Source organism: Gigantopelta aegis, chromosome 7 (genome assembly GCF_016097555.1).
Source record: "Gigantopelta aegis isolate Gae_Host chromosome 7, Gae_host_genome, whole genome shotgun sequence".
Taxonomy (NCBI): domain Eukaryota; kingdom Metazoa; phylum Mollusca; class Gastropoda; order Neomphalida; family Peltospiridae; genus Gigantopelta; species Gigantopelta aegis.
In genome coordinates this window covers 25,150,600-25,215,372 of record NC_054705.1, presented here as the reverse complement: position 1 = coordinate 25,215,372, position 64,773 = coordinate 25,150,600, and the positions used below count along the sequence as shown (strand labels likewise).

The window sequence follows — 64,773 nt, the reverse complement described above, 5'->3', positions numbered from 1 at the left end:
AGCTCCAGTGGCTGTGAGTAAACACGTTTCCCTGACAACGTAGCTGCAGTGGTTGTGAGTAAACACGTTTCCCTGACAACGTAGCTGTAGTGGCTGTGAGTAAACACGTTTCCCTGACAACGTAGCTTCAGTGGCTGTGAGTAAACACGTTTCCCTGACAACGTAGCTCCAGTGGCTGTGAGTAAACACGTTTCCCTGACAACGTAGCTCCAGTGGCTGTGAGTAAACACGTTTCCCTGACAACGTAGCTGTAGTGGCTGTATGTAAACAACATTCCCTGACAACGTAGCTCCAGTGGCTGTTAGTAAACACGTTTCCCTGACAACGTAGCTCCAGTGGCTGTGAGTAAACACATTTTCCTGACAACGTAGCTGTAGTGGCTGTAAAGCCCCAGTCATAGTGTCACGTTTTGGCCGCCACGTTCAGCTACGTTGCAAAACGTGGCTACAACGCGAGCAAACGTGGAACAACGTGGCTAAAACGTGACCAAACGTGACAAAACGTGAACAGGAAATTTTAATTTTGGTTTTTCCCACAATGTACTACAACGTGGCAAGAACGTGGCGACAGCGAGGCTAGAGCGTGACGGCAGCGAGGCATAACCCGACTTCGATCTTCGGTGTCACCTGTCAACCGTGCCACAGCGGGACTACAACGAGGCGACAGCGTGGCTAGCACGTAGCAACAACGTGACACCCGCACTAAATTTTCTTTCCCCCCCCCCCCCCCCCCAGAACGTGGGGATCAGAACAGGGCACAACGGCGTACCCAAAACGTGACACTATGACTGGGGCTTAAGTAAACACGTTTCCCTGACAACGTAGCTCCAGTGGCTGTGAGTAAACACGTTTCCATGACAACGTAGCTCCAGTGGCTGTGAGTAAACACGTTTTCCTGACAACGTAGCTCCAGTGGCTGTGAGTAAGCACGTTTGCCTGACAACGTAGCTCCAGTGGCTGTGAGTAAACACGTTTCCCTGAGAACGTAGCTCCAGTGGCTGTGAGTAAACACGTTTCCCTGACAACGTAGCTGCAGTGGTTGTGAGTAAACACGTTTCCCTGACAACGTAGCTGTAGTGGCTGTGAGTAAACACGTTTCCCTGACAACGTAGCTTCAGTGGCTGTGAGTAAACACGTTTCCCTGACAACGTAGCTCCAGTGGCTGTGAGTAAACACGTTTCCCTGACAACGTAGCTCCAGTGGCTGTGAGTAAACACGTTTCCCTGACAACGTAGCTGTAGTGGCTGTATGTAAACAACATTCCCTGACAACGTAGCTCCAGTGGCTGTTAGTAAACACGTTTCCCTGACAACGTAGCTCCAGTGGCTGTGAGTAAACACATTTTCCTGACAACGTAGCTGTAGTGGCTGTAAAGCCCCAGTCATAGTGTCACGTTTTGGCCGCCACGTTCAGCTACGTTGCAAAACGTGGCTACAACGCGAGCAAACGTGGAACAACGTGGCTAAAACGTGACCAAACGTGACAAAACGTGAACAGGAAATTTTAATTTTGGTTTTTCCCACAACGTACTACAACGTGGCAAGAACGTGGCGACAGCGAGGCTAGAGCGTGACGGCAGCGAGGCATAACCCGACTTCGATCTTCGGTGTCACCTGTCAACCGTGCCACAGCGGGACTACAACGAGGCGACAGCGTGGCTAGCACGTAGTAACAACGTGACACCCGCACTAAATTTTCTTTCGTGGGGATCAGAACAGGGCACAACGGCGTACCCAAAACGTGACACTATGACTGGGGCTTAAGTAAACACGTTTCCCTGACAACGTAGCTCCAGTGGCTGTGAGTAAACACGTTTCCATGACAACGTAGCTCCAGTGGCTGTGAGTAAACACGTTTTCCTGACAACGTAGCTCCAGTGGCTGTGAGTAAGCACGTTTCCATGACAACGTAGCTCCAGTGGCTGTGAGTAAACACGTTTCCCTGACAACGTAGCTCCAGTGGCTGTGAGTAAACACGTTTCCCTGACAACGTAGCTCCAGTGGCTGTGAGTAAACACGTTTCCATGACAACAGCTCTAGTCTAGCTTCACCGCGGCCTGGCTAACCGGTAGTGTATCTTTAGAATATATAATATTCATATTGTAATGCAGGTGTTATGTTATTGTTAATATAAAACATACACTACAGAATACTTGAAACATCAGTAGATATCTTTACTGCAACAGTTTAATTTTTAAGTGTATGTAATATTTTATAAGTGTGCAAAATGCTTTCTTCAAATAACAGTTTGGTGTAAAGATATATTTAATATTTTAGGGGTGTATGAAATATATTTACATATAACAGTTTTATTTTTAATGCATATATTTAAATATTTCATAGGTGTATGAATTTTTTTATTACATTTTTGTTTTTAATGTATATACATTTAATAGTTCTGCTTCAAATAAGTTTATATTTATTATTTTAGTTTAAGATTTATTTTGTTTTGAATGCATTTAATGTTTCAGTTTTCAACAAGTTTTTTAATTCAAAAGTTTTGCTTTATATATATCTATATTTAATATTTTATAGGTATATAAAATTAATTTTATTCACATTTGCTTTTTAAATTTATGTTTAATATTTTTGCTGTGCATGAACTACAAGCTTGAACTATACATTTACTAGTTTATAGCAGAATGAAATAAATTGTTCAGATAAGAGTTTTCTTTTTAAATGTATACATAATACTTTAAATTCAGATGGAAGTTTTGCATATTTAATGTTTTAGTGATGCATGAAACGCCTTGTTAATTTAACTTTAGGGATATTTAGAATCAGCTATGTCTGTGGGAACGCTGATTGGACCAACTATAGGCGGAATACTCTTCCAGGTCAGTTCCTTAAATGATTATTGTGTGTGGAGGTGGGGGAAGGGGGATGGGGTGTGGTGTGGAGTGAACCGTAATTATTTAGGTCAGTGGGTCAGATGCAGGCGTTTCTACATACATAATACATACATACATACACAGACACACACATACATAACACACACACACACACACACACACACACACACACACAGAGAGAGAGACACACACACAACAGACAGACACACACACACACACACAAACAACACACACAACACACACACACAACACACACAAACAACACACACAACACACACAACCAAACAACACACACAAACAACACACACAAACAACACACACACACAAACAACACACACAAACAACACACACAACACACACAAACAAACAACACACACAAACAACACACACAACACACACAACACACACACACAAACAACACACAAAAACAACACACACAAACAACACACACACAACACACACAACACACAACACACACAAACAACACACACAAACAAACAACACACACAAACAACACACACAAACAACACACACACAACACACACAACACACAAACAACACACACACACAACACACACACTTTGCGGTTATTGGTGGCACCACCCAATCCATCCTATAAAGAATGGGTCTTGGAGAGATGGAGTTTCCCGTTTCCCATTTTTCTAAAAATGTTAAGTGTACAAATTCAAAATGGCTGAATAGATAAGATATGCCATAAGATCCATAATAAATCCATGAATAATTATTCTAAATAGGGTTTTTTATTCAAATAGCTATAAAATGCAAGCTATTTATCAAATATTTGGCCCGAAACTTTGTTTTAATTAATTTATTTATTTATTCGAAATATTGGCCAAAATAACAAACAATGGGCAGAGACATGGTTATCTCTGTCATGCTCAGACACATATAACTGGTAATAATAATACACACACACAGACACATACACACATACAGACATACACAGACACACACACACACACATAGACACACACACATACACACACACATACACACACACACATACAAACACACACACACATACACACACACATACACATACACACATACACACACAGACACACACACACACACATACACATATACACATACACACACACATATACACATACACACACAGACACACACACATACACACACATACATGCACACACACACATACACACACATACACACACACACAGACACACACACATACACACAGACGCACATACATGTTAATTTCATATTGTTATCTTTTTTACAGATAATTTATACAACAAATGCAGGCAAAAAAATTACTTTTGTTTTAAAATGTATTTATTTATGTAAAATGAGAAGCCGTCTGCTATGTCTTTCAGATTGCCGTCTATAATATACTTTATTATTACATAGCAATTTTATTCCTACAAATACAATAAAAATTTTGTTTCTCCGTCTGGCCTATACGTTAATATTGTTATTATTATTAATTGTTGTTGTTGTTAATGATGTTGTATGTATGTGTTGTTTTTGTTTTTTATCTGTTTGCTGACACTAGTTTGTTTAGTAATATGCAATAAATTGAATTGAAATTGAACTGGTCAATAATTGTTTTTCTTTTTCAGGAGGGAGGATACTATTTACCATTTGTGACAGTGGGCGGGGCGATTCTTGTGTGTGGGGTAGTCTCTTGCGCCTTCTTGCCGAAACCAGAAAGTAAGAGTCATTCGGAACATCTCGGTCGATTTCGTTTATTTCCGTTATAATTAAGGTGGGGCGGGATCTAGCTCAATCGGTGGCCCCATTCTCTGACTGACTCAGCGCAACTAGTGCCCCACGACTGGCATATCAAAGGGCATGGCATATGCTGTCCTGTCGGTGGGAAAGTGCTAAAACGATCCCTTGCTGCTAATAGAAAAATATAGTAGGTTTCCTCTGAAGACTAGGCCCTACTTGTTAGAATGATCAAATGTTTGACATCCAGTAGCCGATGAGTAATAATTGAACGTGGTTACGTCAAACAAAAGAAACTATAAGTTTGATATTAATGTTCACCTTACCTAATCCGAGTTGCATGCTCAGGACAAAAAACAAAAAACAACAAATAAAAAAACAACAACAAAAAAAGAAAAAGAAAAAACCCAGGTATGAATTATAGGATATTAAACAGCTTCCATTTCGTATAATTTTTATGTCTTTCGTGAAATAGTTTTCAATTGTCACTCGCTAAAGCTCGTGACAATGAAAATTATTTTGACATCGAGAGAGAGAGAGAGAGAGAGAGAGAGAGAGAGAGAGAGAGAGAGAGAGAGAGAGAGAGAGAGAGAGAGAGAGAGAGAGAGAGAGGAGGAGGAGGAAACATCATAATGCAAATAAAGCAGCAACGGATTTTTCTAGGTACTTTCCTGTAGACAGGTGGTAAATTGATAATGTCATTTCGATGATGTTTCATCATTAGGAAAACTATGAGTGGTCAAAATGTTAACTTTATCAGGCACGGCGGAAGAAAGTAGACATTGTTGGGTGGTGGGGGAGGGGGGGGGGGGGTCTGACTGAGATCGCAAAGCAAAGTGTCTAGGGGGTTCGGGGGTATACTCCCCCGTAAAATTTTGAAAACTAACTGTCCTGAAATACAATTTCCTGCATTCTACAAGTACAATTCATCTCTGACTTAAGATTTACTACCAACAATATTTTTTATTCAGAATTATTGGATGGGGGCTAGCACCGCCCCCCCCCCCCAGCCCCTCCCCCTACTCCGTCGTACCTGCTTATGAGCAGGCGGTCTTTGTGTAACATATACAGATTAAAATGCATGCATTCGTTTATACTATGTGTCGTCTGAAGTGTTGAGTGGTTCAGTTCTATACTCTAAGCTGATTTGAGGTTTTCGACCCGTAATATTACCATGGCGACATCATATTTTCAGAAGACGGGCGGGACGTAGCCCAGTGGTCGGTCTGGGATCGATCCCCGTCGGTGGGCCCTTTGGGCTATTAAAAGATCGGTGGGCCCATTGGTGCATATAAAAGATCTCTTGCTGTTAATCGAAAAGAGTAGCCCATGAAGTGGCGACAGAGTTTCCTCTTTCGATATCTGTGTGGTCCTTAACCATATGTCTGACGCCGTAAATACAATGTGTTGGGTGCGTCGTTAAATAAAACATTTTGTTTCTTTCTTTCTTTCATTTTCAGAAGCGATACCGGGCAAGGCCGGGTCGTACACGGTTCTCTTCAGAAGTAAAGTCGTGTGCCTGTCTACATACGTCATCATATGCATGGGTTTTTCCCTGTCATTCTTCTCCCCGACTCTAGCGCAACATCTGCAACAAGTAGGTGCATTAATATAATATGTTTTTGATTTTAATGTATCTTCTAGTAGTGGTTGGATCCAGTTATATTTCTCGTTCCAGCCAGTGGACCACGACTGGTATATCAAAGACTGTGGTATGTGCTATTCTGTCTGTGGAATGCTGTATGTATGTAAAAGATCACTTGCTACAAATGAACAAAATATAGCGGTTTTCCTCAAACTACAGGAAACAAATGGAGGTCTAAGACTTTCTATTTTAAGTAGCCTAGCGGTAAAACGCTCTTCTGATGCGCGATCGGTCTCGGATCAATCCCCGTCGCTGGGTCCATTAGGCTATTTCTCGCTCTAGCCAGTGCACCACAACTGGTATACCAAAGGCCGTGGTATGTGCTATCCTGTCTTTGGGATGGTGCACATAAACGATCCCTTGCTACTAATGGAAAAATGGAGCGGAGATCCTATATTTCAAAATTACAAATGCTTGGCATCCAGTAGCCGATAATTAATAAATCAATATGCTCTAGTGGTGGCGTTAAACAAAATAAATTAAAAAATTTAACTTTTGTATCTAGTTATTGTCAAACCATGCTGTCCCTGACGCGGAATCAGGGGGTGTTACTGGGGTGCGCACCCCCTTGAATTTCAAAGTGCTGCAAAAAATGTTGTGTGTAGAAAATGAATACAATGGATCTATAATATATATATCGTGGTAGGCTTGGTGTCTTGGGTAAGTATTACCACAATATATAATGTATGCTTATGCACTTTTGAACATTGTAGATGACCCTTTTCACGTGTTACTACTCCCTAAATATTGTACTGCTCCCTAAATACTGTACTGCTCCCTAAATATTGTACTGCTCCCTAAATACTGTAGATGCTAATTCTAACGTAACAGACCCTATGACGTCTTTTTCACTATTACAGCTGTTTTTTGACAATTAAAACCAGGCATTATTTAGATTTTATTGTTGAGATTATTAATTCCCATACATCCATAATGCATCTGGTCATCTTGGTGTTTCCACGACAAGCATTTTTCATATTTTAAAAACGCGCGTTCCTCTCAGAAGTAACGGTTATAGAGATGAGCTATAGTCTATGTTTATGGATATTTCCACTTTTCAACGTCACAGACCATTGTTTCCCTCAATTATAAGTTTATTAAATGTGTTACAGGTTTTTAGGTTAACCAAACTTAGTGTCCGTTTTCACGGGCTGAAACAGTATATTTTGCACCCGACCCTACTATCCGAACACACACTTTATGTGTATGTATGTATTGATGTATGAATATCTATATAGTGTATGTATATCGAGGTTGACTGTTACATACATAGATATCAACGCACTGGGGCAGGGGATAATTAAATCCTTTCTGGCCTCACAAATTGTCTCACGCCTGTGGCACCGAATCGCCCACAACTTGCAGACTTGCCACGAAACTTTGTGGACTATCCAGACATATATGTATGTATGTATGTATGTATGTATGTATGTATGTATGTAATATGCATGTATGTATGTATGTATTTCAAACTAAAAAAATATTATTTTCTAATTTTTCCCCAGGGATTCGAAATTGATTTTAAATTGACCATTGTGACGAATAACCGGACGTGCTGTAACAGGGTTTTTCATAACAGTTTGCAGATTTAAAAATTCCTCCTTCATAAGTTTACCAATATCAACGCTACGTCGACTGTAAATTATTATAAACATTATTTTTTATCTCTTTCTACGGCTTTACCAGATTCAACATTGATTCCAAATGGCTGTTTTGTCTGTAATGTATGAATCCAGAAGGCCTCTCGTTTAAGTCTCAAGAGGTCTGTTTTGTTTTTTGAACCAAGTATCAGGGGTTGTTCAATGTGTGCGTGTGTGTGTGTGTGTGTGTGTGTGTGTGTGTGTGTGTGTGTGTGTGTGTGTGTGTGTGTATGTATGTATTTATGTATGATATATATCTATATATATATATATATATATATATATATATATATATATCGTATGTATGTCGAGGTTGACTGTTATATACATAGATAGTAACGCATTGGCGCAGGCGATAATTAAATCCTTTCTGGCCACACAAACTGTCCCATGCATGCCATTGCTGAGACTCGAACCTGTAGCACTACTAACCACGATGCGTTCTTTGCTATCCAGACATCCATAAAAAGGATGCTGTTTAACTCAACCAAATGCATGAGGCCTACAATCCACGCGGTCGATCCCGCTTACGTGTATGACACAGTGGGAAGACATGTATATATGTATGGATTGATGGTGCAAGGGTGTGTGCGTGCGTGCACGGGCGCGCGCGTGTGTGTGTGTACACAGGATATATAAATATATACTGTATATGTTTTTGTTTTCAGTTCAACTTAAATCCTTTGCTGATTGGACTAGTATTTACTGCCTGTCCTGTAATCTACTTCTTGCTGGGACCTATCACTGGCCGGATGGCGGACAGCGTAAGTAATCAAGAGACTCCTACCTAGTAATCAACAGGCTTGTATCTAGTATTCAATAGGCTCCTACCTAGTAATCTACATGCTCCTACCTAGTAATCTACAGGCGCCTACCTAGTAATATACAGGCTCCTACCTAGTAATCTACATGCTCCTACCTAGTAATCTACAGGCGCCTACCTAGTAATCAACAGTCTCCTACCTAGTAATATACAGGCTCCTACCTAGTAATTAACAGTCTCCTACCTAGTAATATACAGGCTCCTACCTAGTAATTTACAGGCTCCTACCTAGTAATATGCAGGCTCCTACCTAGTAATCTACAGGCGCCTACCTAGTAATCAACAACTTCCTACCTAGTAATCTACAGGAGCCTACCTAGTAATCAACAGTCTCCTACCTAGTAATCTACAGACTCCTACCTTGTAATATACAGGCTCCTATCTAGTAATCAACAGGCTCCTACTTAGTAATCTACAGACTCCTACCTTGTAATATACAGGCTCCTATCTAGTAATCAACAGGCTCCTACTTAGTAATCAACAGTCTCCTACCTAGTAATTTTCAGGCTCTTACCTAGTAATATACAGGCTCCTACCTAGTAATATACAGGCTCCTACCTAGTAAGATACAGGCGCCTACCTAGTAATCAACAGTCTCCTACCTAGTAATCTACAGGCGCCTACCTAGCAATCTACAAGCTCCTACCTAATAATCAACAGTCTCCTACCTCATAATCAACAGACTCCTACCTAATAATCATCAAGCTCCTACCTAGTAATCAACAGACTCCTACCTAATAATCAACAAGCTCCTACCTAGTAATCAACAGACTCCTACCTAATAATCAACATACCCCTACCTAGTAATCAACAGTCTCCTACCTAATAATCAACAGGCTCCTACCTAATAATCAACAGACTCCTACCTAGTAATCTACAGGCTCCTACCTAATATTCAACAGACTCCTACTTAGTAATCAACAGACTCCTACCTAGTAATCAACAGACTCCTACCTAGTAATCTACAGACTCCTACCTAATAATCAACAGACTCCTACCTAGTAATCTACAGGTTCCTACCTAGTAATCTATAGGCTCCTACCTAGGATTTTAAGAAAAGCTTGTGTAGGGACTGTGGGAAGGGCGGTCGCTAAATACCAAAGGTGTTAGATCGTTTAACAACTGAATTTGCTTCTTTTATCTCTCTCTCTCTCTCTCTCTCTCTCTCTCTCTCTCTCTCTCTCTCTCTCTCTCTCTCTCTCTAAAGTTTTAAATGGCTCAGGTATCGTTAAGTCAAATATTATTTTCCTTTCCTTAAAAACTATATATATATATATATATATATATATATATATATATATATATATATATATATATATATATATATATATATATCATTATCATTATTATTATTATTATTATTATTATTATTATTATTTCAGGGATATCACAAACCCATGATGGTCACAGGATGTTTCTTAACTTTTCTTGGTATCCACCTTATAGGTCCTTCTCCATTATTGTCAACAAAACCGTGAGTTGATTTAGAACATTACAACATTGTACTGTGTTTCTGGATGATACCAAAAGTATTTTTTAGTAAAAGCAAAGATGTATGTGATGGTATTTCATTGCGGGAGAGGGGGGGTGCATGTTTCGGCCGTAGGGGGTGTTAGGTTTGTCTGGGGGACTGCCTCCCACCCCCACGGGGCTCTCCCCCGGTTTGCGGCCACACTGAAGTTCCCAATATAATTGGTGCCCCTTATAACAACACTCGACCCCTCTGCTAAACAAACTTCCTGTGGCCTAGGCCCAACCTCCTAGAAACCAACCTACCTTGAGCGATTAGGGTTAATAGAGAGTTCTGTATGATTAATTTAACATTAGAAATACCCGTTCCAAAATTGCGATCACAATTATATAAAATAAAAATATATATAATTATGAATTTTATTACTTTAGAAATGTCGCAAAAAAAAAATTAATATATAAAGTCCCATTCCCTGATTGGTGTAAATTCAAAATTGTCCTAAATAACTCTGCCCCGGGTTGGGTCACTGGCCTCCAGATACCGAGCCCGGGGTGGTCATGCTCGAAACCTTAGTGGTATAGGAGCATGTTAAAAACATTATGTCATGTCTCACTGCATTTTGCCCTGCGTGTGCTGTAACCTCACCGTGGTGCAGGGGTGTAACATTCTCTTTGAGAATGGCCAATACAGCACAAAATTGAAGTTTTGAGTATAATTCAGTATCCGTAAAATTCTGTGATATTTGTGTTTTTGCACAGTTCTTTACACTGTTTTTGTTTAAGTCTTGAATTTTTAAAATGATGTTGATCATCACTTTATTTATTTGCATTACCATAGTTTGACACCCAATAGCCGATGTATTTTTCGTGCTGGGGTGTCGTTAAACATTCATTCATTCATTCATTCACTGCATTTTGCCTCCTCGTTTTCGTGTTATACCGCCCCTTTTGACGTTTGGCAGCCCCATTTGTTGTTTCTGCGCAACTCTTTATTTTTCGGTATCCTGTTATAATTTACAGCACCCAGCTCCGATGCGCCTTTTTTTCACACTGAAAAACATCGATTAGTCTGCACACTGGACATCAAAGGAAACAGGCCGCGTTGTGTACCTAAGCGCAACTGACGAAAAACTTCAGTAGCTTACGGCAGTTACCGTAACGTAATTTAACACTACTTTTTAACAGCCTCTGCTGTGTCCCACACCAGTATCCATTTGTATGTTTGATACGCAAATAAAAGTTTTATTTTATTTTAGCAATGAAAACATTTTATTTTTAGTGTTTCGGCAATTTCCGACTGACCCCCCCCCCCCCCCCCCAACTTATTTGGCGCCAACTTCATCGCCTACCTGTCTCAATGTCCTCCACGGGTGCAGTCTCTGTGTATTTCCCTGCACCCACCTGGCATCCTCGTCCTCTGCCGCTAATAAAGCTGGTCTGACCCACGGCACTAACTAACGAACGCCGGTAGTATGGGTGCATAGTAGGTGGTTACAAGTATCTCTTAACAATGCCAGAAGTAACTACTGAACACTCCCCGTAGTGTTCAGACTAAGCCCACAGCTAAAACCTGATGGGGAATGGCAGGTGTGTGACACAGATAGCCACAAGAGACAAGCACCTGTCGCGGTTGGAGAAACAAGGACTGGGATGTGGAGGTGGACAGTGAAAGAAGTTGAAAGATAGGAGTTGTTGCCAGATCAGGAAGAAATGAGATGGAATTCAAAGGAGAGAAACGAAAGGGGGCAGTGGGGTAAAAATAATAATAATAATAAATAAATAATAAAAAATAGCGCCAACTTTGTCACGTAATCAGAACGGTCATTCTGTATTTTTTTTCCCACTAACTCGTGTCTGATATTTTAACCTCAGCTGCAGATTTAATTGGTCGTAACTGATGATTTTTACTTACTGTCATGTGTTTATTCAGCAATTCCTTATAAAATATTAGAAACGTTTATTATTATTATTTGTATTTTTTTATTTTGTATTTTTTATTTATTTGTTTTGAAAAGGGGATGGGGGTGATATCATCGCTTATAAAAACGGAAGTGGTAGTGTTCATTATTAAAACCATTTATCTTATCTTGGGTGTTAAATAATATATACACTGCCTTTAGAAAAACGAAACTACTTTATATCAGCTAGCAATATCAATGCGATCGATTCACTTGATGAAGATGAAAATAAAAAAACAGGAAAATGTTATCCCGAGGTAGGGGATCGCTTAAAAAAATCTCTTTATTATTGTTCAAATATCTTAAAATCTTTATTAAAATAATATTAAAACTTTGATCGGTTTAGCAAAAGGAATACCCGTGAATGTCAGGCCGACACTCCGTTTTAACTGAACTACGTTTTAACTAACAGTGCACAAAAGATAAGGCAGCTTGTACATCATACCAACTTTTCAGTACCAGATACTAAGGGGCAAAATACGGGATAGGTATTTCCTCAAAATCGACCAACACACAACGATATACGGTAACGAAACGTTCCTTTTTGTCTTTTTGTTTTACTTTTCAGGGGTTTTTTGGTTTTGTTTTGTTTAGTTTTTTTAATTGTGGGGTGGGACCTGCGCGACCATCCTCCTTTAATTTTCACCCAGCAAGAACACTATATACATGTAGGTACAATTTAATGTCATCCATAGAACAATTTTCATGTCATATTCACCGAAAACTTAGACAACTTCATCTCAGAAACACCAGGTTCAGTCAAATGTTAGCTTATACTAGTAGTCCATGGTTCCATTTATAATAAATTCTTGTTTACTGAAGTTTATAGACATACATTGGAGACATTTGACTACATGTACATACAGAAAAATAACCTTTCAGATAAGTTTATTTGCAACAAAAGCCAGTTTAAAAACATTGCCCTCGGCATACTCAAAATTGCCGTCGGTCGGCCCTTTCACCTACGGCAATTTGTTTTCTTAATTGCCGTGGGTGATAAATTCTTATGTTGGAGGGGGTGGGGGACTTCTGGGATACGGATGTAGTTTGAGTATTGGTTTCTGTACATCTATGCTAGTGTGTCCTACACAATATAATGTTATTTGATTCACCAGTACACTAAACAATAATATGTTGTTTGATTCACCAGTACACTAAACAATAATATGTTGTTTGATTCACCAGTACAATACACAATATAATATTATTTGATTCACCAGTACACTAAACAATAATATGTTGTTTGATTCACCATTACCCTATACAATATAATGTTGTTTGATTCACCAGTACCCTAAACAATAATCTGGTATTTTATTCGCCAGTATACTACACAATAATATGTTGTTTGATTCACCAGTACCATATACGATATTGTGTTGTTTTATTCGCCAGTATCCTACACACTATTGTGTTGTTTTATTCGCCAGTAGCCTACACAATAATATGTTTTATTCGCCATTACCCAACACAATAATATGTTTTATTCGCCATTACCCAAAACAATAATATATTTTATTCGTCATTACCCAACACAATAATATGTTTTATTCGCCATTACCCAACACAATAATATGTTTTATTCGCCATTACCCAACACAATAATATGTTTTATTCGCCAGTACCCAACACAATAATATGTTATATTCGCCAGTACCCAACACAATATGCTGTTGTTTTATTATTATGGTTATGCATAAAACCCATGTTTACCCTCGGCATGAGTTGTTTGGTTATAAAGAAATTAATGACTAATGTCCCAGTCACACATAGCTAAAGGCCATTTTACGACCACTTGCGACCAAAAATCCCCACAAATATTTGCAACCTTCTTGCGACCAAAAGTAAAAAAAAACCTCGACTGGTCGCCGATTGGTTGCTGGTGTTTGTCAGTGTGCCTCGGTCGCCGACCAGTAGGCGATCAGTCGGCGATCAGTCTTCCATGGTCCCCAAACTTAAACCCCAGTCACACTAGGCTTGAAATCGCTTACGACCACTTGCGACCACACACAAAAAACATCGGCCGGTCGCAAGTTGGTTGCAGATGGTCGTAAAAAAGTCTTTAGTGGTCTCAAATTGGTATCCACTGATCGCCGATAATTTTTTCGTCATTGTGGTCGCAGGAAGGCTGCAGGTGTTGCACCAAAAACCTTCTAGCGACCAAATTAGTCGCCAAAAGGTCGCAAAGCTTTTTCATAGGTTGGGAATTAGTTGCCAATCAGTAGGCGATCAGTCCCAGACCGGTCCAAGATTAGTCACGAAGTGATTTTCGTGGGTTGGGGGGGGGGGGGGGGGGGGGGGGGGGGGGGGTATTTTGATCGCAGTTGGGGGCCATAGAAAGCTGATCGTCGACTGCTCGCCGACTGATCATTTCAACAATTTCATAATGTATACATAAAGTACAATAAATACTCTCAACAACTTTTTAACACCCCATACTAGTTTAAATACTACAGCACGCGCAGTTCTACCTTTATTCTCGTTATACTGTATTATTTTTTTTACTGCATAGGCAATGCAAGTCGAGCTGTTTTACTTGGCCGTTGTAGCATTTTGTCTTCACCCCTGCATTAAAATGACATTTAATTTGTATAATTTAATGGTAATTTGTAAAGAAACTTTTTTATACCGGATTTCTTTTTTTTTCTCAATTTTTTTTATTTAAGCTGGTATGGGGTTAAAACTTACGAAAAAGGTTTTTTATATCAATTTTAACTTTATTAATTATGAAAATACATGCCAATTCATCGGTTTTCTTTTGAAGCAAACAGACTATATACGGTGAGCACATGCTTAATATTCAACAAAGAACATTCTTATATATATATATAGATAGATAGATAGATAGATAGATAGATAGATAGAAATAAATATATATATATTTGCAAATTATAGGGTACGCATCAGTACTCTAAAAATATTTTAGGGTAGGCATTTTTAGCCATTATACCGTGTGTAAAAATCTACGACTTTCCGTTTCAGTACTCTGTGGATCACCATTGTTGGACTTCTTGTCATTGGATGTGGTTTGGCGTTCTCTCAGTCGTCGTCCTTGAAGAATATCGTGGAAGGAGCAAGGTGAGGACAAAGGACGAGCTCATTATTTTAGAAAGGGTGTTATAATTTTTAAATGGGTTTAAAAATGTTTCAAAATTGTACAAATATGATAAAGAAATTATAAAACATTTTACGGCTAAAATGAAATTTGTGCTATTTAATTGTATATATATATCGGTAGTGTAATTTTATCATAACCGGGCGTACATTGGTATTATAGTCAAGCGATAGAGCGCAAAAAATATTTTACCCCAGTTTCCATAATATGGTTTTGTTGTTGTTGTTGTTGTTGTTGTTGTTGTTGTTGTTGTTGTTGTTGTGTGTTGGTGGTGGTGGTGGTTTGTGGATGTAGTTTTTATTATTTTTAAATTATTTTATTTATTTTTTTATTATAATTTGTTTTTACCTTTTGCATCTTTGAATGGTACTGACTGTGAATCCTGTTTGCAAACATGACACCGTTGAGTATTTTGAAATATTCAAGATGACCTCGAAGATGGCCACCCAAACATAGAACTGGCAATGCCTTGGGTAAAACTCCACCTGGTGTGATACTTATACAACTTTTAGAGTCTAGACTCAAGACTCAAATAGAGCCTGAGACTCTAACTTCATAGCAACGCCATGCAAAATGTATGCGTGTGACGTCATTAAAGGCATACTGTCACGGATTTAAGGACCTTATTTATCTAAAAATGGATAATAAATGAAAATTACATTAATTTTTGAAAAACAAATCTAGCTATCGCATCACTTTAATAAACCATGATGGAGTGAAATCCTTATCAATTCTCTTGGCAATTTTAGTTTTTGAATTATGGACCATTGCCATAATTCAATTATTTTCACAAAATATCATTAATAAGTGAAGTATGGTGGTTACGTAGATGTTTGAGCAAAGTGCATTTAGGGGGAAATCAAATATATTTTTGTTCGTGTAATACTTTGTTAGGCCATTAATAGGTCAGTGATCTGTGACAATATGCCTTTAAAAGATTGCGTTTAGACTACATGTTTTATACGCTTGGGCTTATAGTACACTAGTTTTGAAGTGCATGTCTAATTTGTAGGAAGCAAGGAGTTCATCTTAAACTACCCTTGTTAATAATTATTAATATATTATATTTTTATTTTGTTTTATGTTAAAAATTCATACAAATTCACTTTCAGAAGTATTGGAATAGGGGCTGACTCTAACGTGTATGGACTGATGTCAGGAGTCTATACGTCGGCCTTCGCCGTTGGGTAAGTTAAAGTTTGTTTTATTTAACGACACCACTAGAGCACATTGATTTATTAATCATCAGCTATTGGATGTCAACCATTTTGTAATTTTTGACATATAGTAGTCTTAGAGACGAAACCCGCTATATTTTTCTATTAGTAGCAAGGGATCTTTTATATGCACCATCCCACAGAGAGGATAGCACATACCACGGCCTTTAATATATCCTAGACCGACCGCGCATCAAGCGAATGTGTTACCACTGGGTTACGTCCCGCCCTGTAAGTTAAAGTCGCTGACCCTGGTTTGAGCTAAGTTTGGTTAATCTACAAACCTGCAACACATTCGTAAAAAGTTACAACAGACTGAAACGAGAGTTTGTAAAGTTAAAACGAGGAAATACCGTATTTCGTCTTAGAGTGGGGCGGTAAATCTTCCAGTGCTGCTAGTACAGGCTCGGACATCTAGAGACTAAACACGAACAACCGTGGTTGTTCTGCAGAATTGCCGTCACACGAGTCACGGGAAAACAAGTCGACATAAGTCAGCCGGAAAAATTACGTGGAGGCAAGGAAGCTCGCTAAAAACTAGAAGCGTCCCAGCGTCCAATCAGTTCCAATGGCCGCATACATCCCAGTAAAAACTCCATTTCGCTGATACAAGACATTGATCGTTAGAGACAAAATCATTAATATAAAAACAATGTCTATTTGAAGTGAAATTAATTGAATGGAGATATGGCAGTGGAAAAGCCACCGAGTTAATCTCTAAAAAAACCATGGATCTCAAAAAGCACGGTGTCTTTACATTTATTTATTCCATTTAACAAATTACAATTAAGCTCTCGCTGTTGCTTGTGTGGAATCAGTAGATATAAGAAAAGACTTTAAATAGGTACAGTGCAATAAAAACAATACTGTGGTAATGTCAGTAAGCTGGAAATCCGCTTGAATATTTAATTATAATTCTAATTGTTAAAAGTAGCAAACACATTGCAATTAAGTTAATTTTATTGTATGGATATTTTACTTTTGCGTTGTTAAAATCCTTGACAGGCGGCTCCAGAGACTTCGTCTAAGTTAATGTTTTACTGCTTTTAGTCTTAAATCATTCTGGTGTAAACTTTAGTAGACCGTTTTTTTTCGCAGCCATTTTACCATCTGATACGAAATATGTACGTTAGTAACTAGAGATTCACAGCTCCTACGAAGCTACTCATGACGCTCATGACAAATGTCGATCATGCCCACCAAGTTGTAAATAGCCTGGATACAGTCTAATTCGGTAAGGGACGTTACTCTTGGCGCACATGCGCAATGGGAATGTGAAAAGATGTCTATTAATTAACACTACTGACCCACTACTGGAGGTAGCTTGCTGGACAGACTGAATGAGTACCAGTAATGCAGGCGGGGATATACAGGATACATTACATAACCCAATGAAGAGTTTTGTCTATCAAGTGACATGCCTGTGTTATGGGACGTCTGATTTTTCAGAGGGAACCGGACAGGAGGACCGTTTCGCTGGTCACCTCTCAAAAGGCAGACGCAATAACGCAGACATCCCATTTGGCAGACAAGACACTAATTGGGTTATGTCATGTATCACGTACACCCACTACCAGCGTGAGTTTTTATAGTAATGATGATGATGCGTTTAGCCTAACGGTAATGATGATGATGTTTTTGCAGTAACGGTAATGATGGTATTGTTTTTGCCAAAACGGTAATGATGGTGATGTTTTCGCAGAACGGTAATGATGGTGTTGTTGTTACAGTGACGGTAATGATGGTGATGTTTTTACAGTAACGGTACTGATGGTGTTGTTGTTACAGTGACTGTAATGACGGTGTTGTTTTTGCAGTATGTTCACCGGACCACTGGTTGGAGGGTTTACTGTAGAACATCTCGGCTTTCAGATGAGCTGCCTTGTGCTCTCTATACCGGTCCTTATCTCAGTAAGTAAACCGTATACACGTCAGAACTAGCATGAAAACTAAACTAATTAATTCTAGTAGTAGTAGTAGTAGTAGTAGTAGTAGTAGTAGTAGTAGTAGTAGTAGTAGTAGTAGTAGTAGTAGTAGTAGTAGTAGTAATAGTAATAGTAGTTGTAGTAATAGTAGTGTAGTAGTAACAGTAGTAGTAGCAGTAGTAGTGTAGTAGTAGTAGTAGTAGTGTAGTAGTAACAGTAGTAGTAGTAGTAATAGTAGTTGTAGTAATAGCAGTGTAGTAGTAGCAGTAGTAGTGTAGTAGTAGAGTTCTTGTAGTAGTAGTGCTGTAGTAGTAGTAGTGTAGTAATAGTAATAGTAGTGTAGGAGTAGTAGTAGTAGTAGTAGTAGTAGTGGTGGTAGTAGTAGTAGTGTAGTAGTAACAGTAGTAGTGTTGTAGTAGTAGTAGTAGTAGTAGTAGTAATAGTAGTAGTGTTGTAGTAGTGGTAGTTGTAGTAGTGTTGGTGTAGTAGTAGCCTGGTAGTAATAGTGTAGTAGTAGTAGTAGTAGTGTTGGTGTAGTAGTAGTAGTGTAGTAGTGGTAGTGTTGGTGTAGTAGTAGCCTGGTAGTAATAGTGTAGTAGTAGTAGTAGTAGTGTAGTAGTGGTAGTGTTGGTGTAGTAGTAGTAGTAGTGTAGTAGTGGTAGTGTTGGTGTAGTAGTAGCCTGGTAGTAATAGTGTAGTAGTAGTAGTAGTAGTAGTAGTAATAGTAGTAGTGGTAGTGTTGGTGTAGTAGTGCTAGTAGTAGTGTTGGTGTAGTAGTAATAGTAATAGTAGTAGTAGTAGTAGTAGTGTTGTAGTAGTAGTGCTAGTAGTAGTGTTGGTGTAGTAGTAGTAGTAGTATTAGTAGTAGTAGTAGTAGTAGTAGTGTAGTAGTAGTGTTGGTGTAGTAGTAGTAGTATAGTAGTAGTAGTGTAGTAGTAGTAGTAGTAGTAGTAGTAGTAGTAGTGTAGTAGTAGTAGTAGTAGTAGTAGTAGTAGTAATAGTGTAGGTTTAGTAATAGTAGTAGCAGTACCAGTAGTGGTAGTAGTATTACTAAACTTTTATGTCCTTACCATCACATGATTAAATATCCTTACCATCATTAAAGTAAATCTAATGTCCTTATCAACACATAGTTAATATCACTTTAATATCCTCACCATCACAAAGTTAATACCACTTTAATTTTCTGACCGCCACACCCATATTATAATAGTAACTAATGTTTAAGGACATATTGTTATCCTTTTCTACACTGCCTCTTTTGTTTTGCAGGGAATTTTGGTCACTATATATACAGCGTCAGTGAGTACGTGTATGTGTAAATGTCGTTCAGTTTGCTGCGACCAACATTCCTCGGAAGACCAAGAAATGATAATGCTGCAGGCGAAACCATAGCGACTCTTATACAAGAATAAAACAATATTTAACAAGACCTGTGGTCTCAAGCTAAAATAATGGTTATTTTAGCACTTGGTACAGAGAGAGAGAGAGAGAGAGAGAGAGAGAGAGAGAGAGAGAGAGAGAGAGAGAGAGAGAGAGAGAGAGAGAGAGAGAGAGAGAGAGAGAGAGAGAGAGAGAGACACACACACACACACACACACACACACACACACACACACACACACACACACACACAATCCCCATAGGCTTCTCCTACCAAAACCCGATCAAGAAATTGGCTTTGTACATTCTCATAGCCTTTGAAGGCGCGTGAGTAGGAATTTTAGCAACGGGAGGGAGGAGGGGTGTTGAAGCCCAAGTTGTCCCAACTGCCGGTGCTCAGCCCAAGAGGACATTGTGGCGGCCGAAGTTTATAGTGGGATTGAGCAAAAAGACAATTTGCTTGTGTAAGGAGGGGTCTTGTGTAAGGAGGGGTCTTGTGCTAGGAAACTCTGCACACGCTCTTGCTTTAATGCACGTGTTGTGGAACTCTGGTTGGGACGGTGGTAATTCCATAAGGCAGTTTACTTTTGAAGTGGCATCTTCACACAATTCTATGCTGCAGAACAAGATAAATGAACCATGATGCAAATTTAATAAACGCGTTCCGGGTTGTTATTTTAATAACTTATGTGTAACTCTTAAAAACCTAGGGCCTAAATCACTAAACTCTCGCAACGTTGCGATCTCGCAGTGAATGAATGAATGAATGTTTAACGACACCCCAGCACGAAAAATACATCGGCTATTGGGTGTCTAACTATGGTAAGGTAAGGTAAGGTAAGGTAAGGTGATGATCAACATCAATATAAAAATTCAAGATTTAAAGAAAAACAGTGTAAAGAACCGTGCAAAAATACTTTTACTCAAAATTTCAAGTTGTGCTGTATTGGCCATTCTCAAAGAGAATGTTACACCCCTGCACCACGGTGAGGTTACAGCACGAGCAGGAGATCTTGCAATGAAATACAAAAAGACTTGCAAAGAGAATGTTACACCCCTGCACCACGGTGAGGTTACAGCACGAGCAGGAGATCTCGCAATGAAATACAAAAAGACTTGCAAAGAGGATGTTACACCCCTGCACCACGGTGAGGTTACAGCACGAGCAGGAGATCTCGCAATGAAATACAAAAGACTTGCAAAGAGGATGTTACACCCCTGCACCACGGTGAGGTTACAGCACGAGCAGGAGATCTCGCAATGAAATACAAAAAGACTTGCAAAGAGGATGTTACACCCCTGCACCACGGTGAGGTTACAGCACGAGCAGGAGATCTCGCAATGAAATGCTAAAGACTTGCAAAGAGGATGTTACACCCCTGCACCACGGTGAGGTTACAGCACGAGCAGGAGATCTCGCAATGAAATGCTAAAAGACTTGCAAAGAGGATGTTACACCCCTGCACCACGGTGAGGTTACAGCACGAGCAGGAGATCTCGCAATGAATGCTAAAAGACTTGCAAAGAGGATGTTACACCCCTGCACCACGGTGAGGTTACAGCACGAGCAGGAGATCTCGCAATGAAATGCTAAAAGACTTGCAAAGAGGATGTTACACCCCTGCACCACGGTGAGGTTACAGCACGAGCAGGAGATCTCGCAATGAAATGCTAAAAGACTTGCAAAGAGGATGTTACACCCCTGCACCACGGTGAGGTTACAGCACGAGCAGGAGATCTCGCAATGAAAATGCTAAAAGACTTGCAAAGAGGATGTTACACCCCTGCACCACGGTGAGGTTACAGCACGAGCAGGAGATCTCGCAATGAAATGCTAAAAGACTTGCAAAGAGGATGTTACACCCCCTGCACCACGGTGAGGTTACAGCACGAGCAGGAGATCTCGCAATGAAATGCTAAAAGACTTGCAAAGAGGATGTTACACCCCTGCACCACGGTGAGGTTACAGCACGAGCAGGAGATCTCGCAATGAAATGCTAAAAGACTTGCAAAGAGGATGTTACACCCCTGCACCACGGTGAGGTTACAGCACGAGCAGGAGATCTCGCAATGAAATACAAAAAGACTTGCAAAGAGGATGTTACACCCCTGCACCACGGTGAGGTTACGGCACGAGCAGGAGATCTCGCAATGAAATACAAAAAGACTTGCAAAGAGGATGTTACACCCCTGCACCACGGTGAGGTTACAGCACGAGCAGGAGATCTCGCAATGAAATACAAAAAGACTTGCAAAGAGGATGTTACACCCCTGCACCACGGTGAGGTTACAGCACGAGCAGGAGATCTCGCAATGAAATACAAAAAGACTTGCAAAGAGGATGTTACACCCCTGCACCACGGTGAGGTTACAGCACGAGCAGGAGATCTCGCAATGAAATACAAAAAGACTTGCAAAGAGGATGTTACACCCCTGCACCACGGTGAGGTTACAGCACGAGCAGGAGATCTCGCAATGAAATACAAAAAGACTTGCAAAGAGGATGTTACACCCCTGCACCACGGTGAGGTTACAGCACGAGCAGGAGATCTCGCAATGAAATACAAAAAGACTTGCAAAGAGGATGTTACACCCCTGCACCACGGTGAGGTTACAGCACGAGCAGGAGATCTCGCAATGAAATACAAAAAGACTTGCAAAGAGGATGCTTTTTTGTCTAGCAGAGCCTAAGAGACCTTTGGAATATCGTCAAATGACATTTCAATTATAGAACGCGATCTAAACATTAATTTGTTGAAACTTTATGAATGGTCAAACAAATGGTTAGTTACATTTAACCCGAATAAAACGAATGTATTATTGTTTTCTCTAACCAAATTAATTAATGAACCAATATCTTGTATTTGGTGACACAACTTTAAACAAATCAAAAACGCATAAACATTTAGGTTTAACTTTAGCAGATGATTCAAAATGGTCTAGTCATATTCTAAATGTATGCACATCAGCATCGGTAATGATCTCAGTATTAAGGAAATACAGACTGTTATTAAATCGTCAAACTCTAATGCGAATATATAGTACTTTTCATTCGTCCCGTCCTAGTATATGCTTCAGAGGTCTGGGATGGCTGTTCCCAATTAAACACAGATAATTTAGAAAAGGTACAACTAGAAGCTGCAAGGGTAATCACTGGCATGCCTAAATTTGCTTCACGTAATTCGTTATATATTGAAACTAGTCTTACAACACTTAGTGAAAGGAGAAAAAAACCCCGGTGTACAATGTTTAAAATAATGAAAGGAATGACTCCCGATTTCTTAGCTAATTGTATTCCACAAAGATTAGAAGAAAGAGTTCCTTATATGTTAAGAAATCGGGAGGACATATATACACCTTTTGCTAGAACCTGCTTATTAAAATCATCATTTATTTATTCAGCAATTGATTTATGGAATAATTTAATCCCAGCAATTAAACAATGTGAAACAATATCGTCTTTCAAAAAAGCAGTAACACCAGTGGTAAATAAAGTTGCATATTATTTTACCTCTGGAAAAAGAATAGAAAATATATTGCATACTAGATTACGACATGGATGTAGCCCTTTAAACGCCGATTTGTACAGATGTGGACTTACCACAGACCCTTCATATAACTGGATACAGATTAGAAAACAATATCCATTTTTTCTTACAATGTAAACAATATGAACAACAGAGACTGATTCTATATAATTACTTACAGCTTTTTCAACCAATAGATTTACAATTACTGTTATATGGTAGAAGCACATTAAGCGGTGCCAATAATAAAGAAATATTTACTTATGTTCAAATATATATATATATAAAAAAACCTCATTGTTTTGATTAATAAAGTATTATTTAAATTACCATAAGGATTATTTGTAAATGTGATAGCGAATTTAACTGCACGTGCTGTACTATTTGTGTAATCTTTTGTATCATATTTTTTTCTTTCCTTACACTGGTTATCCTTGAATGTATACATGTAGTTTATATTTACAGCTATGTAATATAGGTCGCCAAGTATATTGTATGAATATAGAAGAGGGCCTCGTAAGTTGTCAAACTTGTGCCCAATTCTTTTGTTCTTTGTACAATAAAATATGTTTACAATCAAAAACGAGACCTCTGTGAATTAGGCTGTTATGGTGTGTTCATTTTGGGAGTTAATTGTCTTAACTTAGTACCTGTAACTATTTAAGTGTTTCTTTACACTAAAATAATTGTACAAGTACGTCCAGCTGATTCGGAATTCTGCCATTGGTAATAAATGTGGCAGTGTTTGTTGCTAAAAAGGTTTATCTCTGCAATAAATGTATTCAGTTTTATTTATCCAGTACTACTGTGTCAATTAGCCTTGTGCTTGAAACATAATATCCTTTACCATAGTTTGACACCCAATAGCTGATGTATTTTTCGTGCTGGGGTGTCGTTAAACATTCATTCATTCATTCATTCATTCATTCATCCATTCATTCTTTGAAACATAATATGTATATAATGGCGCCAAGTAAGGGGGAGATTGGATGCCTAGTCATTTTCCGTGACAATATCAGATATATAATGACGCCAGGTAAGGGGGAGATTGGACGCCTAGTCATTTTCCGTGACAATATCAGATATATAATGACGCCAGGTAAGGGGGAGATTGAACGCCTAGTCATTTTCCGTGACACTGTCTGAATCAAGTTCCTATATAACGGGGACACGGGCAGCTAACACCTCTGACTATACCGCCTTCTGACATTGAAGCATAGGTGATGGGCTGTGATACTGGGTTTCGCCATGCGAAGGGTTACTTTTTCTTATTAGCAGCAAGAAATATTTTATGTATGAATGAATGAATGAATGGATATTTAACGACACCCAACGCACAGATTGGCTGGGAATCTTTTACATGCACCATCCCACAGACACGATAAAAAATACCACAGTCTCTGTTACACCAGATGTGGAGCACTGGCTGGAACGAGAAATAACCCAATGGGCCAACCGACGGCAATCGATCCTGTGCCGACCGCCGCTATAGTTAACTTTGAATACACATGCATATGCGATAAATATTTTCGCGGAACATGCATTACATAGGCAGGCATGTTTGCAGCAGATGAAGAATTGGGGAAGAGTGTTAAAAATAAACAAACAGAACTGCTTAGTTTAGTTTACTTATTTTGCTGTTGTCTGGTTCAGGAATTAAATTTGCATAGTATTGCAATTTAAATTTCCAATTTTCTTGTTTTTTCCTTTAAGAAAGACAACATTTCAGTAGTGATGCTTGTCAGTACCATAACAAAGGTCAATACCGTAACGTGTAAGTCAGTGCCGTAACATGGGACAAAATAATTCATGTGTGCTCCCAATTTTATTGTATTTCATAAAGTACTGGTATAAAATCTCATTTAAAAAAAAACTTTAATCAACAGTGAACATTTTACACTGCATCGAAACTTCCTCGTGTATTAATTTTACAATTTTTTATTTTAAATATCACTTTAAATTCATTATTTATTATTTAAAACTATTATAAAAACAAACAAGAAGCTTACGTCTGATAAAACCATTCAAATTTATTTAGGGATAAAACGTTTTCATGATGTATGTTTTGTTATTAATTTGTGATTAATTTACAATCATGTTACGGTACTGACAAAATGAGCGGGTGACCTATTCTAACCCTAACCCTGACTTATTTCACGGCTGATACTTAAGACACTAATGGAAGACACTTTGCATAGCTGTATTCACTTGCAATGGAAGGACTTCAACAACAGGTCGCTTTTAATATGAAGTCATACATAATGGAATCACAAAGATTCCTCTGATGGTACATGAAAATACACACACTATACAGCAGGTGACCTTTGATGATGAAGTGTTTGATCAATGTTCATTGGATTGGCAACATGATCGTTTTGGACTTGAATCACTGAAAGCGGACCGGCCATAACATTGGACAGTGTTAAAACCCACTAGACGCAGGTATAAAAAACAAACAATCCCAACCATTCTGGTAAGAACCTAATGTCTTGACCCATCCGTAGAATGAAGTCTGTAGAGGCTTCAGTTGTGGAGGTTGCCACTGAATGATCTATTAACATAGCTGCTGTCAATCTTCAAGAATAATTGGTACATGAAAACTTGGAAAGAAGTAACTTGACAGCATATACATGTATATTGTCATCTTCAAGATTCAGTTCCATGATACTACAGATTAATTATCCCAAAAATTCTGACTAAATTGTAAGGATTTATCTGAGAGATAAATTAAATTACATTACAAGCTACTTCAAATGTTTTATTCGAATTAGAATGACGTGTCATAATTTTTAAACAACACTTTCGTTTTTCTCGCCAAAATGCACACCATCTTGGAATTCATCCGGACATAATACCACATCAAACTGCCTGGTGCATTTTAATATAGGGTAATAATTTTTGCAATTGTTTGCCATAAGGAGACCAGAAGTGATGAAAAATTAAAATGTGTTAGTCCTTTATAACTGGTGCATGAAAAGGTTGAAAACAATATGTACAATATGTACAATATGTACAATATCATCATAACTTGAGGATTTGATCCATGTCACTACAGATCTAATTACGCTAAAAATTCAGGCCAAATTGTTAAGATCTGTAATAGAGATAAATAACGTTGTATTAAAAACAGGTGGTTGGTTGTTTTTTTGGGGTTTTTTTTAAAGATGATTTATGATGACTTGAGCTAACCAGTAACCAATATTTTCGTTTTCCCTCCAAAGATGTTGGAATTGGTCATCATTGCATAATCACATGACTTTAGTCCATGTCTATAGACAACAGTAAAGGGTATTTTCTTTTATAACATCTTGCCAATTTTCATTATCATAGAAAAAAGTATCCGTATCCCTTATATCAGTGAGTTTTTTTATTATGTCTGGCAGCCCTGATTTCAAAGTGATGGGGATAACATTATCCATGCCCTATAGTTTATCGGCCTCGGTGGCGTCGTGGTTAGGCCATCGGTGTACAGGCTGGTAGGTACTGGATTCGGATCCCAGTCGAGGAATGGGATTTTTAATCTAGATACTGACTCCAAACCCTGAGTGAGTGCTCCGCAAGGCTCAAGGTGTAAACCACTTGCACCGACCAGTGATCCATAACTGGTTCAACAAAGGCCATGCTGCCTGTCGTAAGAGAGTAGCCTATGTGGTGACAGCGGGTTTCCTCTAAAAAAAACAGTGTCAGAATGACCATATGTTTGACGTCCAACAGCCGATGATAAGATAAAAAAAATCAATGTCCCCTAGTGGCGTCGTTAAATAAAACAAACTTTACTTTAAACATGCGGATTTTATTTTATAAAACACTATGGGCTACACTGATTACAACCCCCCCCCCCCCCCCACCTAAAAACCATATTTTCTTTACTTTTGTATATACAATTTTCTTTTGAATCAGTGTATAAACAAAAAAGATTATCTTTTTTCTTGAATTTGTTTTCTTCATATTTTCTCAAATATTTTAAAATTTACAAAAACAGTGCTATAAAAAATATATACATTAGAATATTCAGAATGTAATACTAGTCAATATTAATCAGTTGATTATGCTTAATCACAGCAAATTTTGAAGAAAGTGCTAATTTGCGATATGTGTTAACAGATAAATAAAGTTGACACCATTTTAAAAAACTGACAACCATAGTGCCTTTTAGTCCCAGTTTTGGTAGTCAAACTGTGCCTGTGTCATAGACTGTTGCCAATGGTATTGGCAGGGTGTCAAAACACGTGAGAGCTGATGGAGCTCTAGACGAGAATACATAGCCACGTTTTAGTGAAATTATTTATTAAAACATTATAATAAATGCATGAGAGCAGCTGAAAAATCTGTTTAATAATTCTCCGCATTATTACAAAGATCACCTACAGATAATAATGTTCAGTTGATTGCTTAGCTCCGTATGTATGCTCCATAATAAACAGAGGAAGTTACATACGTGGATTTTCAAAACATGCTTGCCATTGGCCACGTAATGACAAAACTAACCAATGAGAAAAAGCCACGCTTTTGACATTTACTATCTCTTTTTACGAGTGTGCGACGTGGTTGAAAATAATATAATTTTTATGTTTGGTGTTTGTTTTAGAAGTGTTTGCAACTGAGACAACAGACAAGATGATAGGTACGTGTTTATATGACATTTTAACAAGGCAGTTGAAAATGTTCTCATTTTTGCCAGTTCATTTTAATGTAGGTTTTGTGCACGATTCATAACAATCGTCAAATTATGACACATGATTTTTCAGCTAAAAAATCAGGTTTTGAGACAGAAACACATTCATTCCAAAAATTATTAAGTGTTAAACATATGGGAAATAAGATTTGATGGAAAGACTTCCGAATGTTCCAGCATGCATGTTAATACTATCACTAACCCTAAACGTAAGCCTGAATTTTGATAATTATTTTGATGTATACATAATACAGAGGCACATGGAGATTCATGGGCATGAGTTTGACCCGTACCCCCCCCCCCCCCCCCCATTCAATGGTTAAGGTAGTTTTAGGTATAGTTTTTAGAACCTTTGATATAGAGGGGTATGGTCGAACTCTTTCTGTTTTGTTCTTCAGTGTTTCTCCTCTGCCTGGCTGTAGGTCTGGGTACAACATCTGCTTCATATGATGCATCGGACGATGTCATAGAGTTGACACCGGCAAACTTCAACAAGAAAGTTATGGACAGTGATGCAGTTTGGTTTGTCGAATTCTATGCACCATGGTGAGTACTAGGGATAAGTTTTTTAATTCCATTTATAATAGTGTTAATATGTATTGTAATACTTAAAGCCCACTGGTTTCTGGTAGCATGTCGGCTAAATCATTGTCAATTATGTATTACCATGTTTACCAAAAAAACTTTTCGATAGATTCCAATGATTACAGGGTATGGAAATGAAAAAGTATTTTTCTTAAACTTTGAAATCCTGTGGCCTCTTAGAGGGGACATTTTGTTTATTCTATAATTTTGATTAGTGACAGTGTTGCTATCAGTTAAACATCTTATTGGCCACTACTAAAATATTAAAGTTGTGTACAGTACATAGCAATCGATAGGAAATGTAGGACTTGCATGCATCAAATTTGGGGCTTCTAGAATGTGGTGTGGCGGGACGTTGTCCAGTGGTAAAGTGCTTGCCTGATACGTGGTGTGTCTAGGGTCGAGCCCATCGGTGGGCCTATTGAGCTATTTATCATATCAGCCAGTGCACCACGACTCGTTGAATCAACAAAGGCCATGGTATGTGTTATCCTGTCTGGTTTGGTGCATATAAGCACTTGACCATTACTAATGGTAAAATGTACTACTGTACATGTAGTAGAATGAGTCAAACACATTGACTGTATTTTGTTAACTGGTATTCAAATTTCAGTTGTTATCGCAATATCGAAAAGAAAACACAAAAAACTGTCTAAATTTGTGTACAAACATTATTGATGACGTAATGCACACATGGGTTAGATTTCTCACTATTTGTGTAATACTTCTTTTAAAACACATTGGACATTTATTATTTAATGAAAATTGAAGATTTGTAAAAGATGTATTCACCAAAAATAACTGATAATACAGACTTTGAAGTAGATGATGGATGGGATTACTCATTGTCGATGGAAAGTAAAAATACATTTTGTGAAAGTGTAGGTTCAAAATTACATATTTGACATTGGGTCAGTGCTGACGTTTTCGAGTTGTAAAGCTGGGTGGATTATAAGAGTTAATATGGAATATATCAATGCTTGGTTACAACATCTGCTTTGTATTCATGAAGCTCACATCAGAGAACATTTTGTTCACTATCGTGGTGCGATTCACTATGCAAGTTTCAAAGAACGCTACACATTTTTAAATCTCATAAGTGCATTAAAACGTGATCAACTAAACTGTGTGTATTTTAGACACAGTACTTGCCAACAATTTGGTCAGCGAAATTGTCCAGATGGAAAAGGCGCGCACACCTGTATTGCTATTTTTTTTGGTATATCCCTTACTAATAACAGTACATATATGTCATGCATAAACTGATTACGTTGTGGTGTATGTACATTATAATACTATTAATAGTGGAGGTGTTTACACAACAGGCTGGGGCAGTTATAGTTGAGTATAGTAACATCCATGATGTTATTACTTAGCGGTGTGCCGTCACGTTACAAAGAGGTTAAACATTACGGGGGGTAATTGCTAATCAATTGTAAAGTGACTAGAAATCTCGGCAATCAAGATTTTGAAAACAAAATATTCCATGCACATGTTGATATTATGGAATGTATGAATGTTAATCACTGAGCTCCATACAAGTACAAACTTGTGTAGTTTGCTAATAGCTCTTACAGGTGTACAAACAGAAATGTCGAAATATAGTGCATGACAATACAGTTGTTGCTGAATCATACTTCTAGTAGTTCTACATGTTTATTCAATTCACTAAATACTATGTTCTGATAGTTTTCAAATTGTCCTTGAACATTGTGGGTAAAGCCTAAAGGACTGTTGTATTAATCTAAGTCGTACTGAACTAGTCTGGGATCGTAGAGATCCCAGACTGGTTCAGTACTGTATTGACTGTCCGATCAAACCAATGTATTTTGAACTTTGATTTCTAGGTGTGGTCACTGTAAAGCACTTGAACCAGAGTGGAAGAAGGCTGCAACCATATTAAAGGTTAGAACATGGATGGTTTTATTTTAATTGGTAAATACGTACAACAGACTACCACTGGCATACATGCATAAAGACTGTGGCTGTCAAGGTATATGTTGCACTGATTAATTGTCTTGAAATGTATTTTGTGGAGTGGCAAGAAATATTTGCTGTTCAATTTCAAGCTACTGGTAGCAAATGCTAAAAAGTAAGCAGTTCTGGAAATTAGATGTAGACAGCTTGACATAAATGCTGATAAAGGCATAAGATTAGAGGGGATGATTTTCCGCTTTCACGGAAAAACAGGTGGAATATGGTAAATGAAATGGAATTTGCAGTTTAAAAAAAATAACTTTCAAAAGTTGTATTTCTGGTTCAAGCACCATAATAAATATTTTTAGTAGTTTTAAGATTCAATATTGATAGTATACACATAATGTTTTGGTATGTGAACTTTTATGGAGTGCACTGTATGCCTAAATATTTTCAGAACCGTTAATTCTCGGAAGCTACGCTTAATTGCCGTAAGTTTGCAACAAACCATGTGACTGTTTACTCATGTCACTTTTCATAGTGAAATTTAACTTGAAATATAAAAATAAACATGTACTAATACAATTTTAGAATGTTGATTATATAATAAGATTTCTAGTACATTAAATTTCGATATTTTTCAATAATACTTATTATGATTCAAAATCATAGCCAATTTACACAACGCTTTCGCCAGAAAATATAATTTCGTAACACTTCGGACATATTTGTTAATTTGTACGGAACCATTTCACATTTATAGTCAGTCCCACAGGGAACGCCTTTTTTCATGCTACAGAATTTACTATACGTTATTTATTTCTGAACCGATTGTTTTCTAAATTGCACACAAAATAGCGTTTTACTTTTCTTCTCACCGGTTTATTATTGTAACACATGTAGCACGTTCTACAGACCCTGCGGTTCAGGGGGTCCTGCGGTGAGGCATTGTGTACATTTTCCCCCTCTCCCCGAGGGAGTTGCAAAATATATATCTTGGAAATTGGGCCCAGCTATTATTTGTGCTACAGGCCCCGCTGATCCTTAAACCGGCTCTGAATATATAATTCTAGTATTTTTTTTTTTTTTTTAAAGTTATAAAATAATGTGGAAACTAAACGATCGACAGAACAGTGCTTAGTTTCGGTTCACTACCACTGGCCTATATCCAGATTGACCCGACCTCGTTTGAATATGTAATTTGTGCACACGGCATGCTAGTTAGGTCACAGAGAAACATACATGTGTAATCGAGTGAGTACTAAAATAGTAATTCTTATGTATGCGCCCCCCCCTTTTTTTTTTTTTTTCACGCTTTATAATCATACTGGAACTAATAAAATGTTATCATGTATTTATTTATTTATACATATTTTTTGGCAACTAATGTAAGATTACGAACAATACATTACCAAAGTTATTGTTCATATTTTCGTGAAAATAGTGGGTTTTGTCAACGGTGTGTTTTGTTTTTAAATGAAACTTACCCATAATCCATCAGATGAAATGAAACTGAAAGCCATACAATCAGCAATTATTTGTTTGAATTTAAGGGAGAATGGATCTCTTTATTATTATTAAATACAAACAGTAATTAAGTTTGTGGCTTTGTTTTAACTGCGGCATATTTAAAGGTGCGGTTTATACACTTTTTTTTTTTTTTAAAGTTTGTTTCAAAAATTATTTTTACAGGTATTTAAAATAATAGCAATAGCAAATCAGCTCAGAGCTGGAACAATAAAACAAATGTATATAGTTTATAACAATAAAACATGACACTAATTGAACATAAAAATGGGAAAAAACACTAGGGTATTACATGTGTTTTAACTATTGTATTCTTCCACTAGGGTATTGTTAGGAGTAATCTTGAGTTGTGGAATCAGCATGTCATACACAACAAATGTCCACACACTAGGGTATTACATGTGGTTTAACTATTGTATTCTTCCACTAGGGTATTGTTAGGAGTAATCTTGAGTTGTGGAAGCAGCATGTCATACACATCAAATGTCCACACACTAGGGTATTAATGTGTTTTAACTATTGTATTCTTCACTAGGGTATTGTTCGGGTTGCTGCTGTGAATGCTGATGAACACAAGAGTTTGGGAGGGCAGTTTGGCGTACAAGGCTTTCCCACCATCAAGATATTCTCAAAGAACAAAAAGGCCCCAAAGGACTATCAAGGTGGGTGGGTTTTTTTTTTAACAAAATTTGTTATATGATTTAAGATAATGAGATGGGAGAATGACTACATGTTGATTTATTTTATTTAATTTTTTTTTTTTAAATTGTCTTTTATTCTGGAATGTGATTTTCTTTAGCTTTTTAAAGATCCCATTTAAGCTTTTTAGCTCACAGGACTTTAGACTGCACCAAAGTCAAGGTGATAAATAGATTCTACATACGAGACTGTAACTATGTCACTGATATTGACTTCGCTGAGATTGTACAGGGCAAAATACATGCAGTCAGTGTTTCTGCCAGAAAGAAATTAAATAGTGGAGGTTTCAAGGCCTATAGACCTTGTTATTGTTTGTTTTTAACTGAGAAATTGAATATTATAATTTGTTGTTTCCTACAGGTCCGCGGACGTCCCAGGGTATTGTGGACGGTGCTATGAATGAAATTAAGTCTGTCGTCCAAGACCGATCGGGTGGAAAGAAGTCAGGTGGTGGTGGAGGAGGAGGTGGTGGAAAGGTTAGTCATTCTTAATCTTCATGATAAGCAGTCGATCAACAGCTAGTAACGAATACAAATGCAACTACGATACAGTTCAGTGCACAGAATATTTGTGTATATCATTACACACCTAGTTACTGGTTGTTGTGTGTTTTACGAAAGGATTCCAGTATGTATTACAGCTGATGTTTACAAAGAGCCAGTCTGCAGTGCATTTGAACATTGGAGTAATGAACATTTTTAGCCCACGTCCTTCTAATAAGCTAATTTCTGGTACTGGGCCCCACTCTCTCTTTCCCCCTCCCTCCCTCCTCCTCTCTCTCTCCCCCCCCCCCCCCCCCCCCCCCCCCCCCCCATTTTACTCCCTTCAGGAACAGTCCTTTATTACATTTTCACTTGCATCACACATCTGAATACAATTATCTGCACATGTATCTGACAGGCATGAAAATGAGATCTAGTAAGTACATGCATTAAATGTGTTTTTAAAATTTTAATTTAATGGCACCTTTTTTGAATTTGCAGGCCGGTGACCCCAAGGATGTAGTGGAGTTGACGGACAGTAATTTTGAAGAGCTGGTCCTGAAGAGTGATGACCTTTGGCTGGTAGAGTTCTACGCTCCGTGGTGCGGACACTGCAAGAATCTCGCTCCGCACTGGGCACAGGCCGCATCTGAGCTGAAGGGCAAGGTCAAAGTCGGTGCCCTGGATGCCACTGTACACACAGTCATGTCTAGCAGATACGGAGTAAGTGGTTTTGTTAAGCAAATCATTTGAAGTGACATTACTGTACAGTCATGTCTAGCAGATACGGAGTAAGTGTTCTTGACAAGCAAATCATTTAAATTGATTGCAGTTTTGAAAAAGTATGTACAATACTGGTTAGCTAAATGCAGATTTGTTTTTTTGCAATAAGAAATACATTGAAGTAACAAAAGCTAACAGACGTTAGCATTGATATTTTTGTAAACCTGTTATACACTATACTGACAAAATTAGACTAGCTTTGGGCAAACTATATATTTTCACTACTTTACACATACCGCCAACAAAACACAAATATGGACCGATTCAGTGTGTTAGAAAATTGGTTGTCATTTGCAAGATTACAGATGTTTGCTGTGTATTTTGGTTTCATATATTCTAACTATTTCATTTCAGTCAATCTTATAATAATATTGCTGTTTGGTCATCTGTTGAAGGTTATTCTAGGTATTTCTTCTGCATAATGTTATCCGTGGTATGTGCTGTCCTGTCTGTGGGATGGTGCATATAAAAGATACCTTGCTGCATTAGGAAAAATGTAGTGGGTCTCCTCTGATGACTACGTGTCAAAATTACCAAACTTTAACTTGTAGGTTATTCCTGTTTCATCTGTAGCCAGCAATATAATTGTATGGCACTTGCTGATGTTGGCGTGTGTTGTAGGTGCAGGGATTTCCGACCATCAAGATGTTCGCGGCTGGGAAGAAGGATGATGGAGCAGTCGACTATGATGGAGGCAGAACGGCGTCCGATATCATCAGCTGGGCCAAAGATAAACTAGCAGAAAATGTCCCTCCACCAGACGTGTATGAAGTAGGTCAATTTTATTGTCAGTGACTGCACAAACTGATATTATTATTTTTGTAATCATTGTACCATTTAAAGGGGCGGGATGTAGCCCAGTGGTACAGTGCTCGCTCAATGCGCGGTCGGTCTGGGATTGATCCTTGTCGTCATTGGGCTATTTTTCGTTCCAGCCAGTGCACCACGACTGGTATATCAAAGGCCGTGGGATGGTGCATATAAAAGATCCCTTGCTGCTAATCGAAAAGAGTAGCCCATGAAGTGGCGACAGCGGGTTTCCGCTCTCAATATATGTGTGGTCCTTAATCATATGTCTGATGCCACATAACCATAAATACAATGTGTTGAGTGCGTCGTTAAATAAAACATTTCTTTCTTTCTTTGTACCATTTAAAATGCTGTCTGCCAGAAAAGGCATAAAATTATTGTTTTTAGAAAAACAAGTTTGAAAGTTTAAAAATCTGATGAAAAAAAGAAGATAAATGTGTTTTGGCTTTGATTAAATCTCTTATAACCATTTCAGACTTGTTCAAACTTGAACAAACATGGAATTTTTTAGTGTTGGGAATTATTATAATTGCTTCGAATTGTGAGTGAAAAGAAACACAGAATTTTCAGTATTGATAGTTCTATTATAACTGTTTCAGCTTGTGAGTGAGAAGAAGCGGACCGAGTGCTGTGAGGGTCATCAGCTGTGTATCGTGTCGGTTCTCATTGATAGTTCTATTATAACTGTTTCAGCTTGTGAGTGAGAAGAAGCGGACCGAGTGCTGTGAGGGTCATCAGCTGTGTATCGTGTCGGTTCTCATTGATAGTTCTATTATAACTGTTTCAGCTTGTGAGTGAGAAGAAGCTGACCGAGTGCTGTGAGGGTCATCAGCTGTGTATCGTGTCGGTTCTCATTGATAGTTGTATTCTAACTGTTTCAGCTTGTGAGTGAGAAGAAGCTGACCGAGTGCTGTGAGGGTCATCAGCTGTGTATCGTGTCGGTTCTCATTGATAGTTCTGTTATAACTGTTTCAGCTTGTGAGTGAGAAGAAGCTGACCGAGTGCTGTGAGGGTCATCAGCTGTGTATCGTGTCGGTTCTCATTGATAGTTCTGTTATAACTGTTTCAGCTTGTGAGTGAGAAGAAGCTGGACCGAGTGCTGTGAGGGTCATCAGCTGTGTATCGTGTCGGTTCTCATTGATAGTTCTGTTATAACTGTTTCAGCTTGTGAGTGAGAAGAAGCTGACCGAGTGCTGTGAGGGTCATCAGCTGTGTATCGTGTCGGTTCTCATTGATAGTTCTGTTATAACTGTTTCAGCTTGTGAGTGAGAAGAAGCTGACCGAGTGCTGTGAGGGTCATCAGCTGTGTATCGTGTCGGTTCTCATTGATAGTTCTGTTATAACTGTTTCAGCTTGTGAGTGAGAAGAAGCTGACCGAGTGCTGTGAGGGTCATCAGCTGTGTATCGTGTCGGTTCTCATTGATAGTTGTATTCTAACTGTTTCAGCTTGTGAGTGAGAAGAAGCTGACCGAGTGCTGTGAGGGTCATCAGCTGTGTATCGTGTCGGTTCTCATTGATAGTTCTGTTATAACTGTTTCAGCTTGTGAGTGAGAAGAAGCTGACCGAGTGCTGTGAGGGTCATCAGCTGTGTATCGTGTCGGTTCTCATTGATAGTTCTGTTATAACTGTTTCAGCTTGTGAGTGAGAAGAAGCTGACCGAGTGCTGTGAGGGTCATCAGCTGTGTATCGTGTCGGTTCTCCCGCACATCCTCGACTGTCAGTCCAAGTGTAGAAACAACTACATCAGCATGCTGAAGCGGTTAGGAGAAAAGTTTAAGAAAAATATGTGGGGGTAAGTTTGCTTTGTTGAAAACTAATGCAGACCCATGCTTTTAACGCTTTCCAGACTATATTGGCCAGTTCACATCAGATGATATGATTTGTTTAATGGCTACCTTTTAGACCAGAGTTATATCCCTTTGCAAAAATCTTTTATTATAAAAAACCCAGCTTGGTATTAATAGTGAAAAGTGGTGTGTGTTCTTTTCACACGACTGAATTTTGAAACTCAAATTAAACCAATTTCCCCTAATTTCTACTCACTTTGCTTTATTTGTCCACGTCACTTTATGTTAGTCCACTTTGCATTGAAGTTTATAATTCTGAAAACGTCTTCATCATTATCCTTATCTCCATCGATGTCACTCACCGTAAATCTTTGAAACATATCTTAATAATAATCTATTCTCAAAGGATTTTCTCCAAATTGCATCTTCCTTGTCTGCCAAGTTAATTTCTTTAAAGAAAAAAAAAAAAGATACATGATAAAGATTTCAATGGATGAGATATGTAAAATTTCATACACAAGCATGAGATTTTTCAATACTGGAAGGCTTTTGACCATTTATCCATGCATGCATGCACAGAAGCTAGCTTATATAGAGAGCTATTTATAGCAATCGGGGACTTGACAGCTGGATGGAGAGAGTTAACCTTCTGACTACTGCAGGCGAGATATCTCGCCCGACGTCACGTCAGTCGATATACTGTACACTGTATACAGTGCATTCCCCAATTCATATTTCCCACCGTTTTGCACACGACACTCACCGGAAACGGAAATATAATTAAAGAAAAAAGATTTTTTTTCAAAATGGTGGTTTTTGTTTTGATTTTTTCAATTGAAAATACCTTGAAATTTTGAGTTCAAAAAGTGGTTTTCGGCAAGTATTTTCGCTTGACAATAATGGCGGCACGTCGCGGTCATTTTTAGGGATTGATAGCTGATTGTGACAGCTAATTTGATAATAAATTTGATCGTTTTACCAACAACGAAAATTACCAAATATTGCAATATGAATCTTAGTTCGGGTTTTAAAAATAATTCTGGTCAGAAAACCACTGTTATCGGGAATAATGGACATAAATACTGGACAGCTGGCCACAAATGCCCGTAAGTAAACGCAACTTTTTCGATTTTTAGCCGATCTAAAATAATAAAAATTACAAAAAAAGACACGAAAATAATACTTACCGATTCATATATGAACTTTATTTCATGTATTTATAAAACATTTAAGTGAATATATGTGAGTAAAAATTATAAACTTGTACCCACTCAACGTGGTTTTTGTTAAAAATTAATCCAGTAGTCTAAAGGTTACTAGTTTCTGTCAGTGAATTATTCATTAATCTGTGTTGCTGTTTTTCAGATGGGTTTGGGCTGAAGGAGCAGCACAACCACATGTAGAAGAAGCTCTAGGAATCGGTGGATTTGGTTACCCAGTAAGTAACTCGTGTGATATGATAAGAAAATATTGTACTTTAAAATTATTACCATTTATGAAATACAGGTGTGAAGTGAAATTATGGCAAGATGTGTTACACTTATTTTGTACGAAACAGGATTCACGCTGACCACAGCCAAAATAGTCAATTGAAGTGGCTATGACATTTAGTTGTTAATTTATAAAATTGTTTAAATTGGCCAATTTTTTATAATTAAATTTCTGTTGCATTCATTACAGTATAATATCATCTCATTGGTCCATTTGTAGCAACGCGAGTTTCTTCATATATCGAACGTTAAAATGACATCAGGAAACATCATATCTGAATATCTTCACTTTAATTTAGTATTTTGTCTTATTGAACGTTATTGTTTTAGAACCAAAAATATAATTAAAAATAAACTACGAACTTTTAGCATTATTATTAGTAAAATATGTTTTAAACTTAATTACAATATATCTCGATCGATGGACATAAAAATTAAGTCTGCAGGGAATGTATCTGAATATCATTACTTTATTTTGGTATTTTGTCTCATTGAGCATTATTGTTTTAGAACCAAACAATAATTCAAAATACCATGAATATTTAGCTTCACCGATTCACACAGTTTGGGGATGAATTTGTTTTGTGCTTCATACCCCGATTAACGTTAAAAAAAAATCACAGACAATCCTTAAATAATTTGTAAGGAAATATCCCACAAATCTGAAAAAATCTGCTTCGTTCTATCACTGCTTGGATTTGTAAAACATGTTTTTCTTTTGTAGGCTCTGGCTGCTATGAACTCCAGAAAAATGAAATATTCCTGGCTCAAGCAAGCCTTTGATGAGAAGGGTATTACTGAGTTTTTAAGGTGGGTTTAGTTTTGTATGGTTTCTAATTTCAACACCCATACAATGAATTACACAATCACAAGTGAAAAACTATTTTTAAGAGGGTTTTGACGTTTCCTTGTAATGAACCCTGTGAACTACCGGTGATCACTGGACATTTTTAAAAGATAATTTTTTTATTATGTATAATGAGCAAGCACCCCCATTTTTAACCTGTATTTTGTGGGGAAAAAAGTGCGCATAATACAGGAGGGAAATACGGTAGCCTAAAACCTCTACCAAATTGAAGGTCAATTAATATCTCTAATTCGCTGCTTGGTGAACGACATGTGAAAACTGCTGGTCTTAGTTATCAGGCAGTGTAAAATATTTTCATCCATTTCTGTCTGTTTATTGCTAAAGGTGTGGCATTCTCATAATGCAATTTGTCACACCAACTTGTAATACATTTTGTCATAGGGACTCGAATAGTATACGTGGAAAGACATTACATCATGAGAGAAATATAAGTGCATATAAATTTCCCCTGAATTAAAGAAAACATGAATGCAGACAATTTACTGATGGTATTATGTGACAAAACAATTATTGACCGCATCTGGACAATAATAGGTTTTATGGACCCATGAAATCCGGACATTTTAACACGTTTATAAACAAACCAGAAAACCCGGGCTTGACAAAACTGAATGGTTGAACTTTTAATGTGATTTGATTTCCTGAAAGCTTATGATTTGTCGTGAGAAACAGAACATGTTCTAATACATGTAGGTACGATTCCGACACAACTTGTTGTATAAGACTAATGTCTTCCTGATTGGATTGCATGTAACAAGTGGGTGCGACTAATCGCATAATGAAAACCGATGCTTAATTGAACATCACTAGCTTACAACAGGCCTCTGAAAATTATGAGAGCAATAGTTCATTCGCAAGTTACTCGACTAAGTATAGTTTGTGTAACTCCTTTTTCGTTCACACATTGAATTTATTACATCATTTACATGTTCATCATGAGTTACCTAAAAACAAGATGGGTTACCTAAATTTGTTTTTGCATAACTCATAAATGGTTTATGCAAATTTCAGTTCACAGAGGCCTCTCACATTATCAATTTTGTCAGTTCTAAACTGTATCTGCTCATCCTGGTGTTCGTAGTCGTTTACATTAGTTTTATAGAAAACAAAAAGGTATGTTACTGGTGTGAATTGTTTCCATCTGTTATGAATGCTGATATAACTTTTATTGATTGTTTTCAGAGAAGTCCAGTATGGTAGAGGTTCAACCGCCCCTATTAAAGATGGAAAATTACCTGAAGTAAAAACAATTGACCCATGGGATGGTAAAGACGGCCAAGTAAGTACATAACAAGAAGTTTTTGTTTAACGACACCACTAGAGCACATTGATTTATTAATCATCGGCTGTTGGATGTCAAACATTTGGTAATTCTGACACATAGTCTTAGATAGAAAGCGCTCTACATTTTTTCTGTTATTAGTAAGGTATCTGTTTTATGCACCGTCCCACAGACAGGATAGCACATACCACAGCCTTTGATATACCGTCGTGGTGCACTGAGAAAAAAGTAAGTACATAAAGAGAATAGCACATTCATAGTAGCAGTTCTCATTTACCATTAATTTGTCAGGCTGTCATGTTTGCACCATAAATATGGAACGCCATTTAAATGGGGCCGATGGGCTATCTGAATTTGTTTTGCATAACACATAAATGGTTTATACAAATCTTCAATTCTCAGAGGCATCTTGAAAGATTTTCACATTTAGATCAGATGTAACTCAGTTGTGTCTTCTTACACTAACAATGACCGTATTATAGCGTAAGATAATGTACAAGTAATCATGATATTGAGTAACAAGAAATATGGACACCATTATATGATTGTAGCTTTAAAATTGGAAGACTTTACTAACTTGCAGTGCTAAACATTTAGACTCAATTAAACTGTCATGTGATAAACTACTGAAAAACATAATGTAATTCAGTGACATCATGATCTTGACATATTGTACTTTCCAGTTGTTAGGGCCAGAGGAATTATTGGTTAACTGGATGGTAAAATAAATAGTGGACTCTTTTTCTCTCTTCTTCCCTTCTCTCTCTCAATCTTTTTTTTTTTTCCTTTTTTTTTTAAAACTAAAGATTAATTGTTGAATGTTTTTCTTTTTTGCAGCTACCCGAAGAAGAAGATATTGATCTTAGTGATGTTGATTTAGACGATATAGGGAAGGAAGAGTTGTGATGAAATGTGGATGTTTTGTATATAGAGTATCATTTATTTTTAAGAATACAAGATTTGTGTGAATGCTACATTATACATGCGGTACAAATCTGATCTGTGTGCTTTCACCACGGTTAAATATTCAGTGCATAACAACTGAAATTGTATTAACGACATCGACCTTAATATTTGGGCAGTTTATGTTTACTGACCACAATGACTAACAGTTACTTCTCAGACAGTGTTTTAAATCAAATGTAACCTTTTTTTTTACATGAAACACAAATGTTTATTTTGCTACATGCAGTGTATATGCCTCGTCTTGTAGCCCTAGTAGAAGTTCTTACTATGTTGTGTTAAAATTGTTAAGCAATGGCAGGTAAACCCTTGCTGTCACGTGGTCATAATTGTTTTTTCGAAGCCAGTAAAATACAAAATTGCATGATAATTGCTTCAAAAAGAAAATCTCAGGTAAACGTTTTGTTTTTTCTTTTTGAAAGTTCTGAATGTTTTTGACTTTAATGTATAGTGCAATGGTTTACGCCATTTTGAGACTGCCTTGGTTACAAGTTGTATGTTTTAAATAAATGTTTAGAACTAAATATACCTGAACCCCATCACATTTTTCCCTCAATACCTAATGTTTATTCAGGTTTTGCCAGTTAAGTGACTATTTATTCCTATGTTAAAGTAAAATAATATTTTAATCTACTACTGATATTACTCCCAAACCTATTAGTTTATTCAGGTTTTGCCAGTTGAATGGCTGTTTATTCCTATGTAGATATGTTAATGTAAATGAATCTACCACGAACATGGTCGTGTCTGATACTATTTGAAAGTTGACTGAATGTTTAACCCTGTGCTGTCTCGACCATCAAGTGAGATGTGTGTTCAGTTGATATGTGATAATCACGGTCCAAGGGTTTAGTTTGTCATTATTTCAGTATTGGATAAAGCAGCAATCATTTCCTTAAAATCCTTACTCCCATGGATTGGTTTTAAAAAATCTTGGCTTTAGAGGATCTTTTTGGGCTAATGCCATACAAATTGTATATGTGTGACATCATCGGAGCATTTGAATGTGGACTCTCTAGTTTTATAAGTGTGGTCCTTGGAACAATTTTTGTCAAGTATTTCGCATTAAAAAATCCTATGTATCGGTAAATAAGATGCATAAGAAACTTCACTAGTAATAATCTCAACGATTTTCATCTTTGTGTCACAAAGATTGTTATTAGTACATGTAGTTTAATCTAGTTTGTTTTGTTTGAGTGGTTTACCAAGTTGTTAAAAGCAATGATTTAAAAAAAAAAATCAATATGCCCATGCCTTCTGTCTATTTAGAGTTAACTTTAATCTTTACAGAGTTTGTCCTGTATTTGGTTTTGTGCAGGTTGCTATGCAGACTTTCACTCATGGTGGTCGGCTTAGGTCAGACCCAAAGGACAAACATTGTGCTGTTAGCCACTGTCTGTAATACTATAATAGTAATGAAGTCATGACTTTACAAAATGGCATGTTAGTTCACCACCCACAAATATCTAGACAGAACCCTTGAAACTGCATATTGGAGGTGCAACCATCTTTGTCTGCCTCCATTTGTTCTGTACTTCTTAACCTTTCTCATTCTACCACCCTGTCTCCTCCGACGACCCCATCACCTTCCCTCTTTTTAGCTCACCCCCCCCCCCCCCCCCCCACCACCACCACCACCACCAATTCCTACCAAGTACTGTCCTGTAAGTTGTCCTTTTTCTTGCCCCAATCTCCTGTGCACCTTAGAATGTATTGCTCATCGTGGTGAGTTTTATCACATATTTTGGGAAACACTGAGATAGACTTTAAACTAAAATCTGTTTCACTGGTGTCGCCCCCAACTAAGCAGCAACTCCATTGATTCCTTCGGACTTACCTGTATTGGCTGTCAAACGGTTCATTACTGTTCATTGTTTCTTATTTTATTGTTATATGAAGACTTAAAATGTTGTACATGTATTTGTAAACATCTATAGTCTGTCCCACGGGGAATGCCTTTTTTTCATGCTATAGAATTTACTACAAGTTATTTTTGAGCCGATTGTTTTGTAAATTGCACACAAAAATAGTATTTTTGTGTTATTTCCAAAACACTTACTTTTCTTCTTATATCAAACCAAACTGAAATTATTTACAAAAAAAGAACAGTTTTAATAGGATGATGGGACAGACTATAAGTAGGCTATTTCACAGATATTGGGGTGGGGTGGGGGTATAAACAATAAAAGGAAAAAAGTACTAGGCTGTTATAGTGAGCAAAGCTTTGTATGCAAAATGGGTGTACATTTTGAAATGTATTTACGCAAAAAGTTGAAAAATAAAACATGCTTTGAGACTATATCTTTGTTTCTCACTTGATGAAGAAATATTGCATGCCCTTGTAAAACTTTATTAATTTTTGTCAGAAGTGTAATAAATATTCTTAGTACATACGTGTGTGCATGTGCATATATATATATATATAATGTCAAAAGGATAATTCCAGAATTAAATTAAATATAATTAAACCCTTCTCTCTTTATTTGGCAAATGTTTGTTATTGAAAATTTAACGAGAGTTATCTTTGCACGAACGTGATTATACTTGCTTGATGTTCGTAAATCTACCAGTGTTAATAAGTGTCTACATGTACACTGGTGTTTTATTGTGGACGTTAAAGTGCTATTTGTACCCAATGGTGCTGTATTAAGCCTGGGTTTCATTACATCATCGGTGTGGTCGGGAATATTTGAGTGTTCATTCATCTCTTGAATGTTGTTTTGTTTGTTAATGATGTATGACATGTTTCAGCAGAATAAATATTAACTATGGAAACATTTATTTTCATAGTCTGTTTTAAAGTTATTGATATCATTATTTCTCTTGTAATTGTTTTCCAAGAATGAAACTACTATCTTGTCGATCAGAAAAACAAAATCATTTTCTGCTTTTCTGAAGGAGTAGCATGTGTGCTAACAGAGCCGCCAACTACCCCCTCTCCTCCCCCCCCCCCTCTCTCTCTCTCTCTCTCTCTCTCTCTGATATATCAAAGGCCATGATATGTGCTATCCTGTCTGTGGGATGGTGCATATAAACTCCTTTGTTATAATGGGAAAATGTATCTTTTTAACTAAATGTCAAATAATACCAAATGTTTTACATCCAATAGCCGATGATTAATAATCAATGTGCTCTAGTGGTGGTGGTGTTAACGAAACACTCCAAGTGGCAGGATTTAGCTCACTCTGTTGGGTGCTTGCGTCGCAGGATCGAACCACCTCGGTAGATCCATTCAATCGATTGGGTTTTTTTTTCTCGTTACAAACTGGTCAAAGGCAACATCCAATAGCCCACGATTGATTAATCAATGTGCTCCAGTGGTGTCGCTAAACAAAACAAAATGCCTTCCTCAGATGACAACGTGTCAGAATTACCAAATGTTTGACATCCAATACTAATGGAAAAAAAAGAAAAAAAATGTATTTGGTGATGCAGTCAACCTATTTTATTTACGGTTATATGGCGTCAGACATGGTTAAGAACCGCACAGATATTGAGAGAGGAAACCACTTCATAGGTTACTCTTCGATTATCAGTAAGGGATCTTTTATATGCACCATCCCACAAACAGGGTAGTACATACCACGGCCTTTGATATACCTGTCGTGGTGCACTGGCTGGAACGAGAAATTGCCCAATGGGCCCACCGACGGGGATCGATCCCAGACCAACCGCGCATTGAGCGAGCGCTTTACCACTGGGCTACGTCCCTCCCCTCAACCCAAATGGATAAGAGGCGACCGTGGATTTATTTTATCACTATAGACCATATGGTATGACTTGCACAATGTCATGTTTAACACTACGGGCCGAATTTACGAACCCTATCTTTTTTAAACGCAGGTTTTTTAAGTTCGGCCCATATGTATACGTGGTCGTTCAACAATCGCATAACTCAAAATATAGCATTTAGAACGTTAAGACCGCTCCCACCCTATAAAATGACGTAACGCTCGTCAGTGCACTAACAACCCACCCTCACCTCGTTTTCCTTGTCATAATCCAATAATCGCATTGTGTATTTAGTTTGGTAATGAAGTTTGTTTTGTTTAACGATACCACTAGAGGCAGGTAAGCAGCAAATTTATTGGCAACACTTGGCCTAACTAACGGTGGGTGTTTGTTTTTTCAATACTGTTAATGAATGAACAAGTCTCAAGTTGGTAATGTAGGTTCTTGTATTTTATTTTCTAACATTAAACATGATTAATCAGTTAACAACATGGTGATACAGATAAAATACCCCTTTGTTGCTTCATATAAAAAGTAGGTCATATATTTACCATACAAACCAGAATATCTCCAAATCGAAGTCAGATAGAACCATTGTTCCAAAGCTTATAAACATATGTTTTAAGTACCTATAAATCTACTGGTGTATATACAGAGTAGGCCTTTTGTTGGCCATGTTGGCATTCAGTTCGTTTGCAGAAAATAGATGTCTAGTTTTGTTTGAAAAAAGTAAAGTTTGTTTTATTTAACGACGCCACTAGAGCACATTGATTTTTTTATCTTATCGTCGGCTATTGGACGTCAAACATATTATGGTCATTCTGACACTGTTTTTAGAGGAAACCCGCTGTCGCCACATAAGCTACTCTTTTACGACAGGCAGCAAGGGATCTTTTATTTGCGCTTCCCACAGGCAAGATAGCACAAACCATGGCCTTTGTTGAACCAGTTATGGATCACTGGTCGGTGCAAGTGGTTAACACCTACCCACTGAGCCTTGCGAAGCACTCATTCAGGGTTTGGAGTCGGTATCTGGATTAAAAATCCCATGCCCCGACTGGGATCCGAAACCAGTACCTACCAGTCTGTAGACCGATGGCCTAACCACGACGCCACCGAGGCCGGTCAGTTTTGTTTTAATTAACTTCACCACAGATTGGGTTTGAATATCTGGACCCTTTGAAGTGTATTCATGTCTCTAATATATAATGTGCACAAGAAGCTACCAAGAATAGCTTATGTTATCCAATGCAAATAACCTGGGAACCAGGTTTACCACTGACTACATATATTTGGCAGTTGGACAGTAGTAGGAAAAAACAAACTCCATGTTTGAATTGGATTCACCACAAACTATATTGGATTGATCTCCAAGTTAAGAAAACTGAACATTTTTTCACACGTCCCTTCACGAAAATACTAATATCTTCTGCAGTGCGAGATCATTAGTTGTGTAAATTGTGAAGTGAGACAGGTATGATTTAATTAGCTCTACTAGTATTGATAAGGGGTGCTGATGAAGAGTTGTGTAAACTGTGAAGTGAGACAAATGTGATTTGATGAGCTCTACTGGTCTTGATAAGGGGTGCCGATGAAGACTTGTGTAAACTGTGAAGTGAGACAAGTGTGATTTGATGAGCTCTACTTGTATTGATAAGGGGTGCCGATAAAGAGTTGTGTAAACTGTGAAGTGAGACAAGTGTGATTTAATTAGCTCTACTAGTATTGATAAGGGGTGCCGATAAAGAGTTGTGTAAACTGTGAAGTGAGACAAGTGTGATTTGATGAGCTCTACTTGTATTGATAAGGGGTACCGATAAAGAGTTGTGTAAACTGTGAAGTGAGACAAGTGTGATTTAATTAGCTCTACTAGTATTGATAAGGGGTGCCGATAAAGAGTTGTGTAAACTGTGAAGTGAGACAAGTGTGATTTAATTAGCTCTACTAGTATTGATAAGGGGTGCCGATAAAGAGTTGTGTAAACTGTGAAGTGAGACAAGTGTGATTTGATGAGCTCTACTAGTATTGATAAGGGGTGCTGATAAAGAGTTGTGTAAACTGTGAAGTGAGACAAGTGTGATTTGATGAGCTCTACTGGTCTTGATAAGGGGTGCTGATAAAGAGTTGTGTAAACTGTGAAGTGAGACAAGTGTGATTTGATGAGCTCTACTTGTATTGATAAGGGGTGCCGATGAAGATTTGTGTAAACTGTGAAGTGAGACAGGTATGATTTGATGAGCTCTACTTGTATTGATAAGGGGTGCTGATAAAGAGTTGTGTAAACTGTGAAGTGAGACAAGTGTGATTGATGAGCTCTACTTGTATTGATAAGGGGTGCTGATAAAGAGTTGTGTAAACTGTGAAGTGAGACAAGTGTGATTTGATCAGCTCTACTGGTCTTGATAAGGGGTGCCGATGAAGATTTGTGTAAACTGTGAAGTGAGACAGGTATGATTTGATGAGCTCTACTTGTATTGATAAGGGGTGCTGATAAAGAGTTGTGTAAACTGTGAAGTGAGACAAGTGTGATTTGATGAGTTCTACTTGTATTGATAAGGGGTGCTGCGTGAATAAAGCTATCTACGGACCAAGGTTCATTTTGAAGCAAATATTGCAACAACTGCATTGGATCGCTGACACTAATCAATGAAATAACCACTAACACCGATCATGGGCGTACGACCCGGGGGGGGGGGGGGGGGGGGGGCAGGGGGGCAATTGCCCCCTCCCCCCCAAATTCGGGCAAAACGGGGGGAAATTCGGGCAGTTTTTATCTGGGTAAAATTTCAGGCAAATCACCCCCTCCAGCCCCCCTAAATCAAAGAGTCTCCATACGCCCATGTCACCGATTAATGAAATTACTTTTGACCTACTATGATGCCATTTATATATGAAGCAAGCACTTGTCCTTATCGATTAGTTATGGAATTATCCGCGGTATTTTTTCCTAAAGTGGTATCAGCGTAACATGAACTGTTGGTTTGGGTGATACATGCATGAATACATAGTATTAAGCAATTTGTACTCTTGTTTTGTTTTCTTGCACGTTTTTTCGTCGTTTTAGATGAAGTAACGGACTGAACAACTGTAGTGACAGTCCTCATGGCGGGTTACACTGGTGGAAAAGAATAGGCTAATTTTTCGCGAACACCCGGTATCATTACTGTTATATCACTGATTCATGTGTGCATGTCATCAAAACTATATATATTTTTCCAATATGTAATATATACTAACGGAAAAAAGTAACTGTGTATGGTTATCATGTTGATAAAAACATAATTTCAAGACATAAAACGATAAAATGATCAGATAGCATTGTTTATTAGGCAATTCTGCAAAACTTCAATTCATTTAAAATGTCACAGCATCCGTCATTTCATTGGTATTGGGGATGAAAGACACGGGGGTCAAAAACCAGTTCACAAAGTTAATAGCGCGTATGGCCACCGTTTGCGTCGATGCAGGCCTGGCACCATCGCCTCATAGAGCCTACCAAATTGTTGAAGAATGCCTGGGGAATGCCATTCCAGATCTGGACTAATGTATGACCCAGCGCTGCCAATGTCATGTTAGGCAGTGCACGTACACGACATTGCATCTCATCCCCAACGTGCTCGATTGGTGCAAGATCAGGTGAGACTGCAGGCCACTGCAACACATCGATGTTCTGCTGCGCTAGAAAATCCCTTACCACCCGGGCAACGTGAGGTCTAGCGTTGTCTTGCTGAAGCGTGATGTGACGTTGCTGTCCTTGCACAAATGGGATGACGTGAGCCTGGATAATGTCGTCACGGTAGCATACAGTGTTCAAATTGCCATCAATGACCACAAGAGGTGTTTATCCAGATGACATGATGCCACCCCAAACCATGACACTGCCTCCGCCATATGCACGTCGCTCCACAACATAGGCGTCACTAAAACGTTCTCCAACACAACGATAGGTTCTTAAACGGCCGTCGCTGTTGTCTAAGTGAAACCTGGACTCATCCGTAAACAGAACACTCGCCCAGTCTCGGCGTTTAAAGCGCAAGTGTCTTCTACACCAAGCCAGATGGGCTACACGATGGCGTCTTAGCAAAACTGGACAGACAGACGGACGTCATAGATGGATACGCCATTCACGTAATCGATTCCGTACAGTTCTGGGGCTGATGGAACGCAATCCAGGAATGGTCCGCGCTGTTAGACTTGCTGTTTGGAAGCGATTCCTGAGGTGCATGAGTCTGATATGATTGTCCTGCTGTTGTGACATCACGCGTGGACGACCTGCATGTGGTCGGTCTCTGACATTACCAAATTGTTGAAAACGTCTCCACAAAGCCTGAATAGTGTTTATGTGGACACCAAATTGAGTAGCAACAGCGCGATGGAGCATACCAGCCTGGATCATGCCAATTGCGCAAAGGCGGTCATTTTCATTTAGCCTGGGCATTGCTCTACGACCACTTTCAACCGAAAAAACATGCTTTTCTGTTCTCCCGGTTGCCAAACAATGACCCGACAGTAGCAAAGTTGACAAAGGCTGGAGCAGTAAAATGTTGGGCAGAAAAAGCGTGAAAAACAGACCCATGTCCAAGAAGTGAAACGGCACGTGCCAATACGGCATTGACCCAGTGATTGTGTGGCAGTACGTTCACTGGTCAACTGTGCAAAACATCATGCTAAAATATTGAGCGGTGTTAATTTTATCCGATTTTTTAGGTTACACTGTTACTTTTTTCCTCTAGTATATATACCGTTACACCTTTTGTTACGACTTAAAGTTTCACGCTGTGAGCGATCATCAGGTAACGTGTAACTGCCCTGTCGTTACGTCATGACTGATGATCGCTCATAGCGTGAAACTTTAAAGGTCTACATTTATCAAAAACGTAATTCACTATTGTTTGGCATCTACGTATACCTTTTACAATATATATGAAGTATCAATAAAATAAATTTTTAAAAATTTACCCGTTTTTAAAGTATTCGCAATAAAAAGTCGCGTTTTTCCCATTGCTTGCCAAAAAGCCTCTGAACTCCGAGAGTTCAATCACGTGACCCCGTGACGCGACAACGGGCATAACATGAAAGGCGATTCGCAGTGGAACACGTGCATTTTTAAAACGCGAAAATTTTATTCTATTGAATTGAATTGTATGTTTGGAATATTATTTTGAAGATATCTTTCAAATGTGAAACATGGTAAACCATTGTTCGGTGTATGGATGTACAAAAGCTGCAGTTAAAGTTTGCATATTTTTTTGAAAAACAAACCGACATTGTTTGCACGGAAGCAGTTCTTAAAGGAATGCTAAAGCAAGGCTTTTGGACTGGTATGCATATTCAACGATACATAATGCACATTATTGCTTAATATCAACAAGTACAATCGTATAGTTAATTAATAAAACGGTTAAATGTGACGGCTATTATATATAACGGGCGCAGCCATTTTGCACTAACCCAGTGAATACGCCCTCTGGCGAGCTGGTGGTTACGTAATACCTAACGTGTCACGTCAGGAATTAGTCTTCGAACTGAAGAAACAAAACATACCTGATTTTTGCGGATGCATCGCAATGTTCTGTAATAATATCCATCCCAGTAACACAGCAACGTGTATATGAGGTTTATTTTGTCAATACAAAATAAACCACCATTGTCAAAGTGTTGAAATAACTGTATTATATTTTGTATATAAATTAACCCACGTAATGAAATAATAGTCGGAGTGTTTTCTTGGTTAATTGGTCTTTTCTCTCCGTGGCCTGTACCTGTGGTTCTTGATTGGCAGGTGTATATTCAGACGGTCCCCAGACACTGTGTCTAGATACACTAAAAAGACGTGCCTCTTTTATTAAGATCACAGGGTATTGCGTGATAACCTCAAATCGTAATGGACTTTACCAGCCGTCCTGCTTTATTACTGTAAATAATTCTGTAAAACCCTTGATTAAGTAGACTTTCCCATCTAAAATCACAAAACTGACCAATTACATAGTCCCAAAGAAAAGAAAATTATCACTTGGGTATCGTGAGTGGTCATTTTTGCTCGAACGTATCATACCAATAGGCCTAATAATATTCATTTTTTCTTTGGTTTTTTAAAAGAAAAAAATACTATAACTTCATTTCGTTATATTAATGCAAATTTAAATAGATTTAGTTAAATAGTTTATTATACTATCAAGTCATTTATGTTGTTTTACAACTCAGATTGATGAAAGCGAAGCGCCTTGTAAATTAGAGCGTTTGTTTACACTGTGCATAATAGAGAAGTTGGACCTGAGCTGACGTCAGTTAGCCCCAAGTTATACCACCGAACGTCACAAAAACGAAACAAAATGGCTGCCCCCAGTTAGCAGGAATAATCATGTTTTTTTTATTAATTCTAAAATTACGCGTTTTTCATTTGTTAACGTGCAGTATGTGCAGTTAGTAATTGCAAACTGTTTGATCACTATTACTTGTTTTTTATTGTATGTAGAACGTATACCATTTAATACCATCCACAAATTAAAATAATATATTTTTTTTTTAAATCTATAAATGAAGAAATAAAAAATGAAAGAAAAGAACAAACAAGTAAATAAACAATTAAATTGATATCTGCATACATATACATGTGCACAAGTTGCTCATTGCATTTAATTGTTGACATTCTAAACAGGACTATTATTAATGAATCGATTTGCAGTCATGCTTTTTTTGTGCCATATTATAAGGATCCAATTGTATCGGTGAAAGTTACAAGTATCTTGGTCTGGGTGTCAAACGTATTAATATTTTAAGCTATTTTAAAGGAAAATAAACCAAGGTTCATCGTGGGTGTTTGCTTAATTAGTTATGTTATTTATGTTTGTGTCTGCGACAGGGTGAGGATGACTGCCCATGGAATCAAGCTTGATACGACTGGCTGGCTGCCCGTCTGCAGTCGTAACCACTAACAAAAGAAAGATACTAGTAGTTTGCCACGGTACCATTGGTGGACTTTCATACCTGTGACAAAACGAGATATTGTCAAGCGTTTCTTAGTTGAATTCAGACCCGTGATAACGCTGTATATACATTCAGAGGAACGCAAGTGTTTTATTATAAAAACAAATATATATATATATATATATATATATATATATATATATATATATATATATATATATATATATATATATATATATATATATATATATATATATATTCATTTTTTACGGCAATGAATTAGGACACAAAACTGGGGCATGGTGCAGCGCTCTTTTATATATTGCTAGCTAGAACACTGTATTCATTCAAGTGGTTTTATAGTAAACGTAAACACAATAGATACCATTGTGTGAATGTGTGTCTTCATCCCTTGGGTAACATTCATTTGATAATCCAGACGTTATGATCCCCTGTTTCTCAAGATAAATAATAGTTCTACTATGAGAGTATGCTTCTAACTATAGGCACTGTTACTGGAGTTGATACTAAACACATCTAAGTTTAGTAAATAATTATGAGTAATCATGAAAGTAATCGCTGATTACGATTACATTAGCAATGTAATCGATTACGATTGCGATTACATGAAAACATGTAATCGATTACAATCGATTACGATCACCCCATCTCTGATATACATATATATATTTACACCGCTAGAATTCATTTGAATGGTGTAGCATTTAATTTGCACTCCCCAAGAATATGCACACCCCAGTCATTATTATACGTATAATTTGCACTCCCCCAGTTATTATTATACGTATAATACGCACTCCCCTTGAATTATATGCACTCCCCTAGTTATTATTAAACATATAATATGCACTCTCCACAACTATATTTAAATACTGATACATTACTGTACTGTTACTTTATTAACGTGCCTATATCCACAAGAGGTTCAGGCACGTCCATCCCACGTCCAGTCTCTGAGGTTCAGGCACGTCCATCCCACGTCCAGTCTCTGACAAGGCCAGTGGTTGACCATCGGACAGAAGGTATTTAATTAATAGGGACAATTTTGACTTTATACTACAATGGAATGGCTTAATTCAGAAGGCTTGTTTAAAAATTATGAATACGACAACTAATTCCTAATATTACAGAACATTTTCGACGGGCGGTTCAAGTAAAGAACATTTAATCTAAATATTTAATTTTATATTTTCAGCCCCAGGAGAATTAAGCGGAAAGAGTTTGGCCTTGAACCAAAATAAAAAATAAATAAATAATAAAATAACGTTAGGTTATGTGTATAATAATGAATGGGTAATGCAGATGATGTGTATAGCAATGAATGAGTAGTTCAGGTTATGTGTATAATAATGAATGGGTAATGCAGATGATGTGTATAGCAATGAATGAGCAGTGTAGGTTATGTGTATAATAATGAATGGGTAGTACAGATCATGTGTATAGCAATGAATGAGCAGTGTAGGTTATGTGTATAATAATGAATGGGTAGTACAGATCATGTGTATAGCAATGAATGAGCAGTGTAGGTTATGTGTATAATAATGAATGGGTAGTACAGATCGTGTATAGCAATGAATGAGCAGTGTAGGTTATGTGTATAATAATGAATGGGTAGTACAGATCATGTGTATAGCAATGAATGAGCAGTGTAGGTTATGTGTATAATAATGAATGGGTAGTACAGATCATGTGTATAGCAATGAATGAGTAGTGTAGGTTATGTGTATAATAATGAATGGGGAGTGCAGATTATATGTAAAATAATTAATGTGGAGTGTATAATACATGTATTAATATCTATAACAGTAATACACGTAGGATATATGCATTCTAATGAATGTAGAGTGTAGATTATGTTATAACAATGGCGTGCACTATAATAATGAATGGGTAGTGCAGATGATATGCATAGCAATGAATGAATAGTGTAGGTTATGTGTATAATAATGAATGGGGAGTGGAGATTATATGTATAATAATGAATGGGGAGTGCAGATTATATGTAAAATAATTAATGTGGAGTATATATTACATGTATTAATATCTAAAATAGTAATAGACGTAGGATATATGCATTCTAATGAATGTAGAGTGTAGATTATGTTATAACAATGGCGTGCACTATAATAATGAATGGGTAGTGCAGATGATATGCATAGCAATGAATGAGTAGTGTAGGTTATGTGTATAATAATGAATGGGGAGTGGAGATTATATGTATAATAATGAATGGAGAGTGGAGATTGTATGTATAATAATGAATGGTTAGTGCAGATGATGTGTATAGCAATGCACGAGTAGTGTAGGCTATGTGTATAATAATGAATGATTAGTGGAGATTATATGTATAATAATGAATGTTGAGTGGAGATTATATGTATAATAATGAATGTTGAGTGGAGATTATATGTATAATAATGAATGTTGAGTGGAGATTATATGTATAATAATGAATGTTGAGGGTAGGTTACATGTATAATAATGAATATGGGGTTTAGATTATGTGTATAATAATGAATATGGGGTTTAGATTATGTGTATAATAATGAATATGGGGTTTAGATTATGTGTATAATAATGAATGGGTAGTGTAGATTATATGTCTAATAATGAACATGGAGTATAGACTTAATACTAATAGATTTGTAATAATTAATGTGAGTTCCAGGTTATGTGTATAATAATGATCTATTTATTATCACGCACTGAACTTAATGAATCGTGTAGCATTTCTTATTTTAAACACTAACACTGAACCAAACTTAACACTAACACCTAAACTAACACTAACACCAACACCAACACCAACACCAACACCAACACCAACACCAACACCAACACTAACACTAACACCAACACCAACACCAAACCTAAACTTTATACTAACATTTCTTAACACTTTATGGTAATAATAATATGCTTAACACTGCTAACAATAATACTTTTACCGCTTTAATACAAACACTAACCATAACATTGATAACACTAAACATCTTAATACTAAGACGGTTAACACCGAACCCAAACCACCACCACCCTAAATAAACCTACCGAAAAATAACTAAAACTAAATTATACGAAATTACAACCTGTTTGCGCTATGGTTGTGTTAACTATGGATACGCCCTACCATCTTTTCTTAGTCCATGTTATTGTGGTTGTTAATGTTTTGATATTTGTTTTCTCATACTACACAACAAATGTTAGTCTCATTTCAGATCTTTGCAAGATGTCTCAATCAGTGCAACAACCAGCTTATCATGAATAAAGATTGTTTAGAAATCGGTTTTATTGCATAAAGCAAGAGCTTCAGCACTGGTAACCAGGGTTTTTCCTAAGCTGTTGTACACATTTCATACTGTCATTTTCTCTCTCCTTTTTCTCCACCTATTCTTTCTCTGTTAAAAAACTGACAGACATTAAGCAAAAACGAAAGCCCAAAATTTTACAAAATGTTTCAGAGAAGTATAATATATTTGTGCAAATATATAATAAATGTGGTCTTTTACGAATTATACAAAAATACAGCTGTAAACATGCTATTTCAGATATATTACTGAGAACACCAATTCAAGGACAAGGTCGGCAGTCATTAAACAAGACCATTGTTGCTGAACTGACCTAACTTTGACCTTCCTCCAGTCATCAGGTGGGTGTTATTGGTGAGTAATATATTTTACAAACCAGTGTGATACATCTAGATACACCTGTCAAACGTTCATCCCTTTATAAATGTATATTGAAAAGGATTATTTTACGATAGTGTCTAACGGAACCTATCCAAGCTTTAAAAAGTGCCTTACATAGAGAATAATACACGAGTGGCCGTTAAATACCATTTATCTCACAACGAGTTATTTTAAAATGTATCTAACGAGCGAAAGCGAGTTTGATACGGTTTTAAACAACGAGTTGTGAGATAAATGATATCTAACCGACACGAATGTATTATTCTATTTCTTACATATCATTAAAAAAAACCCAGGTTTTAAGCAAATTTTAACACCTTTTTCGACTAAAAGTTATTTGCTGCCGTTGCACTTGTAGTTGACTTACGCGTCACAGGCACATGCAGGTCAGGTTAACTATACATTACAGTCTAATCAATTTCCATCGTGTAGTTTTTCATTGGATGTATGGCATTGGTGACCTGGTCATAACCTAGTAGCAGCCAGTCGTATGTCTTGAAATTGTCAACACACGTAGTGTGTAAACAACCATGTGTAACTAAAAATAACGCCAACGGGTGTCTAATAATAATAATAATAATAATAATATCATCATCATCATCATCACAGTGTAACCATTGAGGTTGACTGATAACACAATGGGTCTAACAGATCGTCGGCGTCGTGGCTCCCACCCAGATCGAGTTTTGACGACTCGGTGAGCAAGACCACTATACCGACTTCTCTCTCACTAACCCACTGTCCTGGACAGAAACCCCAAATAGATGAGGTGTGTACCCAGGACGGCGTGCTTGAACCTAAATTGGATATAAGCACGAACATGAGAGAATAAATGAATGATTGTATTTTTTGTGCAATTTAGGCGAGATTGAAGATGAATTTCATAATATATTGCGCATTTTCAGGATTACAGAGTTTTATATATTGATATAAATTATTATAGAATCCATTCATCTATGTTTAAATTAATATAGTTATTGTCTACTAATAATGTCAACGAATTATGTAAGTTAGGAAAATATTTATATCTTTAATAGACGAAAATCTAGTTATAAAATTTACACTTTACGTTTTCAAATTGTTTAGTATTGTAAACACATCTTCTTACGTTCTCCTCTTCTGTAAATTGTTATTATATACGTGTATGTCAACTGATGAGCAGTAAACACTCGAGCCGATGATAAGATACAAAATTAATGTACTCTAGTGGCGTCGTTAAATAAAACAAACTTAACTTTTTGTTAAACACTCGATGTTAATTAAGAATTGTAAATTCTAATTCAATCTGGATATAACGTGACATTTGATTGTTTTCTGTTTTTTCTTTTCTTAATCCAGCCAGTGCACCACAACTGGTCAAAGGCCGTGGTATGTGCTTTCCTGTCTGTGGGAAAGTGCATATAAAAGGTCCCTTGCTGCATTAGGAAAACTGACGACTACAAGTAAGAATTACCAAATGTCTGACATCCAATAGCCGATGATTAATTAACCAATGTGCTTCAGTGGTGTCGTTAAACAAAACATACTTTATTTAAATAATGACGTTCCATTTGTACTTCTTTTTACAAAACCCCCCAGAAATATTCATATTTATGTACTTACACCTCTTTATATATACACTTCAAAAAAGAAAGGGGAACCTGAAATATTAATGTTAATATTAACTATTAGACCGAATATACGTTTTGACCACAGACATCCTAGTAAAGAACGTTCAGGTCTGTTTATCAACACACCGAAATACATTCCATAGTTTGCACATGCATCACGCAGTTGCCCCGTACACGTGCGTGGTGTGTCATTCTCGATTTTGACAATTTCCAGAAAGGTCGATTAATCACTGTGGAACATTATTTCTGTCAATCCTTTTCATTCTGTTGTTCATACAGATGCTATTGTTTTGTTTTTAGTCATTTTTAATGTTTGAATTTGCGATTTACTGATAAAAAAACACGTCAACTTTAAAATTTCACTTCTGACCCCAATCGTCTTTCAAGACTTTTGGTGGTGATAAAACCTACTGTAATACTAAACTACCTGTTGTAATGTTTGCCCAATTAATTCACTATTATTATATAGCCATTCCTCACAGCTAATATACCTTACAATTCTGGCAATTGTAAATTCTTATTAGAGTTTCCCCTACATTTTTTGAAGAGTATATACATAGACTAGACTTGATTAGACTTGACTAGACTTGACTCGACTCGACTATAGATGGATATATATATATATATATTATACACTACTATGCGGTTACAAATAACTATCGTTGATTGATCATTCCGTTGAGTATATGTTATATACTTTCAATACATAAACTATTCAGTGGATTTGTATTTATTTAAAAATATAAAACCTTACGTAGTTTTTGCAAGTTTCGGGTTCCATTTAGGTTGTTTCTATGTTTTCTGCCAACAGATCCAGTGTCTTCTCAGAAACATCAAAAATACTATTGAGAGCGAAATGGGATACTTCTAGAGAGAATGTCTTAGATGGATCGTCAGAATGTTACGAAAAGTACATGACCAACAAAGAACTATCTGGAAGCAGCACCAATACTGTTACCATGGAATGAACCTGGCTAATGCATGGACTAGCTAGACTATATTTAGTGACGTATCACAATGTGAGGGAAGAAGACTGGTAATAACCTAACAAGGACATGATAATTAATTTGATTTATTTACGAAAATACCTAGTAGGTGTAATATATATATATCTTTCTAAATGCTTCGTATGAATTATTATGCCAGGAGTATCCTATGTTTTTAGGTCAGTGCCCACAGTTTAAAAACCTAACTGGCAACTTCCCCTCTAATCCAGAACTAACGTAACGTTTATATCGTATATATCCATAACTGCTGCGGGTTTTCACTATATGAGGTGTTACATATGCCTAGTGTGCTATTTGATCCATTTTGAATTTTCAACATGTGTTTCATTATTTTGAATTTTCAGCTATTAATGTTCCAAAAGAAGATAGAACATGTACATTATGTAATATAGGTGATATCGGAGATGAGTTTCATTATATTTTTATTTGTGATAAATTCAACAAGGAACGAAAAAGATTACTAAAGCCATACTATGTTATTAGACCAAATGTAATTAAATTTAGAGAACTGTTTAACTGTAAACGTGTCAGCATCCTTAAAAAGCTTTGTGAACTTATTAATATTATAAATAATCACTTGACCTCCTGAAAACCCATTTTATATAGTTTAAACTTACTTATGTGTTTGTTATAAACACTTGTCACTTAACGTATGCGTGTATATGTATATATAAAGTATATAATGTACTCCTCTGATGCCACCGGATGGTGGCTTTGAATGAAATAAAGTTCTGTTCTGTTCTGTTCTGTTCTGTGACCATGTGTCTACAATATACTGACGAAGAATATTGAATTGTCTGTAGTATATATGGAGCAAATAAAGTTAGTTTTGCGACTGTTGCAGTCATTTAGTAATATTATGTTTTCAAAGTTTGTTTGTCCTCGTACTCTACGTAACCAGTATTGTATCATATACTAGTAAATCATTATCCGAGAGTTGAAACAATAGTTTCAAGGAACGTGCAGTCAAAAATATATTTCTCCGTCGGTGGGCTCATCCAGTGCACGACGACAAGTATCTGTTATCCTGTCTGTAGGATGGTGGATACAAAACACCTCTTGCTCCTAATGAACAAATGTAGTGTTTTCCATTCTGATACTATATGCCAGAATGACAAAATGTCTGACATCCAATAGCCGATTATTAATAAATCAATGTGCTCTGGTGGTGTCGTTAAATAAAACAAACTTTAACTTAAAAATAGTATGCACAATGTTTACAATACAGCCTTTAACTTCTTATGTGGTCTTATTCATACAGAATCTGATATTAAACATAATTTCCCCGACGCTGGTAAAAGAATATACATTTGGTAGGCTTTAGCGAGTCATCTGCCTTTTTGAAACATTAGTTCCAAAGGAACATGCTATTGCTAGAAATGTATGTGCCGTTTTACCGTTGTTAACAATCATTACATTAGCATAAGTGTTTTAATTTTCTGTACAAATGAACAATACACAACAATTCTCGAGTTTGTAAATATGCAGATTTCCCAGTAATCCTCTGGAATTGGATACTATAGATGTTGCCAGGCCATATTTTATGAGCATATGTCTGGGCAATGTTGATACTAGATCCAGATAGGCCATTAAGATTGTTCATAGCATTTTACCATAGACGATATGTGCGTCTTATATGATCCATTATCGACAGTGATATACCGACATTGGCGGAGTGGTGTAGTGGTTAAGCCATCAGACTTGGTAGGTACTGTGTTCGACTCAGTGGGTAGGTTTAAGACCACGACACCGACTTCGTTCTCACTAACCATTAACCCACTATCCTGAACAGACAGGATAGATAGCTGATGTGTGTGCCCAGGACAGCGTGCTTGAACGTTAATTAGATATAAGGACAAAAATAAGTTGATATGAATGAATGAATGAATGAATGAATGAACAAAGAGATAATGCCTAAAATCATTCTGACCTGAGATATCGATTTTTAATTCATTACCACTCCAAAATGCTACAGTATTTCAAAACGTAACCACCCACCCACCTCCTGAATGACCTTTTAATGCAATTTGTTCAATTTGAATGAATTTCATTGAATTCAAAATAGCTATATACACATTTTAAATGAAGAAACTGGTATTGTTAACATCACAGGATATTGTCCTAATATTAATCTTTGTTTAATAGTATGGAGTAAATGTAAGCACTCGTGACCCGTGTCATTTGGCGGAAGAACATTTAAACGTTCTACAACAAATAACCTAAAATGGACATTATAAATTTCTTAATTTTTTTCTTTTGTTTAACGACACCACTAGAGTTCACTGATTTATTAACCATTGGATGTCTAACATTTGGTTACTTTGATCTTTTATTTGTATTATCCCATAGACAGGACAGCATATACCACGGCTTTGATATACCAGTCGTGGTGCACTGGTTGGAACGAGAAATAGCCCAATGGGCCCACTGACGGGGATCAACCCTAGACCGGTATGTACTCTCCACTGCTATGTCGAATACTAAATACATTGTCTCTTACAAAAACTTTGGGTTGATAATAATTTAAGTGCTATTCAATGAATACAATCCACATTCATTATTAGTCTCCTATCGATCCAACCGGAGTGGACTATATGTTTTGTCTGTCTGTCCCACATATAGTTTTCTGGATGTTTTTTAGATATTGAGCTAAAATTTTATATATAATTTTATCATATACCATTACAGATCAAGCTTGACGTTCATGACGATTTACCCATTTTTACCGAATTATGGCCCTTGAACTTATGGAATACAGAAATATGTTTTTCCCCAATGTCTCGAGCTATTGAGCTGAAATTTTCCGTGTATCATTACAGATCAAGTTTGACTTTCATTACGATTTACCTATTTTTGTCAGATATGTCCTTTGAATTAATGAATTTAAGAGATACGAAAATTATTTTTTTGGACTTTATTTTTGCAATGCCTCAAAATATTGAGCTGAAATTTTGTATAGAGCTTTATCATATATTGTTACAGATCAAGTTTGACTTTCATGACGATTTGGGAAGGGAAGTACCCCAGTGGTAAAGCGCACGCTTGATGCGCGGTTGGTCTGGGGTCGATCCCCGTCGGTGGGCCCATTGGGCTATTGTTTCGCTCCAGTCTAGATACCATGACTGGTACATCAAAGGCCGTGGTATGTGCTATCCTGTCTATGGGATGATGAATATAAAATATCCCTGGCTACTCCACATTCATTACAATTCATTATTATTTATTATTCATTTACTCCACATTCATTAGTATACATGTACATAATAATAATGTATACATCATATTTATACACTTCACATTCATTACAATACATAATATCTACACTCCACATGCTTTATTATACACTTGATTTACACACTTTTCTTTATTATGCATATAACCTACACTCTGCATTCATTAATATAATGCCCCGCAAGGCTCAATGGGTAGGTGTAAACCACTTGCACCGACCAGTGATCCATAACTGGTTCAACAAAGGCCATGGTTTGTGTTATCCTGCCTGTGGGAAGCGCAAATAAAAGATCCCTTGCTGCTAATCGGAAAGAGTAGCCCATGTAGTGGCGACAGCGGGTTTCCTCTCAAAATCTGTGTGGTCCTTAACCATGTCTAACGCCATATAACCGTAAATAAAATGTGTTGAGTGCGTCGTTAAATAAAACATTTCTTTCTTTCTTTCTTTCATTAATATAAATGTATTCTGCATTCCACAATTATGATTATATATTTGATCTACTCTACACATTCATTACTATACATACAAAAAGGAATGTGTTGTTTAGATTATATGAATAATAATGAACGGGGAGTGCTGATTATGTGTATATCAATGAATGTGTGGTGTAGATTATACGTATAATAATCAATGGGGAGTGCACATTATATGCATATTTAAAAACACAAAATGTCATTTGGCATGATTGTCAATTGATAGTAATGAATGGGGAGTGTATATTATATGTATATTAATGAATGGAGAGTGCAGATTATATGTATAGTAATGAATGGGGATTACAGATTATATGTATAGTAATGAATGGGGGAGTGCAGATTATATTTATATAGTAATGAATGGGGAGTGCAGATTATATGTATGGTAATAAATGGAGAGTGTATATTATGTGTATAAAAATGAATGGAAAGTGCAGATTTTGTGTATAATAATGAATGGAAAGTGCAGCGTATATGTATGGTAATAAATGGGGAGAGTAGATTTTGTGTATAATAATGAATGGAAAGTGCAGCGTATATGTATGGTAATAAATGGGGAGAGTAGATTTTGCGTATAATAATGAATGGAAAGTGCAGCGTATATGTATGGTAATAAATGGGGAGAGTAGATTTTGTGTATAATAATGAATGGAAAGTGCAGCGTATATGTATAGTAATGAATAGAGAGAGTAGAATTTGCGTATAATAATGAATGGGGTGTGTGTAGATTAGGTGTATAATAATGAATGTTGAGGGTAGGTTATATGTATAATAATCCATGTGTATATTATTGTCTAATACGTTGATATGGTTGTTCATGTCGGACCTTTAAGCATACAAGGTGACACTTGACTGAGGTGGAGTGGGACTGATGTAATTATTTTGTGATTATACAATATGAACCTGTTTAAGACCAAGCTTTGCAATGTTATCTCCACATAATTTCTGTCATATTAATCGGAAGTAAGGGAAGCCAGTGATGGGTGAAGAGATTCTGGGATCCATCCGCCCCTGATTCATATACCCAACACCCTCGTTTAGATTCGCCACTGAGATTTATACCACCTTTTTCAAAGTGCACTGGCTATTCAAATGTCAAAAACACTAAAAATATATAAATATATGAGTGCTTAAAAAAATATTATACCCTACGTGTAATGGGGGAGTGCAAATTATTCAGAGGGAGTGCATATTATACATATAATACAGACTGAGGGAATGTATAGTAAACGTATAATATGCACTAGGGAGTGCTTATTCTACGTATAATGTTGACTGGGGAGTGCAAACCCAGGGGAGTGCAAATTATATGTGACACCGGCATTCTTAACTATGAATTCGATGATTACAGATGTAGTTTCAACCTCTCTTGGTCTAACCCCCCCCCCCCCCCCCCCCACACACACACACACACACACACTGGGTTCGACGATCGCATCGTACGGTAGCCTGGTTAAGTACAGGGTCGCCTACACTGGGTCACGGGCAACCCTGACTCTAGTGTATGACGATACGAAGAAAAAAAGGAAGGACTTTCAGGAGAGGGACAAAACCGGTAGCTAAACTGCCGACAGCGGTTCCTTCTGCGTCGCTGCCCCCGACCCGACCCAGCACGCCTGCCAGACCAAAAACTGACGAGCCTGCCAAGCCAGCTGTTGTCCCACACGTTGTTGTGGTCGACTCGCCAGTCCGCCCTGATCATTCTCCTCTCCAGACTCAAGTCCATACAAGCCACCGTCACCACGCGGGAGTTCAGGGCCCGTTGTGAAACGGAGGGCGGTCACTCCACCGAGTGACAAATCTGCCAGGGAAAGGCCTCCCCCTCCTCAACAGGAAACGGGCTCGTCCGACTCGTTCCTGTACGCTGCAAGGCTTCGCCTTCGGTACGCTCGCCACCTCATCGCGGACACCACGAACACTACGAAACTTCTTCCGGGTCTTCACCAGAGACTCTTTTTTACCACTTTCACAGATTTTCGGCGGAGGCGACTTTGCAATTCACCACACCATCGCCAACTCTTGGAATCCGGGAGTAGTGCCGACGTACGACCACACGAGGGAATCCTCCGACAGGGCCTGTTACTTGCATCGATGGACTGCACGACTATCCACAGTCACGAAGATTCTATTTGGGCCAGCATACTTCTTTGTAGTTAAGCATCTGGGTCCCGTGGGAACAGGACATAGCTCAGTGGTACAACGCTCGCTTGATGCGCGGTCGGTCTGGGATCGATCCCAGTCGGTTGTCCCATTGGGCTATTTCTCGTTCCAGCCAGTGCACCACAGCTGGTATGTCAAAGGCCGTGGTATGTGCTATCCTGTCTGTGGGATGGTGCATATAAAAGATCCCTTGCTGCTGATCGAAAAGAGTAGCCCATGAAGTGGCGACAGCGGGTTTCTTCTCTCAATATAAAACACTACGCAAATGCGCGCGCCTGTGTGTGTGTGTGTGTGTGTGTGTGTGTGTGTGTGTGTGTGTGTGTGTGTGAGTGTGTGAAATACACATAGCACACGTTACGCAAATGTATATTAAATGGACTTTCCTGAGTTTGCTGCTATTTTTAAGATGTTATCGACTAAAAGAGACTGTTCAGCTATTGTAATTACATATCAAGTATATTTTCTGCATAAAATATTAGTGGCTGTATATTAAATGTGTTTTCTGATCGTTCTAATATTTGTACTAGGTTAAATTTCATTTTATTTCCTAAAATATTTTCAAGAAAAAATCCAGTTTTCGTGTGTATTCAGTATACGCAAATGTCACCTTGTTCAGACTATTACTGTTATATAAAAAAATATATATAGCATTTCCCTGGACTTAAAATGAAATTACTTAAAGTTTGTTTTTTGTTTTGTTTAACGACATCACTAGAGCACATTAATGAATTAATCATCGGCTATTGAATGTCAAACATTTGGTAAGTTTGACATATGTCTTT

At 37.4% G+C, this 64,773-nt stretch overlaps 2 protein-coding genes across 2 annotated transcripts in view; both read left to right on the top strand.

Moving 5' to 3' along the window:
- LOC121377679 (MFS-type transporter SLC18B1-like) overlaps positions 1 to 20,560 on the top strand; it is a 30,104-nt gene extending 9,544 nt beyond the window's left edge. Inside the window, exons 5-13 of the mRNA XM_041505756.1 lie at positions 2,767 to 2,835; positions 4,458 to 4,548; positions 6,027 to 6,163; positions 8,520 to 8,615; positions 10,057 to 10,148; positions 15,085 to 15,180; positions 16,330 to 16,404; positions 18,252 to 18,345; positions 19,632 to 20,560. Of these exons, the coding sequence (XP_041361690.1) occupies positions 2,767 to 2,835; positions 4,458 to 4,548; positions 6,027 to 6,163; positions 8,520 to 8,615; positions 10,057 to 10,148; positions 15,085 to 15,180; positions 16,330 to 16,404; positions 18,252 to 18,345; positions 19,632 to 19,754 (873 nt within the window). The 3' untranslated portion in view covers positions 19,755 to 20,560. The remainder of the gene's footprint in view (positions 1 to 2,766; positions 2,836 to 4,457; positions 4,549 to 6,026; positions 6,164 to 8,519; positions 8,616 to 10,056; positions 10,149 to 15,084; positions 15,181 to 16,329; positions 16,405 to 18,251; positions 18,346 to 19,631) is intronic.
- Positions 20,561 to 27,753: 7,193 nt separating this feature from the next.
- On the top strand, positions 27,754 to 43,137 carry LOC121376907 (protein disulfide-isomerase A6 homolog). The gene is made up of 12 exons (XM_041504693.1): positions 27,754 to 27,893; positions 28,343 to 28,490; positions 30,377 to 30,434; positions 32,509 to 32,635; positions 33,033 to 33,148; positions 33,656 to 33,877; positions 34,559 to 34,708; positions 36,382 to 36,539; positions 37,900 to 37,972; positions 38,749 to 38,834; positions 40,075 to 40,171; positions 41,012 to 43,137. The coding sequence occupies exons 1-12, from the start codon at positions 27,887 to 27,889 to the stop codon at positions 41,078 to 41,080; spliced, it is 1,311 nt and encodes a 436-aa protein (XP_041360627.1). The 5' UTR covers positions 27,754 to 27,886; the 3' UTR covers positions 41,081 to 43,137.
- Positions 43,138 to 64,773: the final 21,636 nt, after the last annotated feature.

Bases quoted from the DNA above. Each gene is read 5' to 3' on its own strand.
- LOC121376907 (XM_041504693.1), top strand. The intron at 34,709-36,381 runs GTAGGTCAATTT...TAACTGTTTCAG, and splicing joins CTCCACCAGACGTGTATGAA to CTTGTGAGTGAGAAGAAGCT. The intron at 40,172-41,011 runs GTAAGTACATAA...TCTTTTTTGCAG, and splicing joins GGGATGGTAAAGACGGCCAA to CTACCCGAAGAAGAAGATAT.